At 39.3% G+C, this 72,089-nt stretch overlaps 1 protein-coding gene across 1 annotated transcript; it reads left to right on the forward strand.

The window, feature by feature from the left end:
* Positions 1 to 19,107: 19,107 nt before the first annotated feature.
* LOC128652264 (uncharacterized protein C3orf38-like) lies at positions 19,108 to 26,097 on the forward strand. Its single transcript, XM_053705202.1, has 2 exons — positions 19,108 to 19,536; positions 25,585 to 26,097. The coding sequence occupies exons 1-2, from the start codon at positions 19,108 to 19,110 to the stop codon at positions 26,095 to 26,097; spliced, it is 942 nt and encodes a 313-aa protein (XP_053561177.1).
* Positions 26,098 to 72,089: the final 45,992 nt, after the last annotated feature.

Here is a 72,089-nt window from a genome sequence, read left to right on the forward strand (position 1 = left end):
GTAGTCTCCGCCTCAGCGAATTACAGCTCATTTTACTAGATCAGTTGCCACTTCTTGGGTTTTCAAGATTGAAGCTTCAGTTGATCAAATTTGCAAAGCAGCAACTTGGTCTTCTTTGCATACATTTACTAAATTTTACCATTTTTATGTGTTTGCTTCTTCGGAAGCAGCCTTTGGTAGAAAGGTTCTTCAGGCAGCTGTCTCAGTTTGATTCTAGTGCTTTTGATTTGAGTTTTTTTAATTTTTTAAGAAAACTTCATTATTTTTTTGGATTTAATTTCTCAGTGGATATAGCTGGATATAGCTGTTTTTATTTTATCCCTCCCTCTCTAGTGACTCGTGGACTTCCACATCTTGGGTATTATATCCTATACATCACTAGCTCATGGACTGTTGCCATTTACATGAAAGAAAACATAATTTATGTAAAAACTTACCTGATAAATTCATTTCTTTCATAGCAAGAGTTCATGAGACCCATCCTATTTTTTTGTGGTTATGATTTTTTGTATAAAGCACATTATTTTTCCAATTCCTTTTTTTGTATGCTTTTTACTACACCTCACTACTTGGCTATACGTTAAACTGAGGTATGAGTGAGGTGGGAGGTGTATTTATAGGTATTTGAGGTTTGGGAAACTTTGCCCCCTTCTGGTAGGAATGTATAGCCCATACGTCACTAGCTCATGGATTCTAGCCACTATGAAAGAAATTAATTTATCAGGTAAGTTCTTACATAAATTATGTTTTTTGTGGCCCTATGGGAAAAGCAGACCTAAGAATGTATGCAATACTTTTTGTGGCCCCAAGAAAAAAACGGACCTAAAAATGTGTGCTTTAGTGTCTTCTGGGGGTAAGTAAACAACTGAAAGAATCTCTCTGGATGGACGAACAGCAGGCAGGACATACTCTGCCTAAATCTTTACAATTTATTACTGTCTGTGTGTTTCGCCATACATTTATATGTGGCCCTTAAGGCTTCTAAAATATTGATCTGTGGCCCCCATGTGCTAGGAAGTTGGCTATAACTGAACTATATGATACTTTAAAATCAATAATAGTATGTACATATTCCATGGTTGTATCATGACTAATAAGAACAGTGTTGAGCTTGTTTTATGTACAGACGGTCAAACTATAGCTTATAGCTATCTGCTTGTATGTCCATAAAACAGTTAATTGGATGTGGTATGTGTATGCAAATACAACTAACTTATGTGTACATATTTTAAATCTATCATATATTGAATGTATCAGAGTTGGACTCAACTATAAGGTTTGTCTTGACACGTATTGATGAGTTGACATGCTTTGGTTAAAATGTGGTAATCAGTGGCATCACTAGGCTTGGTGTCACCAGGTGCGGTAACTCATGGTGTCACATCCCATCAAGAATTTTTTTTTTTTTTTTTTACTAACACTATTTGTAAATCTCAACTCCAATCTCCCATATAACACTGGATCTAATTATAAGTTTCCAGGGTGCTTGATCCACACATATAATATCACTTGTCAATATATATATATATATATATATATATATATATATATATAATTTAGCAAAAATAAGCACTCATTAGTCTTTGCAGTAAAACTTCACATTTAATATATCAAGATTAAAAATAGAGCATAACATTTCGAGACCACATTGGTCCCTTTGTCAAATGCAGATACAATCAAACAATCTTACCAGACCACTGAAAGGGAAAAAAAACAACACTTGTTTGTATATTGCTGCAGATGGGAATCCTCATGTTTGTGTGCATGACATGTTATAGTGCTATGGAATTACTAAGTACAGTTGAAATACTGAGAAAACAGGCAAAAAATAAATTAGATTTAATTTAAAGGGTAAATATATTTCAAAAGAGAGGAAAAACATCAGAAACAGATGCCTCAATATTTTAAGCTTGTTTTTAGAACTTGTTTTGCACAATTAGAGGTTGTAAGAGCTTCAGGGAAGAATGAATGCCAGTTGTATGGATATAGCTCCTTATACAACAACAGCTAAAACAAAATACTCCCAACATCTAAACTTTATAAATAATCTGGAAGGTTTGTAAAATAGTTATACATTAACCTTTCACTGGGAGCTGGGAGCTGAGGGAGCTGGAGAGCAGTTTTGTTGGTCTGCTTGGAGTGAGAGGATTAAAGCAGCAACTGGTGCCCAAACTAAACTGAGAGTCTGTGTGTCTAGTTCTCCTTTAGCCTCCTGGTCCAGTTAAACAAATTAAGTATCTAAGGATGTTCTAGGTGACAGAAAGCCAAGGGAGGCTGACATTCCTCTGCACATCCCCCATTCCACTCTGACATAAGCCCAAAACTAACAGAAGGATTTGCTGCAAAATTTTTATTAACCACTGGGCTGCTAGAGAAACTTGAAACAATCTAGTAGCTAAAGTGTTAACACAGTGATTATACAACATTAAATCAGACAGAAACCAAACAATCTAACAATAAAACATTGTCATCAGTTACAATTAACAAAATGCCTTAGAAAAGTTAGAGATATAACTCACCACAGCTCAGAGCCCTCAGACTAGGGCAGCCTCTCCATCTCACACAAATCACCAGCTGGGTGACTGGTGCACCGGGCTTGGAAATGATCTCCTTCATATGCTTCAGACTCAGAGACACTGCTGGACTGTTAAAGCCTGCGCACAGCACAGGTTTATGCGCAAGGCTTAGTTTGGGAAGCCGGGAGCCCTGCCCTGCTGACACTGCCTCTGTGCCCAGGTGTGCTGAGAACCCCCACATCTGCCTTAGCATTGATGGTGGACCCCTTGGCCCGTTTTACAACAAGGCAAAAGACGTGCTACTCCACAAGCACATAAAAATAAAAAACATGTTATTGACGTTAATCTGGTGGTGTCACCCCCTGGAGGGTGTCACCCTGGTGCGGTCTGCACCCCCACACCCACCTAGTGACGCCACTAGTGGTAATATAACCCTTATTTTCATATAAGGGTTGGTGAAGGGAATAGGTATTAAGTTAACTTTATGATTTTATTTATGAGACACAGTAATATACAGGGTATAGACACATTTAGGGAGTTTTATTTTTTGCTATCTATGGCCAAGTTTACATAGCTGACATTAATGAATTATCATCTGCCATAGATTGTGAATTTTTCCTTTTTTAAAGGGATAGTCTAGTCAAAACTAAACTTTCATGATTTAGATAGAGCATGCAATTTTAAGCAACTTTCTAATTTATGCCTATTATCAAATTTCTTTGTTCTCTTGGTATCTTTATTTGGAAAAGCAAAAATGTAAGCTTAGAAACCAGCCTATTTTTTGTTCAGCACCTGGGTAGCGCTTGCTGATTGGTGTCTAAATGTAGCTACCAATCAGCAAGCACTACCCAGGTGCTAAACCAAAAATGGGCCGGCTACTAAGCTTAAATTCTTGCTTTTTTTTAAATAAAGATAGCAAGAGAACAAAGACAATTTGATAACAGGAGTAAATTAGAAAGTTGCTTAAAATTGCAACTAGTCTAGTCAAAATTGAACTTTCATGATTCAGATAGAGAATACAATTTTAAACAATTTTCCAAATGGATTCTGTTCCCAAATTTGTTTCATTCTCTTAGAATCCTTTGTTGAAGGAGAATAAATGCACTACTGGGAGCTATCTTTAAACATATGTTGTGCTAATAACAAGAGACAAATGTGTGTAGCCACCAATCAGCCGCAGCATTGCTGTTGCTGAGCATATGTACATATACCTTTCAACAAAGGATACCAAAAGAACAAAGATAATCTCATAACACAAGTACATTGGAAAGTTTTTTTAAATTGCATGCTCTATCTGAATCATTAAAGTTTAATTTTGACTTTACTGTTCCATTAAAGTCAAACCAAACATATAAAGTATGTTGTATCTATATCTTTTTTTTTACAGTGCCAAGAATCCAAAATTTGTAACCTGAGGCAATTCTTTCTTGTGTCTGTACACAGTCTTTAATAAATAAAAGGACATCAATAAACATTTTTTTTTTCTTACAGGAGCTATTGATGCAATTTTAAATAATAGTAGCTGTGCTACTGACTTACTGAGCCGGAAAAAAGTTCACCGTTCAATCATATTACAGCATCTCAATTATGAGAAAATTTGTGTTGATCAATCAAGTACCAAAAGTCAACTTGTTGAGTCTCTGCTTGATGACTGGGGAAACCGTTCAGTTAAATTGCAACGTTCTTCAACAAGAAAGGTTAGCACTGAGGACCTCAAAAGGAAGATTACTCATAGTAAAAAAAAATATGGAACATTATAACTCTTTAATCTAAGAAAAATATGTGAAACCCTTTTTTAATTAAAGAAAGACAATTACAATTAAAATTATTCAAAGATAAATCCATAAGCTGACTTTGTTAACTTATTATTATATGGATTATGTAGTCTTTTGCCATCAGGAATTGTTTGAGATGTGATTCTGTTACATTAGTGTTGAATATTAGAATATTGCGTACAGATATATATTTGGCTGTTAAAGTCAAACATCATTAATGCTATGTAGGATTCAGAAAGAATCTATCAATGAGATTTAAAAAATAAAATCCACAACATTAATGAAAGCATATTTGCTGACAATTCGTGTCTATATAGGGCAAGCTATGTGTGCATTTTCATGCCTATTTAAAAACAAATGCAGCGACAGCACACATCTCCTATGTTGCACTAATGAAAGTTTATTGTCACACCAACAAAAAAAAACTAGAAATTTGTGGGAAACCATAGAAAAGTCTGTATCTTATGTATGAAACATAGAAAAGCATATCACATTTGTATTGTTAAATGTGAACGTTTGTAACTGTGCAATGAAACCATATGAAAGCATATTACTTTGTATGAAAACCATATAAAACATTAGTAACTTTTGTCTAAAAAAGACCAATTGGTGTAGGAAAAAAATTCAAATGTTATTCAAATATTTTTATGGGAAACAAAGTTTAAAGTATAAGTATATTTATATATGCAAATATATATGAAACTGTATCCTATTTAGCTACAGTAAACAGTAAGATTAACTCGTTGTTGCCGGTTGCTTTTCTCTGCTTGTTTCATTGCTTACAAAATTGTTCTCCAGCAAGCAGATGGAAAACTTTAATTGTGCATTTTGGGGAGGGTTTATGTGGGTGACATTCTGCTGATTATTTTATTGTTATTTATTAGAAATGTGCATTCGGCAGTTTCGTTCACTGCCGAATGCGGAAGTAAGAGGCTACTTTCGGTATTCGCTCTTTTTGGAACCAAATATCCTCTGGATTTGCCCAGGTCTTAATGTATTTCACTTGCACAAGAAGATATTCAGCTCAGAATAGAGCCAAATACCGAAAGTAGCCTCTTACTTCCACATTCAAAAAGTGAACGAAACTGCCAAATGCAGGTCTCTACTATTTATTTGTATAGTGCAGCAAAATTCCGTAGCTCTGGGTACAGAGATTGGGGTATACAATGACAAGGATTTGTGAAAAGATATAAAAACATAGACTAAACAAATCTAGTACAGAAGGAAGAGGACCCTGCTCTTAAGAACTTCCAGTCTAGTAACAATTCCAGACAATACAGCTATCTGGAGTGTAAACAATAGCAAATCCATATGGTTTCATGTAACAGTAACCGCATCTTGGGGAAGTGTTGTGAACATGACTACACGCGCATGCTATTTAATACTTGAATTTGAATTAGTGGGTATCTGTATATGATTTTTTAATAGCACTGTATGCCATGTGAATAATTTAAAACTAAAAACAGAAATAAAGTTATTGTTTTTATTTTCTTTGGGTGATTGTTTTACAGTTTCTCTGATTATCACTTTAAATGCCCTTAATCTTACTTTGCAGAATGTCACTGGGAAACCAAATACATCAAATGTCTTTTTGTATTCTGGGGTTGAAGCAAAAAGTCCTGCTAAGAAGAACTCCCCTATGCTTTCATTAAGTACAGATTGTCAACTTGTCTCCAATGTGGTTGAGGAAAAAAGAGACCCATGGAATGAACAGCATTTTTCTACAAAGATCTGCAGTGTTAACCACGATAAAACAGATCCTTACAAGCTGAAAACCACCATGCTGTCATCAACTTTAGACTGTGAGCCTATCTCCAATATGGTTGGGTATAAAAGAGACCCATGGGATGAACAGCGGTTTTCTACAAAGATCCGCAGTGACGCCCAATATAAAAAAGATCATTACATGCTGAGCACCACTATGCTGTCCTCAAGCACACCATGTCAACGTGTCTCCAATGTGGTTGAGGATACAGGAGTCTCATGGGATGAACAGCGATTTACTACAAAGATTTGCAGTGATTCCAAATATAAAGATCCTTACAAGCTGAAGCTGAACACCACTATTCTGTCATCAGGTAAAGAGTGTCAACTGGTCTCCAATGTGGTTGAGGATAGAGGAGCCTCATGGGATGAACAGCGATTTACTACAAAGATTTGCAGTGATTCCAAATATAAAGATCCTTACAAGCTGAAGCTGAACACCACCATTCTGTCATCAGGTAAAGAGTCTCAACTGGTCTCCAATGTGGTTGAGGATAGAGGAGCCTCATGGGATGAACAGCGATTTACTACAAAGATTTGCGGTGATTCCAAATATAAAGATCCTTACAAGCTGAAGCTGAACACCACTATTCTGTCATCAAGTAAAGAGTGTCAACTGGTCTCCAATGTGGTTGAGAATAGAGGAGCCTCATCGAATAAACAGATGTTTTCTACAAAGGTCCACAGTGATGCCCATAAGATAAGCACTGTGTATAAGCTGAATACTACTGTGCTATCATCAAGCTCAAAGATTCAGGTTACCCACCACAAGGTTGATTATCAATGAGACCCAGTGAATAAACAAATATCTTCAAAGGACAGCAGTGAGGCTATAGAAAGTGGAATCATATCTCTCCTACAAGTGAGTTAATTGTAGTAAGGGATTGTGGCTGTTTGGCTAACAAAATGGTTTATTAACAATCCTTTGAATGGCATTGCATTTGCTCTTCTAATTTACAATAGATTTTCACATTATGGGACCCATTGTGTAATTTAATCAAAATATAACTCCCCAAAGTTCCATGATTATTAAAGGGGCATTGTACACTAGATTTTTCTTAGCATAAATGTTTTGTAGATGATCCATTTATATAGCCCATCTGGGAGTGTTTTTGTAAAAAATGTATAGTTTTGCTTATTTTTTAATAACATTGTGCTGATTTTCAGACTCCTAACCAAGCCCCAAAGTATCAGATGTATACATGCATTTACAGACTCCTGCTGGCTCCTGCTTATCTGTCTTTTCATATGCAGGAAAGGGGTAGGGGGAGTATTCACTCTTTTTGTTTTCCTAGCCCCTATCACTGGGTGTCCCAGACTACCTTATTAACAGTGCTAAACTGGGAGCTTTTAAGTAAGATTTTAAAATGTTTTATACTGGATTTTTAGATCAGTATCTGTGCATATTTGTCTTTATTGTAGTGTCCATTACATGCAGTTATATGAAAATTGGTGAATATTGTCCCTTTAAATTTTACAGTTTTTGTTTATCATATGTATTAATGTCAATGAATGCACCAGCTGAGTTTTAATTTTTTTGTAATATGGCTGAACAATTTTTTAGGGATGGAAATCAAAGTTGCATTGGTAAAGTTTTTCATTGGCTGTCACCCCCCCCCCCCCCCCCTCAGTACAGCACAACAAGTGTCAGAAGCAACACTAATTTTAAAATAACTTTTTTACCATTCCTGCTGCATGATATAGAAAAGATGCAGGAGGCAGCTTCATCTATTTAAGACTTTAAGATGACTAAGGTGTAGACTGTCCCTTCAATATTAATCACAGTTATATAATAAGTAACGTTTAAGCATTTCTTCTCCTACAATACAAGAACTGTAAATGTATTTTGTGTTGAGTATATACAGTAGCAAATAGAAAACACTACAATGTAACAATACTAAACCAATTTGCGTGATTTCAATAGAGCATGTTATTTTAGTACACTTTTAAGTTCACTTCTATTTTCAAATGTGCTTTGTTCTATTTTTATCTTTTGTTGGAAAAAAATATGCTAATATCCTAGACTAATGGGAGCTAGCTGGTGATTGGTGTCTGGATAAATTAGTCTCATGTAATATTGTTGACTAGAAGTGTTCAGCTAGCTCTATCAGTAGTGCATTGAGGCTCCTTCAGCAAAGGATATCAAGGGAATGAAGCAAATTTTAAAATAGAAGTAAATTGGAAAGTCGTTTAATTTGTATGTTCTACCTAAATCCTGAAAAAAAAAATGGCTGTGTTTACATTGCCTGTCAATAGCCTGGACTTAAGTATACAACCTTTAACTATGTGGGGATACCACAGGCTAAATCAGCTATTTCACATGCTGAAATAAGGGTAAAGGAGCTACTTGTAAACAATTTAATACAACAGGTAAAATGGATCATTGGGAACAAATTAAAGGGGAATTGGGGATATTTTGGGGGCAAACTGTCCCTTTAGCAACAGCTTTTCTGCTTGAAAAAACCCATTGTTTAATTTTAAAAAATGAAATGTCATTTTTTAATTGCATGAAGTTATTTAGCAGTATATTATTTTAAACTTGTATCAAGGAAAGGTAAGATGTAGGCCAATACTCATAATAATAATAATTACAGATTTTTCTGATTAATAATAAAAATAATAATAATAATACAAAAAAATCTTTCTTTGCAGAATGTATATTTGGATAAAGAAAGTTCAAAGAGTGAACAAAATCCTTCACCCCAGCTAGAGGTTAGTATGGTGGCTTTTAAACATGGACTTACTGTGTAATTTCAAGATTCAGTAATACTAGCAATTTAAAGGAACATGAAACTCAAATTGTTATTTCAGACAGAGCATGTGATTTTAAATAACTTTCCAATTTACCTATATAATCAAATTGGCTTAATTGTCCTTTGTTATCCTTTGTTAAAAAAGCAGCTAGGCACTACTGGGAGCTAGTTGTACACATCTCGTGAACCACTAACAATAGGAATTGTGTGCAGCAACCAATCAGCAGCTTAGAGAAGTAAGCATTGATGCTTCTAAACCTACCTAGGTATACTTTACAACTTAGGATGCCAAGAGAATGAAGGAAATATGAAAATAGAAGTAAATTGGAAAGTTGTTTAAAATCACATATTCTGTCTGAATCACGAAAGAAAAATTTAGGGATTCATATACCTTAAAAAAAAAATTCCGGTCTTGTAATTCTCAAGAGATGAAAATAAAGGCCCTTTTTAACATAATAGTCGAAAAATGATATGCTCTAATTTGTTAGAGCATGTAATTTAAAAACTATAGATCCTACACTACCATGTGTTTAACCTATGCAAAGGGGGTTAACACTCAGTAGAAGTGCTGGTTGGAACCTACGGGTGATTGCTGGTCATGAGCGGAAACCACCACTGATCCAATCAGCAGCGCTAGTTGCACATCTGAGTCATGCTACTCGCTCTGCTGATTGGATCAGAGGTGGTTTCCGCTTGGGACCAGCTATCTTCCACAGGTCCCAACCAGCACTTCTACTGTGTGTTTAAATCCTGTAAAGGAAAATATATTTTTGTTATTTATCAAAGATGTTTATATTTTTAGTTAACCTGAATTATTGATTTTCATAGACTGAATTTTAGGTTATTTTCCCAAAGCCTCTCTCCAGGACCTAACGTCTTATAAAGGCCATATTGGCAAAAAATGCTAGATTTGATGTCACAATCAAGCCGCAAAAGCTAAAACTATATTAAAGAGAATGTTGTGGATACAAATTAAACCACAATTTTAATTCTGACTTTTATGAGCCTTTAATAGAAGTTCCTTAAATGTGTACACTGAATTTTGTATTATAAGCTTGTTATTTCAATACAATGAGGGTTCTCATGCACTAGACCACTTTTTACCCAAATAACATGCTGGGTACTCCCAACACCAAGTACTTTTATTAATGATCTTCCTCACCTCAATTATATAAATATTCTAATGCAAAAAATACATTGTCTTCTAAATCATTTGAGCAAGTGATTTTTACATTATTGATCCTAGCCTAGTATGTGTTAAACACATAGGTAACGTTCCGATATGGGGGCAAACGCATTGCAGCAATAGAGGAAAACACAGCTATTGCACGAAGAAGCCAATCACAGGCCATGTTCTACTCAGGAGCTGCAATGCTTGTGGCTTCTGATTGGGACTAAAACAATGAGGTTTAAATACATCACAACCTAGACTCAATAATGCAATAATAATAAATGAGACCATGTTAATATTATTTTACAATGCCAACACTGGATCCTCACTGCAACAAATCCCTACCTCCCCTAAACCCAGACAACTATTAACCATGACTACAACCTCACTTCACTATACTTAAAGGGATACTGTACTGTAAAAATAGTTTTCCCCTTATTGGACCTGATTACGCGTGGAGCGCAAAATATCGCTTACGCAAGCATGATATTTGCACTCCACTCATTAATACCAGCGCATGCAAATGTGTGCCATTATTATAAGTTATACGCAATGCTCATGTTCGCATTGCAGGAAAGCTTTGCGGTCACGAGAACGTGCTTCCATAGGCTCCAATGGGAGCCTCATTCTCATGCCTTCAGACGCAACTGAGAACCTAGCGCAGCGAAGGGGGTAAGTCGCACCCCCTATGTCAAAATGTGTATATACATATATTAACACATAAATATATATATTTATATAAGAATATACATGTATACTTACTGGGAACACACAGTTCCCCATAGACCGCAATGTCAATTTTCTAACACCCCACACCCGCTCAATTTAACCCATAAAACTGTTTTTTAATTAAAAAAAAAAAAAATAGTAACCCACACGAGAAAACAATTGGGGCGCAATTGGTGCATTTTTTGAAAATTAACCAGAGATCTGATCTATGGTTAAATTTCTGACCATTAATTGCTACTGGTTATTTATTGCATGCCCGTAAACAAGCAAATTTGCCCATTTACGGGTGAGCGATAAATTAGTGCTCCACTTGTAATCTAGCCCAATATGTTTAGAATTAATTGTTATACCAGCTGCAGAGTAGAAATGTTCCTTTAGTTTTTATGTGTATTTGAAAAAGCTACTTTTGCTCATTAAAAACTAAACTCATTCACCTAGATTACGAGTTTTGCGTTAACAGGTGCAGTGCTAACGAGCAGCAGTTTTCCCTCACCGCTCACCTACAGACAACGCTGGTATTACGGGTTTTTAGAAACCCGGCGTTAGCCGCAGAAAAGTGAGCGGAGAGCAAAAGTTTGCTCCACATCTCACCTCAATACCAGCGCTGCTTACGGTAGCGGTGAGCTGGCAAAACGTGCTTGTGCACGATTTCCCCATAGGAATCAATAGGGGAGAGCCGGCTGAAAAAAAAACCTAACACCTGCAAAAAAGCAGCGTTCAGCTCTTAACGCAGTCCCATTGATTCCTATGGGGAAATACTTTTAATGTCTACACCTAACACCCTAACATGAACCCTGAGTCTAAACACCCCTAATCTTACACTTATAAACCCTTAATCCGCCGCCCCCGACATCACCGACACCTGCATAATATTATTAACCCCTAATCTGCCGCTCCGGACATCGCCGCCACCTACATTACACTTATTAACCCCTAATCTGCTGCCCCCAACATCGCTGACACCTACATTATATTTATTAACCCCTAATCTGCCGCCCCCAATGTCGCCGCCACCTACCTACACTTATTAACCCCTAATCTGCCGCCCCCAACGTTGACACCACTATAATAAAGTTCTTAACTCCTAAACCTAAGTCTAACCCTAACACCCCCTAACTTAAATATACTTTAAATAAATCTAAATAAAATAACTACAATTAAAGGGCCACTAAACCCAAAATCTTTTTTTCATGATTTAGATAGAGAATAGAAATTAAAACAACATTACAATTTACTTCTATTATTTATTTTGCTTCATTTTTTAGTTATCCTTAGTTGAAGAAAAAGCAATGCACATGGTGAGCCAATCACACAAGGCTTCTATGTGCAGCAACCAATCAGCAGCTACTGAGCATAACTAGATATGCTTTTCAGCAAAGAATATCAAAAGAATAAAACAAATTAGATAATAGAAGTAAATTAGAAAGATGTTTAAAATTGCATTCTCTTTCTAGATCATGAAAGAAAAAATGTGGGTTTCATGTCCCTAAATTATTCCTATTTAAAACTAAATACTTACCTATAAAATAAACCCTAAAATAGCTGCAATATAACTAATAGTTACATTGTAGCTAGCTTAGGGTTTATTTTTATTTTACAGGCAACTTAGTATTTATTTTAACTAGGTACAATAGTTATTACATAGTTATTAACTATTTAATAGCTACCTAGTTAAAATAAATTCAAATTTATCTGTAAAATAAATCCTAACCTAATTACCAAAAAATGTTGCAGCGCAAAAATTAAACTGATATAGGGTACACTCTACCTATTAGATACCACAATTTAAATTTCTAGAATCTTACAATCCCCCGAATACTAACAAATCTTTTATACACAATTCTAAACTTACAAATGGTAAAGTGCTAGTGCTATTACTATTCTTCCTTAAATAATTTAATTAAAAATGTATTTCCTTATCTACCTGAGTGATATAATAAACTCAAAAATTAGTTATGCATGTAAAAACTCTATTACACATATAAAAATCAATTACATATAAAACACTGTTTCATATAGTATAAATACCGCAGTTCAAACTCTTCAATTGAAACAAGTCCCGAAAAGGGTTAAAAATCCAAATGGAATGAATATGGCTTGAATGTTCTTTAGCAATAGGTTTCCAGCTGATATCTGTGATCTTTCCGTTGCTGCTTGTCTCAGGAACCTGCTTGTGTCCAGATCCTCCTTTCACACGAACTAAAACAACAAAAACACAAGCGCATCCGAGATTCACTGTATCTTTCTTTATTATTTTTAAAATAAAGCCATAAAAATATACACTTACAAGATAAGTGCAAGTTATGTGCACATAAGTTTTAAAGTTGCTCAGCGGTCCCAACCCAAGCCTCGGTATCCGGTCTTTGTGATGGGAGCTGTATGTCCGCTCTCCTGTTTTTATTCCTCCGGCTTAAAGATTCAGCAAATCCGGTATTGTTTCACCGGTGAGGCACGATTGTCCTGTCAATGAGCAAGGTTTGTTCAACTCTTTCTCCCGAACGCGTTTCATTCACTCTCGGGTGAACTTTCTCAACGGGCTTTGCATGTTGAACAGCTGTTGTTGTGAGCTTTAAATTTACTGGGTTTTGCTCTCATTGGTTGGTGTCATATTACTCACAAATACAATGTATCCGAATTAGCTGCGGTGGGTCTGACATTACATCAGTATAAGTGCTCTGCAGATGTAAAACTGTAACCTATCCTAAAACATATATGTTACTATGATGAATCATTTATAATTTATAAAAAACTGTTCGTAAGACTCGCTCTGTGTTATATAACATTAGATCAATTCCACATTAACACTCTTAATGCCTACAATCAACTTACTCCAATAAATGCTTAAAATCACTTTACAGAATAATAGAATTATAAATCAATTCATAACTATCAAAAAATAATAATTTAACAAACACATTTACAAAGATGCAATTTGATTAATATTAATTAAACTACATTATGATATTTAAAAAACTCTCTAAAAAAACAAACCATTCTAAATATTAAAATACGATTAAATTAACTCATATAAAATATGATAAATTCATTCCTATTTCCTTTTATTTAGAATTTTTAGAATATTAAAAGATATATTAAAAAAACTAGTGATTGCTATAGATTTAACACTATACTGCTCTTTACCTACTTTGTGGGACAGACATGTATTATACTATACCATAAAAGCTTGAAGATCAATTTCTATATTTAATCCTCTAGGGCTTAAACTTCCTAATTGGTGAATCCACTTGGTTTCAGCTTTTCTAAGTTTTAATAGGCGATTGCCCTGATACTCACTAGTAACATGTTCTAACACTTTGAATGTAATTCCTACACTACTACACTGATGTTTTAATTTACAATGATGGGAAACACTATGGCCTTCCAAACCATTTTTTATATTGTTCAAATGTTCATAGACTCTCCTTTTTATTTTACGTTTAGTACGCCCTATATAAATTAATCCACAAATGCATGTAATTTGGTATACTACATATGTTGAATGACATGTAGTTCTATCTTTAATTTTAAATTCATTAGTTCTATCCCAATTCCAAGTACTCTCTGATGTTTCATCTATAATAGGGCATAGACAACAGTCTATTTTCCTACACTTATATGTTCCTGGTTTAAGTGCTAACCAATTAGACAAGGTTCCCTCATTTTTAGGTCTGGTAGCTTTCAGTTTGGATGGAGCAATTAGACTCTTAATGTCCCTATTCTTCCTGTACACTACATCGGGTCTCTCTTCTAATTCTCCTGCTAATATTGGATCCGCTAATAAAATTTTCCAATGTTTATTTAAAATAGATCTAACACCCTGTACTCCTTCACTATATGTTGTTATAAAAGTAGTATTGTTTTTCCTCTTTCTTACACTTGATACTTTATTTCCTTTGTCTTCTAGCAGTTTACTTCTATCATATTCTAACCCTCTTTGTTTAGCTTCCTCTATTCTTGATTTTTCATAACCTTTTTGTAGAAATTTATTGCTCATTATCTCAGCCTCCTGCATATAATTATTGATGTCTGTACAGTTCCTCCGTATGCGCCTAAATTGCCCACTTGGGATATTTTCCTTCCAACAGGGTTAATGACCACTAGTAGCATGTAGGAAACCATTTTTATCGGTGGCTTTCCTAAAATTCCTCACTGATATTTTATTGGAACCATCAATATACAAAACCAGATCTAAAAATTCTATTTCAATAGATGAAATTTTACTAGTAAACTCAAGATTATATTGGTTGTTGTTAATATATTTAATGAACTCTTCTGCTTCTTCCCTTGACCCCTTCCAGATCATAATAATATCATCTATAAATCTGTAGTATTTGTATATATTAGAATTGAACCTATGTTTCCCCCAAATCATAGAATTTTCAAAATGCCCCATGTATATATTAGCGTAAGATGGGGCCATATTGGTCCCCATCGCTGTCCCTTGGATTTGATTGTAATATTTTCCTTCGAATAAAAAGTAATTGTGGGTTAAAATATAAGAGATACTATCACCTATGAATTTCACATGTATATCAGGGATATTCCACATTATACTAGTTTCTTTGAAAGCTTCTATGCCTAATTTGTGGGGGATTTTTGTGTATAACGAGGATACATCACACGATATCCACAAGAAGTCTTCTTGCCAACCTATACCTTCAAAAATATTTATAGTATGAGTTGTATCTTTAAGGTACGATCTAACCTTTTTGGCCATTGGTTGAAGATACCAATCTACATAAATGGATAAATTACTACTCAGTGAGTCAATACCCGACACAATAGGTCTTCCCGGGGGGTTGGTACTATTTTTGTGGACTTTTGGGATATGATAAAATGTAGGTATATTAGGACTTGCTTTATAAATAAACTTAAATTCCTCATCATCAATAATATTATTATCCTTTGCTTTCGTCAATAACGAATATAATTCACTTTTATATTGCTCAGTGGGATTTCTATCTAAAATAGCATATACTTGTCTATCCCCTAATAGTACTTGTGCTTCTTTCAGGTAGTCACTTTTATTTTGTATGACAGTTCCTCCTCCTTTATCTGATTGGCGAATTACTATTGTACTGTCATTTGTTAAGTTCTTAAGTGCTTGTCTTTCACTCATATTGAGATTGTCATTATACTTATTGACAAATTTCCCTTTGTTTTTCTCAAAATATAGTTTTAAATCTTCAGTAACTAGTTTGTTATAGGTATATATATATTCTCCCTGTGTTTGATGTGGGTAAAAGGTAGAACGAGATTTCAAACCACTATGTCTCACTTCTTGCTTTTCTTCATATACACTACAATTAAGTATTTCATCTAGATTTATATCTACATGACTGCTTGATGAATCCAAGGATGCTTGTCTACAGCTATCCTGTTCTAAATTTTTAAGGCAATTTATAGTTTTTATATCCTCTAAGTTGAAATTAGTTACACTACTTTGCTGTACAGTATTATTATATTCTTTAATGTAATATCTTTTAAGGGTTAGTTTTCTAATGAATTTTTGCAGGTCAATATATGTATCAAATTTATTAGGGGCTTTCTTGGGGGCAAATTTTAATCCCTTACTCAATAGACTAATTTCTTCATCTTTCAGGACTCTATCTGAGAGGTTAAAAATCTCTTTCTTTGCATTCTCTAATTCCATCTTCTTTGTTTGTTTCTGCTGAAATCTGACACCTCCTCTACGTCCCCTCTTTGTTCCCACCCTCTTTTGGCTACTCTCTGGTTCTGATTTTGTTGCCCCCATTGTCTCTGTTCCAGTGGTCTCCAGTATGTGTTCTGTTGATATGGTGGTGGCCTTTGTTAGTATTCGGGGGATTGTAAGATTCTAGAAATTTAAATTGTGGTATCTAATAGGTAGAGTGTACCCTATATCAGTTTAATTTTTGCGCTGCAACATTTTTTGGTAATTAGGTAGAGGTCGTACTATATAGGTTGTTTGTAGTAGCAGCACTTATGGCAGATACAGAGGTCACCGCCCAAACCAGTATAAATGTGGATAATGAAATCAAAGAATATAATATTAACCGTAATAGGGATATAAACTTGTTAGAAGTAAATAATATAACTAATGAAGATCCTTCACATCTATTGAAAATGTTTGAGAAATTAATAACAGCCGATACAAAAGATTGGCAAGATTTAATCCTACTGGATAATTATATCAAACATGATATCATCCCTAGAGGATTACGGATGCATAAATATCCGGCCTTTGAATTAGAAGATGTGGAATTCTCTACCGAGTGGGAGAGTGCTCTGCATACATGCTCAGTCACACTTATTAAAATTTTGATAAAATATAGAGAATATAAATTAGAAAAGTCCAAAACCGATATTTCAAATACATTACAAAAAATACAAGTGTTTAAAAATGAGGAAAAGTGGGACAGACAATTCAATAATATAGTAAAAAGAAATATAGAATTAGAGAAAGAATTAATGGAACATAAAGCTGAAAAATTAAAAAGAGATAAAGAGGATTATGCAACAGATAAAGTACACACTTACAATAAAAAGAATAGGAAGACCCATCTAAACCAAAATGCTTATCAGAATGGTAATTATACTAAAATCCATGTATCTACCACCAGAGATTCGCAGCAATCTACAAGTGAGGGAAATGTGGCTTTTAAACCTATAAAGCAAAATACACCATTACTCGTAAGTAATAGATTTGCTCCTCTTAGTGAGAGTATAGATCATAGCAAACCAATATCGCCAACATGGAATAGGGAGGGTGCTAAACCTAAAGAGAGTACAAATCACCGACCTAGTGAGAATTTTAGACCAATGCATAACCCTCAATATAATGGGAATCCTAGAATTTCGTATAATACACAACATAATGAGAATCATTTTTTATACGAAAGAAACAATCAACAGAGGCCACCACAATATCAACAGAACACATACTGGAGACCACTGGAACAGAGACAATGGGGGCAACAAAATCAGAACCAGAGAGTAGCCAAAAGAGGGTGGGAACAAAGAGGGGACGTAGAGGAGGTGTCAGATTTCAGCAGAAACAAACAAAGAAGATGGAATTAGAGAATGCAAAGAAAGAGATTTTTAACCTCTCAGATAGAGTCCTGAAAGATGAAGAAATTAGTCTATTGAGTAAGGGATTAAAATTTGCCCCCAAGAAAGCCCCTAATAAATTTGATACATATATTGACCTGCAAAAATTCATTAGAAAACTAACCCTTAAAAGATATTACATTAAAGAATATAATAATACTGTACAGCAAAGTAGTGTAACTAATTTCAACTTAGAGGATATAAAAACTATAAATTGCCTTAAAAATTTAGAACAGGATAGCTGTAGACAAGCATCCTTGGATTCATCAAGCAGTCATGTAGATATAAATCTAGATGAAATACTTAATTGTAGTGTATATGAAGAAAAGCAAGAAGTGAGACATAGTGGTTTGAAATCTCGTTCTACCTTTTACCCACATCAAACACAGGGAGAATATATATATACCTATAACAAACTAGTTACTGAAGATTTAAAACTATATTTTGAGAAAAACAAAGGGAAATTTGTCAATAAGTATAATGACAATCTCAATATGAGTGAAAGACAAGCACTTAAGAACTTAACAAATGACAGTACAATAGTAATTCGCCAATCAGATAAAGGAGGAGGAACTGTCATACAAAATAAAAGTGACTACCTGAAAGAAGCACAAGTACTATTAGGGGATAGACAAGTATATGCTATTTTAGATAGAAATCCCACTGAGCAATATAAAAGTGAATTATATTCGTTATTGACGAAAGCAAAGGATAATAATATTATTGATGATGAGGAATTTAAGTTTATATATAAAGCAAGTCCTAATATACCTACATTTTATCATATCCCAAAAGTCCACAAAAATAGTACCAACCCCCCGGGAAGACCTATTGTGTCGGGTATTGACTCACTGAGTAGTAATTTATCCATTTATGTAGATTGGTATCTTCAACCAATGGCCAAAAAGGTTAGATCGTACCTTAAAGATACAACTCATACTATAAATATTTTTGAAGGTATAGGTTGGCAAGAAGACTTCTTGTGGATATCGTGTGATGTATCCTCGTTATACACAAAAATCCCCCACAAATTAGGCATAGAAGCTTTCAAAGAAACTAGTATAACGTGGAATATCCCTGATATACATGTGAAATTCATAGGTGATAGTATCTCTTATATTTTAACCCACAATTACTTTTTATTCGAAGGAAAATATTACAATCAAATCCAAGGGACAGCGATGGGGACCAATATGGCCCCATCTTACGCTAATATATACATGGGGCATTTTGAAAATTCTATGATTTGGGGGAAACATAGGTTCAATTCTAATATATACAAATACTACAGATTTATAGATGATATTATTATGATCTGGAAGGGGTCAAGGGAAGAAGCAGAAGAGTTCATTAAATATATTAACAACAACCAATATAATCTTGAGTTTACTAGTAAAATTTCATCTATTGAAATAGAATTTTTAGATCTGGTTTTGTATATTGATGGTTCCAATAAAATATCAGTGAGGAATTTTAGGAAAGCCACCGATAAAAATGGTTTCCTACATGCTACTAGTGGTCATTTACCCCGTTGGAAGGAAAATATCCCAAGTGGGCAATTTAGGCGCATACGGAGGAACTGTACAGACATCAATAATTATATGCAGGAGGCTGAGATAATGAGCAATAAATTTCTACAAAAAGGTTATGAAAAATCAAGAATAGAGGAAGCTAAACAAAGAGGGTTAGAATATGATAGAAGTAAACTGCTAGAAGACAAAGGAAATAAAGTATCAAGTGTAAGAAAGAGGAAAAACAATACTACTTTTATAACAACATATAGTGAAGGAGTACAGGGTGTTAGATCTATTTTAAATAAACATTGGAAAATTTTATTAGCGGATCCAATATTAGCAGGAGAATTAGAAGAGAGACCCGATGTAGTGTACAGGAAGAATAGGGACATTAAGAGTCTAATTGCTCCATCCAAACTGAAAGCTACCAGACCTAAAAATGAGGGAACCTTGTCTAATTGGTTAGCACTTAAACCAGGAACATATAAGTGTAGGAAAATAGACTGTTGTCTATGCCCTATTATAGATGAAACATCAGAGAGTACTTGGAATTGGGATAGAACTAATGAATTTAAAATTAAAGATAGAACTACATGTCATTCAACATATGTAGTATACCAAATTACATGCATTTGTGGATTAATTTATATAGGGCGTACTAAACGTAAAATAAAAAGGAGAGTCTATGAACATTTGAACAATATAAAAAATGGTTTGGAAGGCCATAGTGTTTCCCATCATTGTAAATTAAAACATCAGTGTAGTAGTGTAGGAATTACATTCAAAGTGTTAGAACATGTTACTAGTGAGTATCAGGGCAATCGCCTATTAAAACTTAGAAAAGCTGAAACCAAGTGGATTCACCAATTAGGAAGTTTAAGCCCTAGAGGATTAAATATAGAAATTGATCTTCAAGCTTTTATGGTATAGTATAATACATGTCTGTCCCACAAAGTAGGTAAAGAGCAGTATAGTGTTAAATCTATAGCAATCACTAGTTTTTTAATATATCTTTTAATATTCTAAAAATTCTAAATAAAAGGAAATAGGAATGAATTTATCATATTTTATATGAGTTAATTTAATCGTATTTTAATATTTAGAATGGTTTGTTTTTTTAGAGAGTTTTTTAAATATCATAATGTAGTTTAATTAATATTAATCAAATTGCATCTTTGTAAATGTGTTTGTTAAATTATTATTTTTTGATAGTTATGAATTGATTTATAATTCTATTATTCTGTAAAGTGATTTTAAGCATTTATTGGAGTAAGTTGATTGTAGGCATTAAGAGTGTTAATGTGGAATTGATCTAATGTTATATAACACAGAGCGAGTCTTACAAACAGTTTTTTATAAATTATAAATGATTCATCATAGTAACATATATGTTTTAGGATAGGTTACAGTTTTACATCTGCAGAGCACTTATACTGATGTAATGTCAGACCCACCGCAGCTAATTCGGATACATTGTATTTGTGAGTAATATGACACCAACCAATGAGAGCAAAACCCGGTAAATTTAAAGCTCACAACAACAGCTGTTCAACATGCAAAGCCCGTTGAGAAAGTTCACCCGAGAGTGAATGAAACGCGTTCGGGAGAAAGAGTTGAACAAACCTTGCTCATTGACAGGACAATCGTGCCTCAGCCAATCGGAATTCAAGGGATGCCATCTTGGGTGACGTCATTTGAAGGAACCTTAATTCTTCAGTTGGACTTCGTTTGAAGAGGATGCTCCCCGTCGGATGTCTTGAAGATGGAGCCGCTCCTCGCCGGATGGATGATGATAGAAGATGCCGCCTGGATGAAGACTTTCTGCCCATCTGGAGGACCTCTTCTTCCCGGCTTCGATGAAGACTTCTGCCCGTCTGGAGGACCACTTCTGCCGGCTTCGTTGAGGACTTCGGCCCGGTTGGGTGAAGACTTCTCAAGGTAGGGTGATCTTCAAGGGGTTAGTGTTAGGTTTTATTAAGGGGGTATTGGGTGGGTTTTAGAGTAGGGTTGGGTGTGTGGGTGGTGGGTTTTAATGTTGGGGGGTATTGTACTTTTTTTTACAGGTAAAAGAGCTGATTACTTTGGGGCAATGCCCCGCAAAAGGCCCTTTTAAGGGTTATTTGTAATTTAGTATAGGGTAGGGCTTTTTATTATTTTGGGGGGCTTTTTATTTTATTATGGGGATTAGATTAGGTGTAATTAGTTTAAATTTTTTTTAATTATTTTATTATTTTCTGTAATTTAGTGTTTGTTTTTTCTCGTACTTTAGATAATTTTTTTTAAATTGTATTTAATTGTATTTAGTTTAGGTAATTAATTTAATTATAGTGTAGTGTTAGGTGTAATTGTAACTTAGGTTAGGATTTATTTTACAGGTAAATTTGAATTTATTTTAACTATGTAGCTATTAAATAGTTAATAACTATTTAATAACTATTGTACCTAGTTAAAATAAATACAAAGTTGCCTGTAAAATAAAAATAAACTCTAAGCTAGATACAATGTAACTATTAGTTATATTATAGCTATCTTAGGGTTTATTTTATAGGTAAGTATTTAGTTTTAAATATGAATAATTCAGTGAATTGTAGTAATTTTATTTAGATTTATTTAAATTATATTTAAGTTAGGGGGTGTTAGGGTTAGACTTAGATTTAGGGGTTAATACATTTAATATAGTTGCAGCGACGTTGGGGGGGGCGGCAGATTAGGGGTTAATAAATTTAGGTAGGTGTCGGCGATGGTAGGGATGGCAGATTAGGGGTTAATAAAATGTAACTAGTGTTTGCGATGCGGGAGGGCGGCGGTTTAGGGGTTAATATATTTTTTATAGTGGCGGCGATGTCCGATTCGGCAGATTAGGGGTTAATTATTTTTTTTTAGTGTTTGCGATGTGGGGGGGGGGGGGCTCGGTTTAGGGGTTAATAGGTAGTTTATGGGTGTTAGTGTACTTTTTAGCACTTTAGTTAAGAGTTTTATACTACGGCATTAACCCATAAAACTCTTAACTACTGACTTTTAAATGCAGTATCAGTCTTGACAGGAGAGGCTGTACCGCTCACTTTTTGGAAGACTCGTAATACCGGCGCTATCAAAGTCCCATTGAAAATATAGGATACGCAATTGACGTAAGTGGATTTGCGGTATTTTCAAGTCTTACCAAAAAAGTGAGCGGTACACCTGTCATTTCAAGACTCGTAATACCAGCAGATCTCTCACAGATTGCTACGGGAAGACTCACAATTTAGCCCTTCAACACTTCTAATTACTGAATAGGACTTAAAAGAATCATTTTAATTGTGCACGTTGTTTTGATATTATAATAATAATATTGTAATCATCTATTGCAGAAACACAATGATAATGGGTCTTTAAACTATAATCTGCTTGGATATCAGTTCTGTCAATGGTTATCCTTAGTTGAAGAAAAAGCAATGCACATGGTGAGCCAATCACACAAGGCTTCTATGTGCAGCAACCAATCAGCAGCTACTGAGCATAACTAGATATGCTTTTCAGCAAAGAATATCAAAAGAATAAAACAAATTAGATAATAGAAGTAAATTAGAAAGATGTTTAAAATTGCATTCTCTTTCTAGATCATGAAAGAAAAAATGTGGGTTTCATGTCCCTAAATTATTCCTATTTAAAACTAAATACTTACCTATAAAATAAACCCTAAAATAGCTGCAATATAACTAATAGTTACATTGTAGCTAGCTTAGGGTTTATTTTTATTTTACAGGTAACTTAGTATTTATTTTAACTAGGTACAATAGTTATTAAATAGTTATTAACTATTTAATAGCTACCTAGTTAAAATAAATTCAAATTTATCTGTAAAATAAATCCTAACCTAAGTTACAATTACACTTAACACTACACTATAATTAAATTAATTACCTAAACTAAATACAATTAAATACAATTTAAAAAAATTATCTAAAGTATGAAAACCCCCCCACTAAATTACAGAAAATAATAAAATAATTACAAGTTTTTTAAACTAATTACACCTAATCTAATCCCCCTAATAAAATAAAAAAGCCCCCCAAAATAATAAAAAGCCCTACCCTATACTAAATTACAAATAGCCCTTAAAAGGGCCTTTTGCGGGGCATTGCCCCAAGTAATCAGCTCGTTTACCTGTAAAAAAAAGTACAATACCATCCGTAACATTAAAACCCACCACCCACACACCTAACCCTACTCTTAAACCCACCCAATACCCCCTTAATAAAACCTAACACTAACCCCTTGAAGATCACCCTACCTTAAGAAGTCTTCACCCAACCGGGCCGAAGTCCTCAACAAAGCCGGCAGAAGTGGTCCTCCAGATGGGCAGAAGTCTTCATCGAAGCCAGGAAGAAGAGGTCCTCCAGGCGGCATCTTCTATCTTTATCCATCCGGCGTGGAGCGGCTCCATCTTCAAGAAATCCGTCGCGGAGCATCCTCTTCAAACAAAGTCTAACTGAAGATTGGATCAGCCAATAGGATTGAACTTCAATCCTATTGGCTGATTGTATCAGCCAATAGGATTTTTTCTACCTTAATTCCGATTGGCTGATAGAATTCTATCAGCCAATCGGAATTCAAGGGATGCCATCTTGGGTGACGTCATTTGAAGGAACCTTAATTCTTCAGTTGGACTTCGTTTGAAGAGGATGCTCCCCGTCGGATGTCTTGAAGATGGAGCCGCTCCTCGCCGGATGGATGATGATAGAAGATGCCGCCTGGATGAAGACTTTCTGCCCGTCTGGAGGACCTCTTCTTCCCGGCTTCGATGAAGACTTCTGCCCGTCTGGAGGACCACTTCTGCCGGCTTCGTTGAGGACTTCGGCCCGGTTGGGTGAAGACTTCTCAAGGTAGGGTGATCTTCAAGGGGTTAGTGTTAGGTTTTATTAAGGGGGTATTGGGTGGGTTTTAGAGTAGGGTTGGGTGTGTGGATGGTGGGTTTTAATGTTGGGGGGTATTGTACTTTTTTTTACAGGTAAAAGAGCTGATTACTTTGGGGCAATGCCCCGCAAAAGGCCCTTTTAAGGGTTATTTGTAATTTAGTATAGGGTAGGGCTTTTTATTATTTTGGGGGGCTTTTTATTTTATTATGGGGATTAGATTAGGTGTAATTAGTTTAAATTTTTTTTAATTATTTTATTATTTTCTGTAATTTAGTGTTTGTTTTTTCTCGTACTTTAGATAATTTTTTTAAAATTGTATTTAATTGTATTTAGTTTAGGTAATTAATTTAATTATAGTGTAGTGTTAGGTGTAATTGTAACTTAGGTTAGGATTTATTTTACAGGTAAATTTGAATTTATTTTAACTATGTAGCTATTAAATAGTTAATAACTATTTAATAACTATTGTACCTAGTTAAAATAAATACAAAGTTGCCTGTAAAATAAAAATAAACTCTAAGCTAGATACAATGTAACTATTAGTTATATTATAGCTATCTTAGGGTTTATTTTATAGGTAAGTATTTAGTTTTAAATATGAATAATTCAGTGAATTGTAGTAATTTTATTTAGATTTATTTAAATTATATTTAAGTTAGGGGGTGTTAGGGTTAGACTTAGATTTAGGGGTTAATACATTTAATATAGTTGCAGCGACGTTGGGGGGGGCGGCAGATTAGGGGTTAATAAATTTAGGTAGGTGTCGGCGATGGTAGGGATGGCAGATTAGGGGTTAATAAAATGTAACTAGTGTTTGCGATGCGGGAGGGCGGCGGTTTAGGGGTTAATATATTTTTTATAGTGGCGGCGATGTCCGATTCGGCAGATTAGGGGTTAATTTTTTTTTTTAGTGTTTGCGATGTGGGGGGGGGGCTCGGTTTAGGGGTTAATAGGTAGTTTATGGGTGTTAGTGTACTTTTTAGCACTTTAGTTAAGAGTTTTATACTACGGCATTAACCCATAAAACTCTTAACTACTGACTTTTAAATGCAGTATCAGTCTTGACAGGAGAGGCTGTACCGCTCACTTTTTGGAAGACTCGTAATACCGGCGCTATCAAAGTCCCATTGAAAATATAGGATACGCAATTGACGTAAGTGGATTTGCGGTATTTTCAAGTCTTACCAAAAAAGTGAGCGGTACACCTGTCATTTCAAGACTCGTAATACCAGCAGATCTCTCACAGATTGCTACGGGAAGACTCACAATTTAGCCCTTCAACACTTCTAATTACTGAATAGGACTTAAAAGAATCATTTTAATTGTGCACGTTGTTTTGATATTATAATAATAATATTGTAATCATCTATTGCAGAAACACAATGATAATGGGTCTTTAAACTATAATCTGCTTGGATATCAGTTCTGTCAATGGTTCTTTCAGCTTTTGAACTCTCAAAACTCATCATCTGGAGAGAAAAGAGATGACTGGGGACCACAACATTTCTGGGAGAACAGTGTTTTTAAAATTCAGAACAAAACAAATGGACATATTGAAGAGTACAATGATCCTATTGTGATAAGCATGCGTCTACTGGCTCTTGTAAAAGAAGAGAAGGTGTTGTTTCACCCTCAGCTTGATCCCAGTGGGTTAAAATGTGCTATGAACTCCCATGAGATGGTAGTTGTCACAGTTGCTGGCACAGTTCAGAAGAACAATGACTGCTTGGGTATATTTGAGCAAATATTTGGTCTTATCAGGTGTCCACTGAGCAACAAATGGAAGATCCAATTTTGTAACCTCAATATCCTCGGGTCTGGAACCTCTGTACAGCATCAACCTTCTATTAAATATCAGACAGAAGAACTAAAAATGTTCTTTAATTGAAACATACCCTTAACCAAAATGCACTATTAACGGTTTGACATTAATGAGCGCTTTCTGAATGTAGTGCTGTAAAAATTTACTGTAGCCAAATCGATTAAAACATGAAAATGTTTCATAATTTAATTACCAGGTTTTGTGTAGACTTGTGCGCAGCGAAAAAAATTGTTTCGGTTTGTTTCGGATCGATTCGGATGTTTTCGAATTTCGTTTTCGGATCGATTCAAATGCATTTGTTTCAGATTTGTTCGGATTCAAATAAATTCAGATGTATTTGGATGTATTCGGTTCGGATTCTATTTGTAAATTCGGAAGTTCGGTATGTGTTAGATGGGATGTGTTGTGTAATAGACTAGTATTATGTACTGTAATATTAGGTGCAACCCATAGCAGAGTGATATAATCTAATATACAGTACAATACTAGTGTAATTGTGATTAGTCCATGGCCATCCGAATGTTACGAATAAATCCAAACTAATTCGGATTTATTTGTTAGATTCGGTGCTACGGTAATTCGGAAATTCGAATCGATCCGAATCTCAAAATTTTACAAATTCGTCCGAATTTAAATTCGGAACGAAACGAAACGCACATGTCTAGTTTTGTGTATGATCTGCATTCTGATCAAATGCTTTTATTATACATAACATTTTCTCCTAAATAGCTATCATTTAATGATTTGATTACATAACTTAGAGGTTCTTGTGTATAAAAATAGGAAGCAATGTAAATGTACAATGTCAAGCAGCTTCAAAACAAATAAGATATTAAGCTTTATAACCAGGGTATATATACAAGGGAAGAAAGGATTTTGAGCATCTCTTATCTTCTAGCAAAGAGACATTTCAGAAGTGATATGACTAATATATATATATATATATATATATATATATATATATATATATATATATATATATATAAAACACATAGAAAGTCTGCCACTCATGTCCATGCATTGGAGGCACACCATTGAAAAAGGAAAAAAGAAAAAGTTAGTTACAGCATTTGGTCAAATAGCATTTGGTCAAGGTCTCTTCCTCCATGGCTCCCTAACCTAAAGCCACAGATGCTAGCTTTCAACCAAACATATAAAAAAGGGGAAACAATCAAATTTAATTTTCCTAGACATACATAAGGCCAAGACATGGAAATGAACTGTATACCACCACCCTGATATTGTTCCATATGCTCTTGGCTATAATATTAGTTAACACAGTGGCCAACAGACCATTCCTTTGAAAGAGTGGCCTCACCTCTTTAAAAAGAGGGATCACTTGCCTTGTGGCAGTGCATATTATAGGGTGCAAGGGTACCATTTATAGCTTAAGGGACTGTAGATGGCAACAAGTATACAGGTGATTGCCGTTTCTATGACAATCGCCTGCTATTTAAAGGGACATGAGACCACTTATTTGATTATGGGCAATGTCCTCTTTCATGTGAGGGGTATTGTGAGTGTGTGTGTTGTAGGCTGTCTTTTAGAGATAGGGGGAGTTGCAGCCATTGTCCCCCATACTGTAAATACATTAGGTAGGTGATTAGCATAAAAATAGCAATCACCTACTAATGACACGAGTATGAGGCTCCATACTGGAAAGAGGGGTTCACTTCTTTTAAACTGGGGTCTTGTACCCCTTTGTGTTTTATGGGGGGAATGGGGTCACTAAATTGCCCCCTCCCCCTCCTCAAACACAGCTGAGCTATCTACTTGGAGCGGGTCATCATGAATTCCATCTTTCATACCCATCTAATTAAAACAAGTGGGGAGATAGGAGGTCTATAGTGTCTTGCCTCACCCAAAACTAGAAATCTCTTACATTTTAGTGGGGCAGCTGACCACTATTTTAATGGTGATCAGCTGCATCCTCAGCTGCATCCTAGAGAGGAGTATGAACTTTCAAATGAGGTATCATTTGTCCCTCTAGCCAAACTAGGATGAGGATAGGGGCTACATTAGTACTCCCCTCTCCCTCAAGTTATATAGCATTTTAAATGCTGTTGCAGGTACTCACCATTTTACAGCTGTCACATCCAACTTACTGGGGCATGTGAGTAGAGTTGTCATATTGACGCTTTAAGGGAGGACACATGAAAAATACATATGTTAGGTTCTTATAATGCAACATTATTCTATCACTTTATACAGGCCCTCACATGTGTATTTTTCTTAAGAGCCCTTCCCTAAAGCAACAATAAGGCAACACTACATGTGGCTCCCTCATTAGAAACATAGATTGATGGCCCAAAAGAGCCATAGGCCCAGGAAGTCTGCCCGATATTTCTTAAAAGTATAAATTTATCAAGTTCATAGGATAGCCTAATGCTTATCCCAGGCATTCTTAAAGTCCCCCATAGTGTTTGTCATTACTACCTCTTGTACCTCTTGTTTGTCATTCCTACCCTTTCTGTAAAGAAGTGCCTCCTCAAATTACTCCTGAATATACTACCCTTTAGCTTGAGATCATGACCCATTATTCTTGGATTTTCCTTTTTATGTAAAATACTCACAGCCTCAGTTTTACTAAGCCCTTCACTATATTTGAAAGTTGCTAAGATATCACCTCTTTCCCTTCTCTCCTCTAAGTTATACATATTTAGGTCTTTGAGCCTCTCCTGGTACGTTATGTTTTTTAGACCATGTACCATTTTGGTAGCCTTCCTTTGCACAGATTCAAGTTTGTTTATTTCCTTCTGAAGATATGGCCTCCACAACTGCACACAATACTCACACAACTGCACACAATACTCAAGGTAAGGCCTAACTAATGATCTGTAAAGTGGCATAAGAAACTTACTATTTCTGCTGCAAATACCTCTACCAATACATCCAAACATTTCCCAAATCCTGTTCTTCATTTGTAACAGTCAGTAAAGTGTCATTAAGTCTGTAATTAATGTATGGGTTTTTCTTCCCTAAATGCATAATTTTACACTTTGCTGTGTTAAACATTAGATCTCAGTCATTTGTCCAATCCTCCAATTGTTGTATATCACTTCTCATTTTGTCTACCGCACCGGAACATCTACTCTATTACAAACTTTGGTATCATTTGCAAACAGACATACTTCTCCCTGTAGCCCTTTACTGATATCTCTGATAAAACAGGCCTCAGAACCAGACCCCTATAATCACCACTTGGGAAACCTCCACTTTTTCAAATGAGGAGTCACTTGTTCCTCTAGCTCAAACAGGATGGGAGATAGGGGCTCCATTAGAGCCCCACTTCCCCCTGGTTAAACAGCATTTTAAATGTTGATGCAGGTGAGTGTTTTTACAGTGACCACCTGAAATTTACAGGGGCATGTGACCCCTCATTTGAAAGGGCAGACTTGGGCAGAAAGGGTTCACTTGTCCTAGTAATGGGGTCTGTATGCTGACATACAGGCTTCCAAAGCCCTCTTCCCCAATCCCCTAGCTAACTGTCTTACAGTGCCTGCTTTGGCAGGTAGCCCTGCTCATTGTGATGTCACCATGGGCACGGGTGGTGACATCACAGGTCCTACAGGACTAAAACAGCAATGAGGAAAGAAACTACAGTCTCCTTTCCACTTTTGAAGTGCGGCAGTCTGTAGGCTCCAGATCAGAAGGGAGACTCACTTGGATGATGAGCCTGTGTTGGTAATCCGCACTGCATAAGAGATGTGCATGGCAAGGATGCTTCGTCATGCTCATCTAAGAGGTTAATATATTTTTGACTAAAACATTATCCATAGTTAGGATGGCTAGCATGGACCAAGTAGCAATATTTTGTAACTTTAAGTTCACTTGACAGAATACCTGTAAAACAAATAATGAAACAATTGACATTTATTGGGATATTGGTGGCATAGCAAATTTGACAATGTGTAACAATTTTTGTGCATTAATAAATAGATAGAACCTTTGAAATCATCATTAGGAATATTATTAAGAAGATGACTGTTCTTTGGTAGCCAAAAGACTTCATACAGGTCACACTTATAAAAAGAGAAATTTACCAGTGTGCTAACATTTATAAATGTAAATTAAATTAAATCTTTATGGATTCTTTGTACTTTAATCAAGCTAGGGCACAGGGTACGCTTACCAACGGGGAATGTGCATGAGGGGCCAAACTCAGATTTAAAGGGACATTAAACTGCAAAAAGAAAATGCAATAATATGTTAAAGCATTTTATTTTTTTGCTTGCATATAACAATCGTGTCAATCACAATATATAGGTGATTTGCTCCCAAAATGTCTTTTTGCCTGAATTGGTTGTCGAGTTTCTCAGGTGATCACAATGCAAAATCGTTTTGTTAGTTGCGAATCCTTTTCCACAAAATGCTCCCAAAAAGGTCTTTATGTGTGTTAAACAGACATTAAACACAAAGTGGAAGCTGCCTGATAATGCACCTTCAAATCTGAGAAGAATTTTGCAATTAATAATACAGCTTTATTTTGTTTCCATGTTTTTCTTCTTTCCCTGTCCCCTAGAACAAATAACCTTGCTAACCAATCACAAACTAATACACAGTTATAGCATGAACTCTGCACATGTACAGTAAAAGAAAGAAAGAAACTGGGATAGACTGCCCTCTTCCCTTAAGGTGGTTTAGCACTGATTAAGCTTAGTTGCTCAGTAATAATTTATTTAACAGATATTTAAACAGACATATATTCCTTTGTAATCTTTATATAATAGCTAAATATTTATTTATTTATACACAATAATATACACACTTAAACTACCTAATATTCCCACTGCTATTACATAGAATGCTTTTCCTATCATGATTGTTGCTGCAAAACTTATAATTCACCTTAAATGCACGAATGACTACTGATAAGGTTTCACACATGATAACAAAAGTAAACTGGAAACTAAAATTGTATGCTGTGTCTGAGCCACAAAAGTTTTATATCCCCTTAATTGCAACCAACCCAGTCAACTAATCCTAACAGCAACCACCAGACCTCCAACCAATTTCTGACTTACATGTGTAGTGGGAGTATGTAACCCCTATATAAGGGTTTTTTCAGTCACTTCAAAAAGTTGTCATTAAAAGGTTGAGCCACCAAAGGGTTAATAAAAAATATAAGGAGCTTTATGAAAGTATTGTCCTATATTTATGCATATATATACTTTGTATGTTACGGGTAAAGTCAGAAATCTGGGTAACCCTATGATTACCCTGGTAAACCTGACATTACCTGAGCGGCTGTGGGTAAAGTCTTATGTAATATAATTTCCCCATCTATAGTAATGTCAGGTTTACCCGGGTAATGCTAGGATTACCCAATTTCTTACTTTACCTGCAACATATATATAATTCAAATTTTACCATGTTGTGTTGGAGGCACGTTAGCTTCTTTGGGAGGAAGGGAAGAAGCAATGTTGTTTTATTTTACTTAAAGGGACATGAAACCCTAAATGATTCAGATTTGTTGAAGCAGTAGCAATGCAAGGCATATATGTGCAGTCACCAGTCACTAGCTCCTAGGTTTACCTAGGTAGATGCCAAGAGAACAATACAAATTAGATAATAGAAGTTAGTTGTTGCAATGGGGGAGATTTATGAAGCTGTGTGATGCAGCTTTAGAGAGCTTCGGTGCTGTTGATGGCCGCTGCTTCTTAACCTACAGGAAGGTTTTTTTCTCACCCATATTCCAACAAATCCAGTGAAAGCTCAAGCATTTCTAAAATCTGTCTCAGATCTGGAAAATACAGGAGTAATTGTTCCAGTTCCTTCACAGGAACTGGGGATGGAATTTTATTCAAATCTCTTCATTGTACTAAAGAAGAAACATTCTTTCAGACCAATCCTTGATCAGAAAACTCTAAACAAATTTGTAAGAATTCCAACTTTCAAGATGGAAACTATAAAAACTATTCTGCTTTTTCTTCAACAACTTTATGTCCACAACAGATATACAGGATGCTTACCTTCACATCCCTATTCACCCAGAACATTACCAGTTCCTGAGGTTCTCTTTTCTGGAAAATGTATTATCAGTTTGTTGCTCTTTCATTTGGTCTAGCTACAAGAATATTTACCAAGGTTCTCAGTTCCCTTTCATCTGTAAACAGAGCTCAGGGTATTGTGGTATTTCCTTACATGGACGATATATTGGTACTAGCTCAGTCTTTTCATTTAGCAGAATCTCACACTAAAAACTGCTGTTGTTTCTTCAACAACATGGTTGGAGCATCAATTTACTAAAGAGTTCCTTGATTTCTCAGACAAAGGTAACCTTTTTAGGTTTCCATATAGATTCAGTGTCCATGGGGTATATTTATCAATGTGCGAGCGGATATGATACAAAGTAGCTTATCATGTCTGCTGCGCATCGCTGCACATCGATAAACGCAGACAGCATATGCTGTCGGCATTTATCATTGCACCAGCAGTTCTTGTGAACTGCTGGTGCAATGCCGCCCCCTGCAGATTCAGGGTGCTTCTTTTGCTTGTCCTACCTGGTGTGTGATTACCCCAGATGCAAGTCTTTAAGGTTGGGGAGCTGCCTGGGGGTCTCTAACAGCACAATGGGTTTGGAATACTCGGGAGGCGAGGTCACCAATCAATATTTTGGAACTCTGTGCTCTCTTCAGGACCCTTCAGGCTTGGCCTCTATTGAAAAGGGGGAACTAACAGTTCCTTAGCCATGATAGAGGATTCTTGAATCTTTTCTTGGGCAGAATCCAATTCCTGTCTCATTACTGCGATTCATGTCCCGGGGTAGACAACTAGGAGGCAGATTACCTCAGTCACCAGTCCCTACATCCAGGATAGTGATCTCTTCACCAAGATGTGTTCTATCTGATAGAAATAGATCTGATGGTCTCTCATTTGAACAACAAACTTCCCAGGTACCATGCGAGGTCCAAGGATCCTTGGGCAGAGTTGTTGGATGCTCTAGTAGTTCCCTGGTTTTACCAGCCTACTTATATATTTCCCCCTCTGGTCCTGCTTTCCAGAGGGATTTCTAAAATTAAGATGGAATAGTATTTTGTAATCCTGATAGCCCCAGTGTGGCCTCACAGGGTTTGGTATGCGGGTGTGGTCCAAATGTCCAGTTGTCCGCCGTGGCCTCTTCCTCTAAGGCTAGACCTTCTATCTCAAGGCCCCTTTTTCAATCCAGATCTAAAATCTCTGAACTTAATAGCTTGGAAATTGAACGCTTAGTTCTCAGTCATAGAGGATTCTCTAGCTCTGTTATTTACACTATGATTCAGGCCCACAAGACTGTCTCAAGAAAGATCTATAACAAAGTTTGGAAACCTTACATTTCATGGTATGCTGCCCATGATTATTCTTGGCATTCTTTTAGAATTCCTAGGATTCTTCAATTCCTACAGAACGGTTTAGATAAGATAAAGGTTTATCTGCCAGGTCTTTGAAAGGCCAAATCTCTGCCCATTCTGTATTGTTTCATAGGAAAATTGCTAATCTTCCTGATGTTCATTGTTTTGTTTAGACTTTAATCTGGATTAAACCAGTTATTAGGTATTTTTCTCTGGTTCTAAGAAAGGCCAGAAGGCCTCTGCTATTTCTTTAGCCTCTTAGTTGAAACTTTTGATTCACAAAGCTTATTTGATGGCGGTTCAGCCTCCGTCTCAGAGAATTACAGCTCATTCTTCCAGATCAGTTGCCACATCTTGGGCTTTCAAGAATGAGACTTTAGTTGATCAAATTTGCAAAGCCACCACTTGGTCTTCTCTGCATACCTTTACTTAATTTTACAATTTTTATGTTTTTGCCTCATCAAAAGCACATCTTTTTTCCTACTCCTCATTATGGCTTTTACTTCTTAAACACATCACCACTTGGCTATTTGTGAAATTAGGGTATGTGTAAAGTGGTGGTGGTGGTGGGGGGGGTTATAGGCTTTTGAGGTTTGGGAAACTTTGCCTGCTCTTGGTAGGAATGTATATCCCATACGTAACAGCTCGTGGACTCTCACCACCATTAAAGAACTTAATTTATCAGGTAGGGTTAAAGTTCCAAAAGAGCTTCTACACAAACAAAAATCAGATGATCCAAACTTTTTCACTTTTAAATTTGACTGCAATCTGAATTATTTTGATACCAAAAATGACACGCTGGGAGCAAATATTGACTGGCAAGTAAACAAACCAAAGCTGGTAGAATATAGCTGTTCTGCTGTAAAAAGAAAGGGAAACCTTTGTAATAGCAGAACTAGCAATCACAGCACATCTGTTGCTTAGCAGTGAGACAAAAGGCTGCAATTTGGAGCCTCAGCAGGTTTCACTAATTACAGTTTTGATCAGCTGTATCAAATTTGTTTTAAGCCCAGAACCTAACAATGAAAGAAGTTTATACATAAAAATAAACCCTTTGATGGGATCTTGTTTTCTTTCCTTACTTAAAGGGACAGTGTACACTAATTTTCATATAACTGTATGTAATGGACACTACTATAAAGACAAATATGCACAGATACCGATCTAAAAATCCAGTATAAAACATTTTAAAAACTTACTTAGAAGCTCCCAGTTTAGCACTGTTGATGAGGGTAGGCTGGGACACCAAGTGAAAGGGGCTGGGGAAGCAGGAAGAGCAGACACTCCCCCCTTCCCTTGTTATGAAAAGACAGATGACATAAGCAAGGGCAGAAGAAATTCTTAGACTTCTCTACACCTGACACTTTGGGTCTTGGTTAGGAGTCTGAAAATCAGCAAAATGTTGTTATAAAATAAGCAAAACTATAGATTGTTACAAAAACACTCCCAGATGGGCTCAGTGGCGTGACTAGGTTTGGTGTTACCCGGTGCGGTAACCCATGGTGTCACCCCCCCCCCCCATAATGTCTCCCTTTCTCCACTTGGGTCGGCTGGTTCTACATAGGAACTCAGGGGCAGCATGAACTAATGGTAGTGGAGGGCCCTCTAGTGGGCCTGTAACAAAATTAAGGGTTTACCAACTTGAAGTCTGGAGTAATGCTAAATGTGTCGTTACAATGTTGCAAAGGGGAAGGAGGTGTCTGTTTTCTTACCTTTATAGGGTCCTGCAACAGTGAGATCAGCCTCTTTCGGTTTCCAGACTTCAAGGAGAAGGTTTCTGAAGTTGTCTGAAGGTTCTTGAAGTAAAACATGGAGAGATCCAGGAGAAAATCTGTGCCTCCCAAGCGTTACAGGGAGGTGGTGGAGATGGCTGCAAGGAAGAAAGGACCTGCAAGGAACAGACAGGAGCCGGAGTCAGAAGATGTGGTACCCCCCACACCCCAAAAATCCCCACCTGCTAGGAGTTTTAATAAAGGAAAGGGCAAGGCAGGGGGTAGCTCACGGCCTAAAGGTGCCGGAGGGAAGGCCCAGACCAGTGGGGTAAATAGGGTAGCCCCCAATCAAGGCCCGCAGGCAAGCGGGGAGGTGTCAGCGGTAGGGGGAACAGAGGGTGGCCAGGGGAATTTGTCTGGTCCGGTTGCCCCAGCGGATGCTGGGGCCGGCCTGGCCGGGCAGTTTGCGGCCTTGCCGCCGGCGGCCTTGGCGGCAGTTTTGGCCTTGGCCCAGTCCTTTGTCGGGGGGTTGCCCCATGGGGACCAGGGCCTTGGCGTGGCTGTCGCTGGGGCCGGCGGTGGTACAGGAGCAGGCCCACAGCACAGCCACATGGCAGAGTGCGCAGCGGAGTCTGGCCCTCCGGTTGGCGGTTCCCGCGAGATCTCCTCCGAGAGTTCTGAGGAGGAGGAGGATCGCGGTCGCCATTTGGAGGGAGGACGCGGAAGAGTGAGGAGTGCCTCGCGTGACCGGAGCCCCGAAGGTAACTTGGGGGGACTCCGGTTAGCGAGCGGGGTATCAGGAGGACAGGCAGGGAGCAGCGGGGCCCACTTACCTGGCATGGGGATGGCTGGGGGTCCGGATGCTGGTAGGAGAGCATGTGGCGCAGTTGGGTCCCACGTGGGTATGCATGTTGATGGCGCGCATGCGCGCATTGCGGTTGACCGCGGTCCTCAGAGGGGCTCATCTGGTGTGTCAGGCGGAGCGGTGTGTTCAGTTGGGAGGCCTGCAGTGCGGCCTAGCACGAGTGATCAGGTTGTGGCTACGGATAGAGGCAGTGTCGGGCAGAGACCCGTGGTTGTGGTGAATGAGAGGGGTGCATCGGTACGGAGTACAGGTATAGGGGACACATTGGGACAAGATTGCATGAGGGGTGGCATGAACCTGAGGTACGCAGGTGTGGATGCAATATCAGAGGCCGAAGGGCCTGAGGGGCCATATGGTAGATTGGAGACTGGACGGAGATATGAACCACACATGGGGTGGGGACATGCGGGGATAACGCATGCCTATGAGGGAGTTCCTCAGTTTAGGGCTGGGGGATTTGTGAGACCGTGTGAGGCGACAAATGATACGCAGTATGAGAGGGCGCAGATGCATAGAGGGGGCCAGTCTCATGGTGGTGTGAATGAGGATATGATCAGGAGAGCTGTGGAGGCAGCGTTGCATGCGAGAGATGCTGCGAGGCCCCTGCCTGGGTTTAGTGGTCACGCCCGGGAGGGGGCGGCGCAGGAGGTGATTATCAGGGATGCTGTGGCTAATGTTCTGGGTATGTCAGCTGGGGGGAGACAGGGGCAGGGGAGAGAGGGTGTTTCAACTGTTGTCCCTCTCACAGACCGGAGTACCCCCCAAGTTGTTTTGTCTCAACAGGTTCCATCAAGCACAGCAGAGATGGCAGCGAGCACGAGCAGCGCCATGGCAGTGGCAGGTACTAGTGGCATCCAGAGCGCTGCAAGTCCAGCGACTCCTTCGCCAGCAGGGATACCAGGCGAGGGTGAGTGCCACGCACCAGACATCGTACACACTGACACGGGGTCTTCCACAAGTGGGTCAGGATCCGATAGCGGGGAGGATCTTGGGTTAGTGGGGAAGGGTCAGCGCAGGATGTTTAGGTGGATAAAGAAGATGGCGTCTGCTAGAGCGAAGGACAAGGCGGGCGCTACGTCCCAGACACTTGAGCTACAGGGAACGCGAGCTTTAGGGGGCGCTGTTACGCCAGTGGGACCAGTGCCTCGCAAAGTGGCTGCACAGGGTGACACTTACCCGTGTTTGGTCCACTCGCTATACGGCCATTTGAAAGCGAAGGTCGTTAAAAAGATTCAAGAGGGAAAATACGTTAACGTATTCGAGCTCTCTCTGGATGCGTTTAGAGCCAAAGAAAGGGCGGCTGATGGCTCGGGCTCAAAGAAAGTACGTAGGCCGGAGACGTACGAGGAATGGCTTAAATGCTTCCGTGTACTGGCTGCGTGCTATGTCGACAGGTGGCCGTTGCAGGGGCATAACCTGTTTAAGTACCAGGATACCATAGAGGATATCCGTGCGAGATTCAAGGAAGGCGCATGGCGTGAATACGACATGGCCTTTAGGAGAAAGATGGTAGGTAACCCTCTGCTGCATTTTGGAACACAGGATATGCACTTGTGGTCCAAATTAGGATTGGAAGGCAGTTCTCCCTCCCCAGTGGCGTCACGTCAAGCACCGCAGCGCCTAGGGGCGCGGCTGGGCAGGAAAGGGAGGGAGTGCTGGAAATACCAGGATAAGCAGTGTGACAGGGGGAGCAGCTGCTCCTTTCGTCACATCTGCAAGTTCTGTGCAGGGCCTCACCCAGGCGCCGATTGTGGAAAACGAAAGGACCAGGGACAGCCCAGAATTACGCCTAAGGCGGGAGTTGCAGTCAAGGGCACCAACTCCGCTTAGGTTGCGGGCCATGCTGATATGGCTGGCGAACTACCCCGACACAGGGGCAGCTGAGCTGCTGAGGTCGGGGTTGGAAGGGGGTTTCCGGATACCGGTCATGGGTCGTGTTGAGGGTTCTTCAGTGCACAGGAACTTGAAAACGGCCTATGAATTCCCGCACGTGGTTAGGGAAAAGTTGGCAAAGGAGGTGGCGCTGGGCAGGGTATCGGGGCCATTCTCCACATGCCCGATGGCGGATCTGGTGATCTCCCCATTAGGTGTGGTACCCAAGAAAGAGGAAGGGAAGTTCAGGTTGATACATCACCTTTCTTTCCCTAAAGGGGCGTCAGTCAACGACGCTATTGACCCAGAGCTGAGTTCAGTGCACTATCAATCGTTCGATCGTGCGCTGGACGTGGTCAGGGCATGCGGTCCGGGGGCATTGCTGGCGAAGCTAGACATTGAGTCGGCTTTCCGCCTGCTGCCACTGCACCCTTCGGCTTTCAGACTAATGGGCATGAAGTTCGAAGGGGAATATTATGTGGACAGGTGTTTGCCGATGGGCTGCTCATTGTCCTGTTCCTTGTTTGAGTGTTTTAGTTCTTTCCTGCATTGGGTAGTGTACAAGGCGTCAAGTGGGGGAACGGTGGCCCACTACTTGGACGATTTCTTGTTGGTAGGGAGAGCTGGTTCCACGGAGTGTGAACAGCTCATGGAGGTTATGCAGGATATGATGTCGCGTTTTGGAGTGCCGCTCGCGGACGACAAAACGCAGGGGCCGTGTACATGCCTCACATTTCTAGGTATCGAAATAGATACAGTGCAGGCGGAATGTAGGCTGCCCATGGACAAGGTTGTCCGTATGCTTGGAGCGGTCCGAAGGATTAAGGGGTCTAGCAAGGTTGCGATAAAAGAGGTGCAGGCGCTGCTGGGCCTCCTGAATTTTGCGGGTAGGGTCATCCCGATGGGAAGAGCCTTTAACCGTCGATTGGAGGGACTTTTGAAGGGCCCTACCGGTCTAGCAAAATGGACGAGCATTACTGCGGATGTGAGGGAGGACCTGGAAATATGGGAAAAATTCCTAATGAATTTCAATGGTGTGTGCCTATGGAGGGCTAGGAAAGTACCCAACAAGGCAATAAACTTGTACACGGACGCAGCGGGGGGTTTCGGGTACGGAGCGTACCTGGACGGAGAATGGAGCGCGGCTCCATGGCCGAGGGGCTGGATAGATGCAGGTTTCACCAAAAACTTGACGCTGTTGGAGCTATTCCCGATAGTGGTTGCTGTGGAGATTTGGGGGGATAGACTGGCTAATAAATCGGTGGTGTTCTGGACGGACAACATGAGTGTGGTGTACGCCATTAACAGGCTGTCCGCGTCATCGCCAGCGGTTGTGTGTTGCTTGCGTCACTTGGTGTTGCGATGCTTGCAGTTCAATATACATTTTACCGCCAAACACGTCCCGGGAGTGCAGAACATTATTGCAGATGCACTCTCTCGATTTAAATGGGAGCAGTTTAGGGCAGCGGCACCCATGGCGGCAGAGGAGGGGTTAACATGCCCATCTTCTCTTTGGCAGCTGGTGAAGGTTGGATGAGCATCCTAGCTTTGGTGAAGGCATCCTTGGCGCCAAGGACATGGTCAACATATAAGAGTCACTGGGACTGCTGGGAGGCGTTCTGTCAACGCGGAGGTGTACAGGTACAAAGGGCTTCTAGGGTGCTGGTGTTGGAATGGTTGGCTTTACTACGGAAAGAAGGGGTCAGTAAGGCCGGCGCGAGTAGTAGGCTATCGGCTCTGGCCTTCTTTAACAAGGCGCTTGGCTTTGAGGACCACTCCGGAACCTTCCTAGTAAGGAAGGTGTTGAAGGGGTGGGGCAGGTTGGCCCCCCGTCAGAAAGATCGGAGAGAGCCCATTACACGGGAGAGATTGAAGGCGTTAGCGAATGGTGTGGCAAAGGTTTGCACATCCAAGTACGAGCAGCTTCTTTTCCGTACGGCATTTGCTTTGGCGTTTGCGGGAGCCCTCAGGGTGGGGGAGCTTGTGGCGTCTGCAAAGGAGAAAGGTCGAGGAGGAGTGCAGTTGGAGCACGTCCGTTTGACGGACGAGGGGCTCCTGTTGTTCATACCCAGGTCCAAGACGGACCAGGAGGGGCTGGGGGCATGGCTGCCCCTGGAACGTCAAGAGTTTGAGGATTGCTGCCCAGTGGCATGCTTGGAGCAATACCTGAAGGTGAGGCCGGCGGGAGGGCAACTGCTCCTGATACATGAGGACGGTTCGGCCCTCTCGGTTTTTCAATTCCGCCAGGTATTGGCGAAGACGGCAAAGGAGGCCGGGTTGGATCCGGGCAGGATCGCCCCGCACTCGTTTAGAATAGGCGCGGCGACCAGCGCAGCGCAAAAGGGAGTTACGGTGGCGGAGATTAAGCGCTTGGGTAGATGGAAGTCGTCCCAGTACAAGACTTATATTAGACCTGATAAAGGACACTGCTAGAGCACAGACATGTGGGCGGGTCCATACTTCCAAAGGGGGGTTTTTTGTTGGGGGGGACCCAGGTTGTGCAAGGGCGGTTTTTTCATGGTGGTGTTCTCTGTTTTATCAGGTGTTGTGAATGCGAAAGCACCTCCGGTTCGTGTATGGATGGTAGGCCATTCATACATCCACTGGGCTCATCTCAGGGCGTTACGATCGCCGGAAGGTCAGCAACTTGGATTCCCAACGTCCAAGGCAAGCTTTCGGTGGTTAGGGCGCAGGGGACTGTCGTGGGCTGATTTGCCTGCACTTTTACAGGAGGCACACAAAAGGTGGGGGCGGCCTAATGTTTTAGTGCTGCACCTCGGGGGAAATGACTTGGGGGCAATGCCCGCGCTGGATTTGATCAGAAGAATGACAGCGGATGTGCAATGGATGCACACTTGGTTGCAGGGTGTGACTTTGGGGTGGTCAAATGTAGTTGCTCGACTGCAATGGCGGCACATTGTCACACAGAGGGCTGCATATAATGTGCGCAAAAAGGTGAATAGGGAGATGGGAAGAGCGGTCACGGGCATTGGGGGTTTCGTGGTCAGGCACGAAAGCATAACGGCCGACAAAAGGGACCTATTTAGGCCTGATGGAGTCCACCTTACGGACGTAGGGTTGGATATGTTTCTAAGGGACATCAGGGGAGCCTTGTTGGGGATTATTCATTAAAGTATGGGTTAAATTGTTGTATCTGCAATCTGTTGAAATTGTTATGTTTTTTATGGTTATGATTAGTTAAAGTGTGGTTTATTACTGGGTTCCTGTTGGTTGGTTTGGCGGCAAGAGTTCGCCTGGCTCTTGTGGCGGGTGGTCAATGCCCTGGGGAGCGGGCACAAGGAGAGAAGAGTGACGGTCCGGGGAAAAGGGAGGGGTTATGCCTGCCAGGCGCCGGCCTGGGGGTCCTCTCCCTCGCAATTGGACCGAAGACCTCTGAACATCACAGCTCTCTCTGAGTGCCATGGGGCGTGACAGCCGGGTGTCACGCTGCAGGTATCGAAAGGGGCCTTGACCATCTGCTAATAGGGGCTAGGTTAGGGTGAGATGCCGCCAACGTTGAGGATTACGAACTTGTTGCCAAGTTTCGTTGATAGGTTGATCAAGTGCCTAAGGGTAATTGGAATGACTCTTAGGCACAAGTTAAAGCGTTTATTTAATAAACGTGAACCGTGACCGGTTCTTTCTCCCAAACAAATGGTGTTGTGTCTTATTTACTAGATGAGGGTATTAGTCAGTAAGAAGGACGGAATAGATGGTTTAAACCTTATGGTAGTGGAGGGCCCTCTAGTGGGCCTGTAACAAAATTAAGGGTTTACCAACTTGAAGTCTGGAGTAATGCTAAATGTGTCGTTACAATGTTGCAAAGGGGAAGGAGGTGTCTGTTTTCTTACCTTTATAGGGTCCTGCAACAGTGAGATCAGCCTCTTTCGGTTTCCAGACTTCAAGGAGAAGGTTTCCCCGCCCACCCGTCCCTGGAAGAAGAAATTGGCGGCTACGATGCGGCTGTTAGGGTGAGTTTGGCTCGGCAGGGGTGGGTTTAATTGAGCTAGCCTTCAGTAAGACCGAGCCTTTAATGTAGCTAGCCACCCCTGAAGTTGAGTTGTACGATTCGGCTGGCAGGGGGTGCCTTACTGGGCTGGTTGGATATGCCTCAGCAGGCGGGTGGTCAATGCCCTGGGGAGCGGGCACAAGGAGAGAAGAGTGACGGTCCGGGGAAAAGGGAGGGGTTATGCCTGCCAGGCGCCGGCCTGGGGGTCCTCTCCCTCGCAATTGGACCGAAGACCTCTGAACATCACAGCTCTCTCTGAGTGCCATGGGGCGTGACAGCCGGGTGTCACGCTGCAGGTATCGAAAGGGGCCTTGACCATCTGCTAATAGGGGCTAGGTTAGTGTGAGATGCCGCCAACGTTGAGGATTACGAACTTGTTGCCAAGTTTCGTTGATAGGTTGATCAAGTGCCTAAGGGTAATTGGAATGACTCTTAGGCACAAGTTAAAGCGTTTATTTAATAAACGTGAACCGTGACCGGTTCTTTCTCCCAAACAAATGGTGTTGTGTCTTATTTACTAGATGAGGGTATTAGTCAGTAAGAAGGACGGAATAGATGGTTTAAACCTTATAATCTGTATATGGTGCAGGACTGTATGTAACCTGTGCGGTGTGTGTATATAAGTATAATATGGTGCAGGGCTGTATGTAACACGTGTATGTATTAGTATGTATAGCGTGATGTATTTAGGTTGTGTGCTGCCCTAGGCCCTCTAAATGCTGCTGTCCCCTACCCCCCACCTCAGATTTTAAGCTATAATATTTTTTGGTCTATGTGCAACATGACTTTTGTTTTACTGCATTTCTGAAATATATATAACCAATGTATAAAGTAATGCCACATGCAGAGAGATGTCCTTATTTATGAATACATACACATAGTTATACACATACACAGGCACACACACACAGAGTTATACACATACACCGGCACACACACAGAGTTATACACATACACCTGCACACACACAAAGTTATACACATACACAGGCACACACACAGAGTTATACAAATACACAAACACACACAGTTATACACATACCCAGGCACACACACAGAGTTTTACACAAACACAGGCACACACACAGAGTTATACACATACACAAACACACACACAGAGTAATACACATACACAGGCACATACACAGAATTATACACATACACAGGCACACACACAGAGTTATACACATACACCTGCACACACACAGAGTTATACACATACACCTGCACACACACAGAGTTATACACATACACCGGCACACACACAGAGTTATACACATACAAAGGCACACACACAGAGTTATACATATACACAGGCACACACACAGAGTTATACACATACACTGACACACACACAGAGTTATACACATACACCGGCACACACACAGAGTTATACACATACACCGGCACACACACAGAGTTATACCCATACACCTGCACACACACAGAGTTATACACATACACCGACACACACACAGAGTTATACACATACACCGGCACACACACAGAGTTATACACATACACCGGCACACACACAGAGATATACACATACACCTGCACACACAGAGAGTTATACACATACACCGGCACACACACAGAGTTATACACATACACCGGCACACACACAGAGTTATACACATACACCTGCACACACACAGAGTTATACACATACACCGGCACACACACAGAGTTATACACATACACCTGCACACACACAGAGTTATACACATACACCTGCACACACACAGAGTTATACACATACACCGGCACACACACAGAGTTATACACATACACCTGCACACACACAGAGTTATACACATACACCTGCACACATACACAGTTATACACATACACCTGCACACACACAGAGTTATACACATACACCGGCACACACACAGAGTTATACACATACACCGGCACACACACAGAGTAATACACATACACAGGCACACACACAGAATTATACACATACACCGTATGAAACACATGCTAGTCAACTATCTGCACGTCTGATAAACAGGGTCTACAAAAAACAAGAAATTGAATCTTTAAAATTGGAAATAGCCAAGACAGACCACAGTTTAAAGATTTTATGACTACATGGGGTGCATGTTCATTTGTTTAAATACTCGGTGCACATATACACGTATGCATGGGTTTAAATTAATGACTTCCCATGCAATATCAAGGTTCTTTTAATAAATGAAATATTGCTAAATATATTATTATTTTGGCATAGTCATATATAAATAAATATTACTGTAGTCTTGTTATTTAAAATTATTCATTACATGGTATGTGAGGAAGGGGTTTGATAGTACATCCTATTGATAAGGTTTTGCACATTTATTACTACTTTTTGAGGAATTATGTATTGAGTACTTGACATTAATAAGAGATAGCATAATTAAATAAAGGATATAGTGACAAGCAATAAGTTGGAATATGTATGAATGTGTAAATAGACCTGTGCAGATCAGTATGTATGTAATTATTATCTTATTGACATATTTATGGTTTTGCTGTTTCTAGTTTATTTCTTAGGATTTTACATTTGACAGCACTTAATAAGTATATGGTGTTAATCAATGTTCTTTATAAAATGTATGTTTTGCAACAGGCTCTGGTATGTAGCAATTACCTTAGTGTATTGGAACATGTATCATAGGCAGTATCACTTTAAGTTAATTGCCTCTCTGATGATTATTATACACCTGCCCATCAGCAAATGGTTTGTTTTTACTTCGGTTTTAAGCTCAGAAGCTGTAGGAAACATAAGAGGGCTATGAGTACAGCACCAATGCTGAAATGCGTAAGCCTTGATTACAGCTGATAGGGCTGTTCTGATACACCATTGTAACTGTTTTTAATGAAGCCAATAAAGTCTGTTTTAAGCTGACTACTCTTCTGCATTATCGTTTTTTTAGACATACACAGGCACACACACAGAGTTATACACATACACCTGCACACACACAGAGTTATACACATATGAACACACACACAGAGTTATACACATACACCTGCACACACACAGAGTTATACACATACACCTGCACACACACAGAGTTATACACATATACAGGCACACACACAGAGTTATACACATACACCGGCACACACACAGAGTTACACACATATACAGGCACACACACAGAGTTATACACATACACCGGCACACACACAGAGTTACACACATATACAGGCAAACACACAGAGTTATACACATACACCGGCACACACACAGAGTTATACACATACACAGGCACACACACAGAGTTATACACATACACAGGAACACACACAGAGTTATACACATACACCAGCACACACACAGAGTTATACACATACACAGGCACACACACAGAGTTATACACATACATAGGCACACCCACAGAGTTACACACATACATAGGCACACACACAGAGTTATACACATACACAGGCACACACAGAGAGTTATACACATATACCGGCACACACACAGAGTTATACACATACACAGGCACACACACAGAGTTATACACATACACAGGAACACACACAGAGTTATACACATACACCGGCACACACACAGAGTTATACACATACACAGGCACACACACAGAGTTATACAAATACATAGGCACACACACAGAGTTATACACATACATAGGCACACACACAGTTAAACACATACACCGGCACACACACAGAGATATACACATACACAGGCACACACACAGAGTTATACACATACACTGGCACACACACAGAGCTATACACATACACAGGCACACACACAGAGTTATACACATACACCGGCACACACACAGGTATACACATACACAGGCACACACACAGAGTTATACACATACCCCGGCACACACACAGAGTTATACACATACCCCGGCACACACACAGAGTTATACACATACACCTGCACACACACAGAGTTATACACATACACCGGCACACACACAGAGTTATACACATACACCGGCACACACACAGAGCTATACACATACACCGGCACACACACAGAGATATACACATACACCGGCACACACACAGAGTTATACATATACACCTGCACACACACAGAGTTATACACATACCCCGGCACACACACAGAGTTATACACATACACCTGCACACACTCAGAGATATACACATACACCCGCACACACACACAGTTATACACATACACCGGCACACACACAGAGTTATACACATACACCTGCACACACACAGAGATATACACATACACCGGCACACACACACAGTTATACACATACACAGGCACACACACAGAGCTATACACATACACCGGCACACACACACAGTTATACACATACACCGGCACACACACACAGTTATACACATACACCGGCACACACACAGAGTTATACACATACACAGGCACACACACAGAGTTATACACATACACCGGCACACTCACAGAGTTATACACATACACCGGCACACACACAGAGTTATACACATACACCTGCACACACACAGAGTTATACACATACCCCGGCACACACACAGAGTTATACACATACACCGGCACACACACAGAGTTATATACATACACCGGCACACACACAGAGTTATACACATACACAGGCACACACACAGAAAGGAAGAAGAGTTTTGGAAACTGTGAGACTAGTGGAAGGGGAAGTTACTAAGATTTAGTAGGTATATTATATTATATCTACCTAGTATATCGCTATTGGAATTAAGGACCCTGGAGCCTCAGAGTGAGATCTGGGGAGAGGGAGGCTCAGAGGAGACAGAAACGTTTTCGAGAGAAGCAGCAAAACATCAGTCTGTGGAGGGAGAATCTAATCTTGTTAGAGAACTGGCAGTGAGGAGAGGCAGCTGCAACAGGTTATAATATAGGGAGACCTGAGAGGATCGGCAGAAGATACTGAGAGGGCTGCAGCATAGAAAGGGACAGGGGAAGCTGACACAGAATAAGAAAAATAACAAAAAAGAGTTAGTGGGGCCCCGGGAGGATACAGAGACCGGTGTCAGGTGAGAGAGCTGGCATCACCCTGGACTTCTTCAAGAAACAGATTTACAAGCTCTGCCAGAGAAAGGGATCAGCCCTGTAACCCCAGGAGCCCAGGTGAGATTGCAAGGGAGGGGACTGCAGGAGCACTGACCTGATGACAGAGGAAGTCTGGATCGCACATCGCGCTCTCCTCCTCTCTGTCCTGCGCTGCTGGCTTATCGTCATCATGTTTTTCCCTCTTTATCTCCAGTCACGTTCCTCCTGGTGGTGCCTTGTAACTAAAGCTGCATTCGAGCAGCACTCCAATTGAACTGGGACTCGCTTGGAGCGTTTTCTTCACACTTGCAAGTGAGAGGCTGGGTGTTTTTTAAACACTCTGCTGATGTAAGTCCCAGCGCTTCCAGCGTGCTGGAAAAGCTGGGACTTTTCAGAGCAAGCTCAGATGCTTGGCAACATGGCAGCCTCTACACACGTGTTGCTGTGGAGGCTGCCATGTTTTTATAAGCAGCAGAGGAGGGACAGGTGAGGCGGATAAGCCTGACAGCAGCTTTTAGTACAGGGCAAAGTGGAGATAGGTTACTTAACCTATTTCCACTTTGCCCTGTACTAAATGCTGCTGTCAGGCTTATCCGGTCTTATGCCGAGAATGGTTTCCCCAGTGTTTCTGGTTTCCCCTGCCTCTCTGCAAACATCGGAACTCTGACCCACTTCCATTTAGTTGCTCTCAGCTCAGCACCTGTAGCTTAACCTGCCCCATGTGAGTGATGGGAGCTGCAGCCCTTATATCTTTATTTATTATTAGCTGAATGGGGCAGGATAAGTTACAGGGGCTGAGCTGAGAGCAGCTGAATGGAGGTGGGTTGGAGTTCCAATGTTTGCCGAGAGGCAGGGGAAACCAGAAACACTGGGGAAATGGTGTTGTGTAACAGCTACAAGGGAGCTTAGTAAAAACATTTGCATGCTCAAAGTCCATTATTGTGCAGCAGATCGCTTTGCGCATGCAAATATTTTTTCTAAGCTCCCTTGCTTGTGACGTCTCCTAGCGCCACATCATTGCTGGAAGTGAAGCGCCTCAACTAGCTCCTGAGAGCTGCACGAACGCGGCATTAGCCAAGTTGAAGTACGTGAACAGTGTGGAGCATGGTCAGATGGTGGGGGAGCATGATGGGATGGTGGGGGAGCCAGCATGTGGGGTGGGGGGTTGGGAGTTTGCCATGCACAGCACATTCTATTGCGCAAAGGCCAAAAAAGCTGCTGCATGGTGGCCCTGGGTATGTCCCTGCCTGTCTAGTGGTGTCCCCCCCCCGAGGGTGTCGCCCGGGTGCGGTCCGCACACTCGCACCTCTCTAGTGACGCCACTGGATGGGCTAAATAAATGGATTATCTACAAAACATTTCTGCAAAGAAAAATCTAGTGTAGAATGTCCCTTTATACTCATCATTTTAGGTGCTGACGTAGTGTTTAACATTGAAGCTAGGTCTGTATTAATTCTTTCATTATACATAAACCTATTTCTTCAGGTTGTAAAACTTATAATCACAATTCAATCTTGGCTGATGTATATCACCTCACATAAAAGTAACACAGTGAAGATTCTAATCTCTTGTCCTCTGCTCCCCTTCCCCTTTGTTGAAGAATAACATGTACTCACACAGGAGTTTTTGCTAATTCTCTGGGGGGGGGAGGGGTGAATGAGGAGGGACCTCTGGTGCTCTCTCATTCCCGGTACTCAGAGCTGGCTGTGTGATATAGATGATGATGATGATATATGAGGAAGTGCCCAGAAGCACTAGCTCATTGTGTACAGCACCTACATAGTTTCTGTTTTTCTGGGTCTCATGATAAGATGCAACGGAATGCGGAAAATGGTTACCAGCTGGAACAGCAAACTGCTTTTTTGTCTGAGCAAAGATATCTGAGCCCCTATATCCATCTTCTTTGAGATAGAGATACAAATCGGAGTATAACCTCTTTTAAATGAGGGGTCGCAATGGAAAGCATGTCATTTTTAATATAGGATTTAAGGATTAGGGGTTAGTACAGAGCTCCTATCTAACCCACAGATTTAAACTGTGGGGGATGAGACCCCTCATTTGAAAGAAGATATTTATTTTATAAGATTTGACACATCACATCACAACACATCATGTGTGGGGAATAATATTACTAAAGATGCCCAATGGCACTACTTAAAGTGATGGTAGATTCTCCCCTTTTTAATATCAGAATGTTAGTGATATTTTAGATGGCGTTTCATGCATCAGCTGTAATGAAGATGCACTATAACTTACTTTTTTAATATAGATAGGAAATTCAAATACCTAGCACTCCGCTGCACGCTTCAAAAGACAATTTTTCTGTGAGCTAATGGTTTGAATTGTTCTCCAATCAACGCTCTAGCTACAACAAAAGTGCCATATGGGGAGAGCGCTGATTGGAGAACAATTTAAACCTTTAGCTCACAGAAAAATGTATTTTGAAGTGGGCGGCAGAGAGAAGGGTATTTACATTTCATATCTATTTTAAATAGAAAGTTATAGCACAATTTTATTACATCTGATGAATTAAACTCCATCTAAAATATCACTAACATTCCAGATCTGATTTTAAAAAGGGGAGAATCTACCATCACTTTAAATGCAAAGGGCTTAATCCCTAATTTTATTACAAGGGCAGAGACTCATTTCTTTCATGTAATTGGCAAGAGTCCATGAGCTAGTGACGTATGGGATATACAATCCTACCAGGAGGGGCAAAGTTTCCCAAACCTCAAAATGCCTATAAATACACCCCTCACCACACCCACAATTCAGTTTTACAAACTTTGCCTCCCTATGGAGGTGGTAAAGTAAGTTTGTGCTTGATTTTTTCTACTATGATAAGCGCTTCTCAGCATTTTTGAAGCCCAATTCCTCTCAGAGTACAGTGTTTGTCAGAGGGATGTAAAGAGATTATCACCTACTGATTATATGGTTTTCCTCACGGAAATCTTTTCAAGGTTCTCTGTTATCGGTCGTAGGGATTAATCTCCTACCTCCCTTTTCAGATCGACGATATACTCTTATATACCATTACCTCTGCTGATACTTTTTCAGTACGGGTTTGGCTATCTGCTATATGTGGATGGGTGTCTTTCAGTAAGTATGTTTTTATTATTTAAGACACTCTTAGCTATGGTTTGGCGCTTTATGTATTAATATAAAGTTTTAAATATATGTATTTTACTTATATTTGCCATGAGTCAGGTCTATGTATATTTCCTTTTGCAGACTGTCAGTTTCAGTTTGGGAAGCCTGTTTTAGGAAGTTATTTTTCTTACCTGGGGAATAGTCCTTTATTTCAAATTGACTGTTTTTCTTTAAATTTTGCAGGCAAAATTAGGCTCGCGAGGTCACAAAATGCTGTTATTTATTGCATCATTTTTGGCGCGAGAATTTTTTGAGCACGAAGGTACATCTTTGATGATGCAAGTTTGTCATTTTCGGTGTCTTAGTTGACGCCAGGTTTCTTTGCACAAGGTTGCGTCTGTTATGACGCAACTTGCGTAATTTCCGGATGTTGGCGCCAGAAACATTTTCAACTTCCTTTTGTGTTGTGCGTCATACTTGGCGCCAAAAAAATTTCACCCCACTTCCTATATGCCTCTTGCCTTCTATATGCTCAGAGGGCTATGCTGTTTTTTCCCATTCCTGAAACTGCCATATAAGGAAATTGTAAATTTTGCTTTAATGTTGTTTTTTCTTTTACATTTTGCAAGATGTCTCAATCTGATCCTGTCTCAGAAGCAACTGTTGGAACCCTGCTGTCTGATCACAGTTCTACCAAAGATAAGTGTATCTGTTGTAAGTTAGCTGTGATTATATCTCCAGCTGTAGTATGTAACAGTTGTCATGATAAGCTTTTGCACGCAGAAAATGTTTCCATCAGTACTAGTATAGTTTCTGTTGTTCCTTTAACATCTAATGTACATGATATCCCTGTTGATATGAAAAATTATATTGCTGATGTGATACAGAAGGCTTTGTCTGCTATTCCGCCTTCTAATAAACGTAAAAGGTCTTTTAAAACTTCTCATAAAGTTGATGAAATTTCTAATGACCAACAACATACTGAAATATCCTTCTCTGATAAGGATCTCTCTGATTCAGAAGATCCTACCTTAGACATTGACACTGACAAATCTACTTATATTTTCAAGATTGAGTATATTCGTTCTTTGTTAAAAGAAGTGTTGGTTACTTTGGATATTGAGGAGTCTAGTCCTCTTGATATCAAAACTAGTACACATTTAAAGTCTGTTTATAAACCTCCTGTGGTTACTCCTGAGGTTTTTACAGTTCCTGATGCTATCTCTGATGTGATTGCTAAGGAATGGATTAAGCCTGGTACTTCTTTCATTCCTTCTTCTAGGTTTAAAAGGTTGTACCCATTGCCAGTGGCTAGATTAGAGTTTTGGTGAAAAAGTGAAAAAGTCCCCAAAGTTGATGGGGCTATTTCTACTCTTGCCAAACGTACTACTATTCTTATGGAAGACAGTACTGCTTTTAAAGATCCTTTAGATAGGAAACTTGAATCTTATCTAAGGAAAGCTTATTTATATTCTGGCTATATTCTCAGGCCTGCCATTTCTATGGCTGATGTTGCGGCTGCATCAACCTTTTGCTTGGATAGCTTAGTACAACAGGAAACAGATCCTGATTTGTTTAGCATTGTTCGTTTGCTTCAACATGCTAATCATTTTATCTGTGATGCTATTTTTGATATCATCAAAATTGATGTTAAATCTATGTCTTTAGCCATTTTAGCTAGAAGACCTCTATGGCTCAAATCTTGGAATGCTGACATGGTATCTAAGTCTAGATTACTATCTCTTTCTTTCCAAGGTAACAATTTATTTTGTTCTCAGTTGGATTCAATTATTTCAACTATCACTGGGGGGAAGGGAGTTTTTTTGCCTCAGGATAAAAGATCTAAGGGTAAATCTAAAGCTTCTAATCGTTTTCGTTCTTTTCGACAGAATAAGGAATAGAAAACCAATCCTTCCACGAAAGACTCTGGTTCCAATTGAAAACCTTCAAGTTGGAATAAATCCAAGCCTTTTAAGAAAACAAAGCCAGCCCCCAAGTCTGCATGAAGGTGCGGCCCTCGATCCAGTTCAGCTGGTGGGGGGCAGATTGAAATTATTCCAAGAAAGTTTGGCAGATTCTGTTCAGAATCAGTGCATTCAGAGTATTGTCTCTCAAGGGTATCAAATAGGATTCAGAGTAAGATTCTTTCTCTCACATTCCAGCAAATCCGGTGAAGGCTCAGGCTTTTCTGAAGTGTGTTTAAGATCTAGAGCTTTAAGGGGTAATAATTCCAGTTCCGTTTCAGGAACAGGGTCTGGGGTTTTATTCAAATCTATTCATTGTTCCAAAGAAAGAAAATTCATTCTGGCCAGTTCTGGATCTGAAGTTTTTGAATTGTTTTGTAAGAGTCCCAACTTTCAAGATGGTGACTATAAGGACTATTTTGCCTTTTGTTCAGCAAGGTCATTATATGTCCACAATAGACTTACAGGATTCATATCTTCACATTCTGATTCATCCAGACCACTATCGGTTTCGGAGATTCTCTTTTCTAGACAAGCATTACCAATTTGTTGCTCATCCATTTGGCCTAGCAACAGCTCCAAGGTTTTTTTTTTTCAAGGTTCTCGGTGCCCTTCTATCTGTAATCAGAGAACAGGGTATTGCAGTGTTTCCTTATTTGGATGATATCTTGGTACTAGCTCAGTCTTTACATTTAGCCGAATCTCACACAAATCAACTAGTGTTGTTTCTTCAAAGACATGGTTGGAGGATCAATTTACCAAAGAGTTTCTTGATTCCTCAGACAAGGGTCACCTTTTTAGGTTTCCAGATAGATTTAGTGTCCATGACTGTGTCTGTAACAGACAAGAGACAAATGAAATTGGTTTCAGCTTGTTGAAACCTTCAGTCTCAATCATTCCCTTCAGTGGCTATGTGCATGGAAGTTTTAGGTCTTATGACTGCAGCATCGGACTCAATCCTCTTTGCTCGTTTTCATATGAGACCTCTACAGCTTTGTATGCTGAATCAATGGTTCAGGGATTATACTCGGATATCACAATTTATATACTTAAATCCCAACATTCAACTCTCTCTGACTCGGTGGTTAGACCATCATCGTATAGTTCAAGGGGCTTCTTTTGCTGTGGCATATATCAATCAACAGGGTGGGACTCGCAGTCCCCTAGCTATGAAAGAAGTATCTTGGATACTTTCTTTTGTGGAATCCAGCTCTTGTCTAATTTCTGCAGTGCATATCCCAGGTGTAGACAATTGGGAAGCGGATTATTTCAGCCGTCAGACCTTACATCTGGGGGAGTGGTCTCACCATCCAGATGTATTTTGTCAGATTATACAGATTTGAGGTCTTCCAGAAATAGATCTGATGGCTTCTTATCTAAACAAGAAACTTCCCAGGTACCTATCCAGGTCCAGGGATCCTCAGGCGGAGATGGTGGATGCTTTAGCAGTTCCTTGGTTTTACCAACCTGCTTATATCTTTCTGCCTCTAGTTCCTCTTCCAAGAGTGATCTCCAAGCTCATTATGTAACAACCATATGTGTTTCTGATAGCACCAGCCTGGTCTCACAGGTTTTGGTATGCGGATCTTGCCCGGATGTCTAGTTGCCAGCCTTGGCCACTTCTTTCTTCTTTTAAGATTAGACCTTCTGTCTCAATGGCCGTTTTTTTTCCATCAGGATCTCAAATCGTTAAATTTGAAGGTATGGAAATTGAACGCTTAGTGCTTAGTTATAGAGGTTTCTCTGACTCAGTGATTAATACTATGCTACAGGCTCGTAAGTCTGTTTCAAGGAAGATTTATTATCGAGTTTGGAAGACCTATATTTCATGGTATTCTTCTCATAAATTCTCCTGGCATTATTTTAGAATTCTTAGAATTTTACAGTTTCTTCAGGATGCTTTGGATAAAGGTTTGTCTGAAATGACTTTGAAGGGACAAATCTCTGCTCTTTCTGTTTTATTTCATAGAAAGATTGCTAAGCTTCCTGATATTCACTGTTTTGTTCAGGCTTTGGTTCGTATCAAGCCTGTTATTAAATCAATCTCTCCTCCTTGGAGTCTTAATTTGGTTTTGAAGACTTTGCAGGCTCCTCCTTTTGAGCCTATGCATTCTTTGGATATTAAACTACTTTCTTGGAAAGTGTTGTTTCTGTTGGCTATCTCTTAAGCTAGAAGAGTTTCTGAATTGTCTGTTCTCTCTTGTGAGTCTCCTTTTCTGATTTTTCATCCGAATAAGGCTGTTTTGCAGACTTTGTTTAAAGTTCTTCGTAAGGTTGTGAATTCTAACAACAATAGTTGGGAAATTGTTGTTCCTTCCTTGTGTCCTAATCCCAAGAATACTCTTGAAAGATCTTTACATTCTTTGGATGTTGTAAGAGCTTTGAAATATTATGTTGAAGCTACTAAAGCTTTCAGGAAGACTTCTAGTCTATTTGTTGTCTTCTCTGGTTCTAGAAAAGAAAGCTTCTGCCATTGCTTTGGCATCTTGGTTAAAGCTTTTAATTCATAAAGCTTATTTGGAGGCGGGACAGTCCCTGCCTCAGAGGATCACAACTCATTCTACTAGATCAGTCTCCACTTCTTGGGCTTTTAAGAATGAAGCTTCAGTTGATCAGATTTGCAAAGCTGGAACTTGGTCTTCTTTTCATACATTTACTACATGTTACCTTTTTTATGTATTTGCTTCTTCTGAAGCAGTCTTTGGTAGAAAAGTTCTTCAGGCAGCTGTCTCAGTTTGATTCTTCTGCTTATGATTTAAGTTTTTTTTCTTTAAATTTATGAGAAGAAAACTTATTTTTTTTGTGGATTTAATTTTTTTCAGCGTAAAATGGCTGTTTATATTTTATCCCTCCCTTTCTAGTGACTCTTCTGTGGACTTCCACATCTTGGGTATTTCTATCCCATACGTCACTAGCTCATGGACTCTTGCCAATTACATGAAAGAAAACATAATTTATGTAAGAACTTACATGATAAATTAATTTCTTTCATATTGGTCCATGAGGCCCACCCTTTTTCTGGTGGTTATGATTTGTTGTATAAAAGCACAATTATATTTCCAGTTCCTCTTTTTGTATGCTTTTTTACTTCTTTTTCTATCACTCACTACTTGGCTATTCGCTAAACTGAATTTTGGGTGTGGTGAGGGGTGTATTTATACGCATTTTGAGGTTTGGGAAACTTTCGGCTAGATTACGAGTTGTGCGTTAGGGTAAAAAAGCAGCGTTAAGAGGCCCTAACGCTGCTTTTTCTCTACCGCTGGTATTACGAGTCTTGAATGTGTAGGGTGACCGTACACTTCTTTGGCCTTACTGCAAAACGACTTACGTAAACTTCATAAAGTCTTTTTGCTATGGGACTTCCATAGCGCCGGTATTACGAGTCTTTCCTGGGAGGCAAAAAAATGAGCGGTACACCCTACCCTGTCAAGAGTCCTAACGCATTTAAAAGTCAGTAGTTATGAGTTTTATGGTACAAGGCCGTAACATAAAACTCATAACTAAATGCTAAAAAGTACACTAACACCCATAAACTACCTATTAACCCATAAACCAAGGCCCTCCGACATCCCAAACACTAAAATAAAATTATTAACCCCTAATCTGCCTCTCCGGACACCGCCGACATCTACATTATATGTATTAACCAATAATCTGCTGCCCCCAACATCGCCGACACCTACATACTATTTATTAACCCCTAATCTGCCGCCCCCAACGTCGCCGCCACTATATTAAAGTTATTAACCCCTAAACCTAAGTCTAACCCTAACACCCCCTAACTTAAATATAATTACAATAAATCTAAATAAATATTACTATTATTAACTAAATTATTCCTATTTAAAACTAAATACTTACCTATAAAATAAACCCTAAGATAGCTACAATATAACTAATAGTTACATTGTATCTAGCTTAGGGTTTATTTTTATTTTACAGGCAAGTTTTTATTTATTTTAACTAGGTAGAATAGTTATTAAATAGTTATTAACTATTTAATAACTACCTAGCTTAAATAAATACAAAAGTACCTGTAAAATAAAACCTAACCTAAGTTACATGAACACCTAACACTACACTATAATTGAATAAATTAACTAAATTAAATATACAATTACCTGAATTAAATTAGCTAAAGTAAAAAAAAACAAAAAAAAACACTAAATTACAGAAAATAATAAACAAGTTACAGATATTTAAACTAATTACACCTAATCTAATAGCCCTATTAAAATAAAAAAGCCCCCCAAAATAAAAAAAAACCCTAGCCTAAACTAAACAACCAATAGCCCTTAAAAAGGCCTTTTGCGGGGCATTGCCCCAAAGTAATCAGCTCTTTTACCTGCAAAATATAATACAAGCAACCCCCCAACAGTAAAACCACCAACCACACAAACAACCTCCCAAATAAAATACTATCTAAAAAAACCTAAGCTCCCCATTGCCCTGAATAGGGCATTTGGATGAGCATTGCCCTTAAAAGGGCAGTTAGCTCTATTGCAGCCCAAAGTCCTGAACCTAAAAATAAAACCCACCCAATACACCCTTAAAAAAAAACTAACACTAACCCCTGAAGATCGACTTAGTATTCATCCAAGCCGGACCGAAGTCCTCAACAAAGCCAGGAGAAGTCTTCATCCAAGCCAGGCAAAGTGGTCCTCCAGACGGGCAGAAGTCTTCATCCAGACGGCATCTTCTATCTTCATCCATCTGGTGTGGAGCGGGTCCATCTTCAAGACATCCGACGTGGAGCATCCTCTTCATCCGACAACTAAAGCTGAATGAAGGTACCTTTAAGTGACGTCATCCAAGATGGCGTCCCATAAATTTCGATTGGCTGATAGAATTCTATCAGCCAATCAGAATTAAGGTAGAAAAAATCCTATTGGCTGATGCAATCAGCCAATAGGATTGAAGTTCAATCCTATTGGCTGATCCAATCAGCCAATAGGATTGAGCTTGCATTCTATTGGCTGTTCCAATCAGGAATGTCTGGATGAAGACTTCTGCCCGTCTGGAGGACCACCACTTCGCCCGGCTTGGATGAAGACTTCTCCCGGCTTCGTTGAAGACTTCGGCCCGGCTTGGATGAAGACTTCTCCCGGTAAGTCTATCTTCAGGGGGTTAGTGTTAGGTTTTTTTAAGGGTGTATTAGGTGGGTTTTATTTTTAGGTTAGGGACTTTGGGCTTGCAAAAGAGCTAACTGCCCTTTTAAGGGCAATGCCCATCCAAATGCCATTTTCGGGGCAATGGGGAGCTTAGGTTTTTTTAGTTAGTATTTTATTTGGGGGGTTGGTTGTGTGGGTGGTGGGTTTTACTGTTGGGGGGTTGTTTGTATTTTTTTTCAGGTAAAAGAGCTGATTTCTTTGGGGCAATGCCCCGCAAAAGGCCCTTTTAAGGGCTATTGGTAGTTTGGTTTAGGCTAGGGTTTTTTTTTATTTTGGGGGGCTTTTTTTTATTTTGATAGGGCTATTAGATTAGGTGTAATTAGTTTAAATATCTGTAATTTGTTTATTATTTTCTGAAATTTAGTGTTTTTTTTGTACTTTAGCTAATTTAATTTAATTTAGGTAATTGTATTTAATTTAGTTAATGTATTTAATTATAGTGTAGTGTTAGGTGTTTGTGTAACTTAGGTTAGGTTTTATTTTACAGGTACTTTGTATTTATTTTAGCTAGGTAGTTATTAAATAGTTAATAGCTATTTAATAACTACTCTACCTAGTTAAAATAAATACAAACTTGCCTGTAAAATAAAAATAAACCCTAAACTTGCTACAATGTAACTACTAGTTATATTATAGCTATCTTAGGGTTAATTTCAAAGGTAAGTATTTAGTTTTAAATAGGAATAATTTAGTTAATGAAAATGTAAATATTTATTTAGATTTATTTAAATTATATTTAAGTTAGGGGGTGTTAGGGTTAGGGTTAGACTTAGGTTTAGGGGTTAATAACTTTAATATAGTGGCGCCAACGTTGGGGCGGCAAATTAGGGGTTAATAAATAGTAGGTAGGTTGCGGCAACATTGAGGGCGGCAGATTAGGGGTTAATAAATTTAATATAGGTGTCGGCGATGTTGGGGGCAGCAGATTAGGTGTTAATATATATAATGTAGGTGGCGGCGGTGTCCGGAGCGGCAGATTAGGGGTTAATAATTATAATGTAGGTGTTGGCAATGGCAGATTAGGGTTAACAAGTGTAAGATTAGGGGTCTTTAGACTCGGGGTTCATATTAGGGTGTTAGGTGTAGACATAAATTTTATTTTCTCATAGGAATCAATGGGGCTGTGTTAAGGAGCTGTACGCTGCTTTTTGGCAGGTGTTAGACTCAGCCGGCTCTCCCCGTTGATTCCTGAGGGGAAATCGTGCACAAGCACGTACGACCAGCTCACCGCTGACTTAAACAGTGCTGGTATTGGAGTGCGGTAATGAGCAAGATTTTGCTCAACGCTCACTTCTCGTCTTTTAACGACGGGTTTCTGAAAACTCGTAATACCAGCGCTGCATGTAAGTGAGCGGTGAGGGAAAACTGCTCATTAGCACCGCATAGCCTATAACGCAAAACTCGTAATCTGGGCCTTTGCCTCTTCTGGTAGGATTGTATATCCCATATGTCACTAGTTCATGGACTCTTGCCAATATGAAAGAAATTAATTTATCAGGTAAGTTCTTACATAAATTATGTTTTTGCATTACTTTTTCTTTTACTGCTCAAATAGCATTTTTAAAATAAAGAACAGTTAAACAGAGAAACAGAAAAAAAAAATATAACCAATAACAGGTAGATAACATATAGGGGCCAAATTAGCATTGTACAAGCAGACATGATCCGATATTGCGGACCATGTCCGCTGCACATCGATAAATTCAGACAGCATACGCTCTCTGCATTTATTATTACACCAGCAGTTCTTGTGAACTGCTGGTGCAATGTCACCCCCTGCAGATTCGCGGCCAATGGGCTGCTAGCAGGGGGTGTCAATCAACCTGATCATATTCGATCGGGTTGATTTCTGGTGATGTCTGTCCGCCGCCTCAGAGCAGGTAGACAGGTTATGGAGCAGCAGTCTTTAGACCGCTGCTTCATAACTTATTTTTCCGGTGAGCCTGAAAGGTCGCCAGAAACACTGGTTGATAAATATGCCCCATAGTCAGTTAATAAATGTCCAATCAGGTTACAACAGAGTCCAAAAGATACATAGAAAACCGTTATTAGTCCTCTTTTTGTTTTGCTGCTCTGTGAGATAAGTATTAATGTTATGCAATAAATATACATTTTTACTCATATGTTAAAGGGACATTAAACACTTTGAGATGGTCATATAAAATGTTAAACTGTATATATAAAACAGCTCTGCAATATACTTTCATTATTTATTTTGTCCTCTTTGCCTGTAATTCCATTCTGAAATTGTGAGCTTTTCAGTTCCTGTTAGAAATGGAAGTGCAGAACGCTGTTAAATCCAGCACAACCATTGGCTTCACACTCTAGTGACCTATTTATAACTGTCTCTAATTGGCCACAGCAGAGAAGGTAACACAAGTTACAACATGGCAGCTCCCTGTGTTTTATAGACACTAAAACTTTACACTTATTTTGTCACTTTTTAAACAACTAATGAAACTTTAAAAAATACATCTACATGTTACTCATGGACTTATCTTTTCTTTGAATGTATCATTCTATCTAGCATGTATTTAGTGTTTAATGTCCCTTTAATAGTGTTTTTGCATTCTCTAATGATTCATTTATGATATTTGTTTCATTCTATTATGGTATTTTTTATTTTAGTTTACGTGTGTTTTAACTTTTGCATTAAATCTTCAGCTTAATGCATATATATTTGTTGCATCTCTTTCTTCATTTTAATATTTTCATGTTCCCTTGTCATATTACCGTTCCGGTTTTTGTTATTTATCACTCTCGGCTAGATTTGGAGTTCTGCGGCCAAAGGGGTGCGTTAGCTACGCGTGCTTTTTTCCCCCCGCACCTTTTAAATACCGCTGGTATTTAGAGTTCACAGAATGGCTGCGTTAGGCTCCAAAAAAGGGAGCGTAGAGCATATTTACCGCCACTGCAACTCTCGATACCAGCGGTGCTTACGGACGCGGCCAGCTTCAAAAACGTGCTCGTGCACGATTCCCCCATAGAAAACAATGGGGCAGTTTGAGCTGAAAAAAAAACCTAACACCTGCAAAAAAGCAGCGTTCAGCTCCTAACGCAGCCCCATTGTTTTCTATGGGGAAATACTTCCTACGTCTGCACCTAACACTCTAACATGTACCCCGAGTCTAAACACCCCTAACCTTACACTTATTAACCTCTAATCTGCCGCCCCTGCTATCGCTTACACCTGCATATTTTTTTTAACCCCTAATCTGCCGCTCCGTACACCGCCGCTACCTACATTATACCTATGTACCCCTAATCTGCTGCCCCTAACACCGCCGACCCCTATATTATATGTATTAACCCCTAATCTGCCACCCCTGCTATCGCTGACCCCTGCATATTATTATTAACCCCTAATCTGCCGCTCCGTACACCGCCGCTACCTACATTATACCTATGTACCTCTAATCTGCTGCCCCTAACACCGCCGACCCTTATATTATATTTATTAACCCCTAATCTGCCCCCCACAACGTCGCCTCCACCTACCTACAATAATTAACCCCTAATCTGCCGACCGGATATCGCCGCTACTCTAATAAATGGATTAACCCCTAAAGCTAAGTCTAACCCTAGCACTAACACCCCCTAAGTTAAATATAATTTAAATCTAACGAAATAAATTAACTCTTATTATATAAATTAATCCTATTTAAAGCTAAATACTAACCTGTAAAATAAATCCTAATATAGCTACAATATAAATTATAATTATATTGTAGCTATTTTAGGATTAATATTTATTTTACAGGCAACTTTGTAATTATTTTAACCAGGTACAATAGCTAAAATAGTTAAAATAATTACAAAATTACCTGTAAAATAAATCCTAACCTAAGTTACAATTAAACCTAACACTACACTATCAATAAATTAATTAAATAAAATACCTACAATTATCTACAATTAAACCTAACACTACACTATCAATAAATAAATTAAATACAATACCTACAAATAACTACAATTAAATAAACTAACTAAAGTACAAAAAATAAAAAAGAACTAAGTTACAAAAAATTAAAAAATATTTACAAACATTAGAAAAATATTACAACAATTTTAAACTAATTACACCTACTCTAAGCCCCCTAATAAAATAACAAAGACCCTCAAAATAAAAAAATGCCCTACCCTATTCTAAATTTAAAAAGTTCAAAGCTCTTTTACCTTACCAGCCCTGAAAAGGGCCATTTGCAGGGCATGCCCCAAATAATTCAGCTCTTTTGCCTGTAAAAAAAAACATACAATACCCCCCCCAACATTACAACCCACCACCCACATACCCCTAATCTAACCCAAACCCCCCTTAAATAAACCTAACACTAAGCCCATGAAGATCTTCCTACCTTATCTTCACCATGCCAGGTTCACCGATCGCTCCAGGCTCCGAAATCTTCATCCAAGCCCAAGCGGGGGCTGGCGATCCATAATCCGGCTGAAATCTTCTATCAAGCGGCGGCTGAAGAGGTCCAGAAGAGGCTCCAAAGTCTTCATCCTATCCGGGAAGAAGAGGAGATCCGGACCGGCAACCATCTTGATCCAAGTGGCATCTTCTATCTTCATCCGATGAGGAACGGCTCCATCTTGAAGACCTCCAGCGCGGATCAATCTTCTTCTTCCGACGTCCAACTGAAGAATGAAGGTTCCTTTAAGGGATGTCATCCAAGATGGCGTCCCTCGAATTCCAATTGGCTGATAGGATTCTATCAGCCAATCGGAATTAAGGTAGGAAAATTCTGATTGGCTGATGGAATCAGCCAATCAGAATCAAGTTCAATCCGATTGGCTGATCCAATCAGCCAATCAGATTGAGCTCGCATTCTATTGGCTGTTCCAATCAGCCAATAGAATGCGAGCTCAATCTGATTGGCTGATTGGATCAGCCAATCGGATTGAACTTGATTCTGATTTGCTGATTCCATCAGCCAATCAGAATTTTCCTACCTTAATTCCGATTGGCTGATAGAATCCTATCAGCCAATCGGAATTCGAGGGACGGCATCTTGGATGACGTCCCTTAAAGGAACCTTCATTCTTCAGTTGGACGTCGGAAGAAGAAGATTGATCCGTGCTGGAGGTCTTCAAGATGGAGCCGTTCCTCATCGGATGAAGATAGAAGATGCCGCTTGGATCAAGATGGTTGCCGGTCCGGATCTCCTCTTCTTCCCGGATAGGATGAAGACTTTGGAGTCTCTTCTGGACCTCTTCAGCCGCCGCTTGATAGAAGATTTCAGCCGGATTATGGATCGCCAGCCCCCGCTTGGGCTTGGATGAAGATTTCGGAGCCTGGAGGGATCGGTGAACCTGGCATGGTGAAGATAAGGTAGGAAGATCTTCATGGGCTTAGTGTTAGGTTTATTTAAGGGGGGTTTGGGTTAGATTAGGGGTATGTGGGTGGTGGGTTGTAATGTTGGGGGGGTATTGTATGTTTTTTTTTTACAGGCAAAAGAGCTGAATTATTTGGGGCATGCCCCGCAAATGGCCCTTTTCAGGGCTGGTAAGGTAAAAGAGCTTTGAACTTTTTTAATTTAGAATAGGGTAGGGCATTTTTTTATTTTGGGGGTCTTTGTTATTTTATTAGGGGGCTTAGAGTAGGTGTAATTAGTTTAAAATTGTTGTAATATTTTTCTGTTTGTAAATATTTTTTTATTTTTTGTAACTTAGTTCTTTTTTATTTTTTGTACTTTAGTTAGTTTATTTAATTGTAGTTATTTGTAGGTATTGTATTTAATTAATTTATTGATAGTGTAGTGTTAGGTTTAATTGTAGTTAATTGTAGGTATTTTATTTAATTAATTTATTGATAGTGTAGTGTTAGGTTTAATTGTAACTTAGGTTAGGATTTATTTTACAGGTAATTTTTGTAATTATTTTAACTATTTTAGCTATTGTACCTGGTTAAAATAATTACAAAGTTGCCTGTAAAATAAATATTTATCCTAAAATAGCTACAATATAATTATAATTTATATTGTAGCTATATTAGGATTTATTTTACAGGTAAGTATTTAGCTTTAAATAGGATTAATTTATATAATAAGAGTTAATTTATTTCGTTAGATAAAAATGATATTTAATTTAGGGGGGTGTTAGTGTTAGGGTTAGACTTAGCTTTAGGGGTTAAAAAATTTATTAGAATAGCGGTGAGCTCCGGTCGGCAGATTAGGGGTTAATGTTTGAAGTTAGGTGTCGTGATGTTAGGGAGGGCAGATTAGGGGTTAATACTATTTATTATAGGGTTATTGAGGCGGGAGTGAGGCGGATTAGGGGTTAATACATTTATTATAGTAGCGGTGCGGTTCGGTCGGCAGATTAGGGGTTAATAAGTGTAGGTAGGTGGCGGCGACGTTGGGGGCGGCAGATTAGGGGTTAATAAATATTATGTAGGTGTCGGCGGTATTAGGGGCAGCAGATTAGGGGTACATAGGGATAATGTAGGTGGCGGCGGTGTACGGAGCGGCAGATTAGGGGTTAAAAAAATTTAATAGAGTGGCGGCGGTGTGGGGGGACCTCGGTTTAGGGGTACATAGGTAGTTTATGGGTGTTAGTGTACTTTAGAGCACAGTAGTTAAGAGCTTTATAAACCGGCGTTAGCCCAGAAAGCTCTTAACTCCTGTTTTTTTTCTGCGGCTGGAGTTTTGTCGTTAGATTTCTAACGCTCACTTCAGCCACGACTCTAAATACCGGCGTTAGAAAGATCCCATTGAAAAGATAGGATACGCAATTGGCGTAGGGGGATCTGCCGTATGGAAAAGTCGCGGCTGCAAAGTGAGCGTTAGACCCTTTCCTGACTGACTCCAAATAACAGAGGGCGGTAAAAACCAGCGTTAGGAGCCTCTAACGCTGGTTTTCACGGCTACCGGCCAACTCTAAATCTAGCCGTCTGTTATTTTATAATTGTGTTTCTGTTCATTTTTCACTCTCTCTCTTTTCGGCCGTTAATGCGCCTCTGTCCGACATTTTCTCTGCTCCTTCTGTCTTCTTTCAACTCCGCCTCCCTTCTGATGTCACAGGATTCATTTTCCTGCCTCTCCGCTTTCCTTCCCGCCTCCCTCTTATCTCCCAGTCACCTAGATTACGAGTTTTGCGTTGTGGCTTTTAACACTGAAAAAATGGCAATTTCAGCATAAAAGCAGTAACACACTATTAGGAGTCAGGTATTTTAGCCTATAACGCAACGTCAATCCGGCACTCAAAAAAATGCTGTTTTTGCGTGGGATTTCCATAGCGCGGGTATTACAGGTTGTGTGGTGAGGCTATAAAGCTTGCGTTACAGCCTATACCGACACAATCCATACCACCATCTGAGACCAGTAGTTATGGATTTTGTGTAACAAAAATGCTTTACAAAACTCATAACTAAAATGTTACAAAGTACACTAACACCCATAAGGGCACTGCCCATACAAATGCCCCTTTAGGGGCAATGGGTAGCTTAGGTTTTTTATTTTGGGGGGTTGGTTGGGTGGTGGGTTTTACTGTTGGGGGGACTTTGTATTTTTTTACAGGTAAAAGAGCTGATTTCATTAGGGCAATGCCCTACAAAAGGCCCTTTTAAGGGCTAATGGTAGTTTATTGTAGGCTAGAGGGTGTTTTTATTTTGGGGTGCTTTTTATTTTATAGGGCTATTAGATTAGGTGTAATTGTTTTTATTTTTGATAATTTAGTTTATTTTTTGTAATCTTAGTGTTTGTTATTTTTCGTGATTTTAGTGTTAATTATTTTTGGCAAACTTATTATTTAAATTTTTCAAAGGATTTGGGTTTTTTTAGTTGTAATTCAGATTTTTTTAATTTTTTTTCGTAGTGTTAGGTTTTTTTAAATTTGTAATTTATATATTTTAATTGGTAGTATTTTTTATTTTATTAGATTAGTTTTGTTAGGTTAAATAATAGTTTAATGTTAGGTTTATATTTATTTCACAGGTAAGTTTTTATTTATTTAAATAGTTATATTGTAATTTTAATTTAAAGTTAGGGGGGTGTTAGGTTTAGGAGTTAATAGTATAATTTAGTGTTTTAAAATGTGGTGGGCCAGCAATTTAGGGGTTAATAGGTTTATTTAGTGGTGGAGATGTGGGAGGCCGGAGGTTTAGGGGTTAATAACTTTATTTAGTGTATCGATGTCGGGGAGCAACAGAATACAGGTTAATAGCTTTTGTTGGGGGCGGCAGATTAGGGGTTAATAACTGTATTATAGTGGTGGTGATGTTGGGAGCGGTGGAATAGGGGTTAATAACTTTTATTAGTGTTGGTGTTGGCGGGGGCAGCATATTAGGGGTTAATAACTTTATTATAGTGGTGGCAATGTCAGGGGCAGCAGATTAGAGGTGTTTAGACTTGGGGTTTATGTTAGGGTGTTAGGTTGAAATGTAACTTTCTTTTCCCCATAGACATCAATAGGGTTGTGCTACAGCGATCACCATTTCGCACTTCAGGTGTTAGTTTTTTTTCTAACACTCTCTCCCCATTGATGTCTATGGGGGAAAGCGTGCACAAGCATGTCAAAGCAGCCCTTGGCTTTTGTGCGGTATGGAGCTTAATGCCACCATATCAAGGAGGCTTTTCAGAAACTCGTAAAGGCAACGCTATGGTGGGGGAAATAACGCAACTTTTGTTGCGTTCGTTTTGCACCCTGTTTAGCACAAAACTTGTAATCTAGGTGAGAGTTTCTTAACAATTATGTGTTAAAAACCAATCTCTCCAAACTGCTTCCAGTAGACAAGCCCATCCTAGGCAGTTCATGTACAGTGCTAATGGTCTTTAACAAGTAAGAAAAGATTTGGGTTTCATGTCCCTTTAAGTTATTTCCTTAACTTTACTATCAAGCAAGCTAGTACAGCTCAGGCCCTGATTCGCCAGCTGATCCTTTGAAAAATTAACCTCTTCCAGCTTGTGTTTACTTTGTAAGGAGTCTGAAGTGCGTCCCCCTAGCCAGCTATGTACACTATGTGCTGAGTATGTGCTGTATCTCTAAACAGGGTTCTGGTGCAATGTCTTCATTTCAGTGTTCTATGTTCTCAGGCTTTTCATGGTTACACCCAGGCTTTTTTTTCTGCTCTTTCACCAAAATGTAATAATTATATTTCTTTCATGTAATTGGCAAGAGTCCATGAGCTAGTGACATATGGGATATACAATCCTACCAGGAGGGGCAAAGTTTCCCAAACCTCAAAATGCCTATAAATACACCCCTCACCACACCCACAATTCAGTTTTACAAACTTTGCCTCCTATGGAGGTGGTGAAGTAAGTTTGTGCTAAGATTTCTACGTTGATATGCGCTTCTCAGCATTGTTGAAGCCCGATTCCTCTCATAGTACAGCGAATGTCAGAGGGACGTGAAGAGAGTATCACTTATTGAATACAATGATTTCTCTAACGGGGGTCTATTTCATGGGTTCTCTGTTATCGGTCGTAGAGATTCATCTCCTACCTCCCTTTTCAGATCGACGATATACTCTCATATACCATTACCTCTACTGATAACTGTTTCAGTACTGGTTTTGCTGTCTGCTATATGTGGATGGGTGTCTTTTGGTAAGTATGTTTTTTATTACTTAAGACACCTCAGCTATGGTTTGGCACTTTATGCATTTATATAAAGTTCTAAATATATGTATTGTACTTATATTTGCCATGAGTCAGGTTCATGTATTTCCTTCTGCAGACTGTCAGTTTCATATTTGGGGAATATAAACATCTTTTAAAAATGAAATTTATTTCTTACCTGGGGTTTAGTCTTTTTTTCAATTGACTACTTCTTACAAATTGCGGGCGGTATTAGGCCCGCGGGTGCGACAAATTACCAACAATATGATAATTTATCCTCTTCTGATGAGGATCTATCTGATTCAGAAGATCCTCCTCAGACATTGACACTGACAAATCTCCTTATTTATTTAAAATTGAGTATATGCTTTCTTTATTAAGAAGTGTTAATTACTTTGGATATTGAGGTAACCAGTCCTCTTGACGTTCAGTCTAATAAACGTTTAAATGCTGTTTTTAAACCTCCTGTGGTTTCTCCAGGAGTTTTTTCCTATTTCTGATATGATTCTAAGGAATGGAATAAGCCAGGTACTTCTTTTATTCCTTTTTTAAGGTTTAAAATATTGTATCCTGGGGGGAAGAGCCAACTGGCATACAGAGCGGTCGCACATTGCAATAGCTCCTGAACTTTTCTACATAAAAACTAAATTTTGCGACCGCTCTGACCTATCTAACTACCTGATGTTGTAACCCTAGAAGTTAAGGAACCTACATACTGAAAAATCTAGCGGCAGAGCGCTCCTGGCAGACATTTATATCCCTTTTCCATCTACTCTGCAGGCCAGTGACATCAAGAGCGGCCATCTTTGCCCCTAGGGAGAGCCTGACTGATGAGTAAATTTCGCCATCTGCTACCCTAATACCGGCAATAAATGTCTTCACAGAAGAACTTTACCATGGGCACAGCGACACAGCTCCTTGAGGTGATCGGGGATCTCCTGAAAGGATATCGGGAGGCATTTGAACATCCAAGCATAATGGCGTCTGAACTTTTGAATGTACCTTGCGGCGCCGCCAATTTGAGCAGGAAGGCTGAGAAGTTAGAGGAGGAGAGTACTTGCATACGGTTTACTATGAGAGCTCAACCGAATATTACCTATGAAGCGGAGTCGCTTGATTTACAGAGGGGACACCCCCTACCCGCTGCAGAGTTACTTACGCAAGGACAGCAGCCAGCGCCATGCTGTATTTCACTTGGACCTGCATACAGGACCATTCTCAGCAGTGACCTTATCCAGATAGATCTGCCCTATACTGACAAGATACAGCTGGAGAGGTCTCCCACACGCTTGAAAACGCGGCACTTACTTCAGGTCTGCATAATAGAGATCACATCTGTGTCCCAGGGCTTACGATGGCCCGGAGCCCCGTCTTGGCTACTCAGTTCACTCTTCTGCAAATTTCAACATGCTGCAAGACACTGTCAAGTCTGGCGAGTAGGAGTGGGATGAGTCCGTTCAGCTGAGAAGAGCTGTTGCCGATACTGCAATGAACTTTTTCGCTGCAACCCTCCTCAGATCATTGTACAATCTTGTGGGGTAAGGCAACGCTTTTTCACCGTCCCTATAACTCTCCAAAAACTTCCCCTGGATTCCCACTACGATGCAATCCCTCTAACAGGAACTTCATAGGAAGACTTTGCGGTCTGAAGTTTTAGAATATTGACTCTGTTCCTGAGATCAAACGCTTATGCTAACTGCTACTGTAAATAAGGATCTCAATACTCTAGTTCATCCAGAGTTTTATGTATCTACCTGAATGAATGCTTGGTACTGATTGAGTCTGCTGTCATTATGTTATATTTCGGATAGACATAACACTATCTCCCTATATACACCCCTAAGTGTTAAGTATATCATATATTCTTCTGTGTTAGCCAGTTATTTATTGTACTTATTATATTTTTAGCCACATTTTAGCCACATTGATGTCCAGCTCTTAGCCTAACATTGTGACATAGTTGTCCTCAGGTCTCTGTTACCCATATGATATATGACAACACTACGTAGGCCTCCCTTTTCCCACTCCTTCACATATCTATATTTATATTTTTGTCACAATGTCTGGTTACATTTATATCTGTTCTTGTTAATGATGCGTCGTCAGCGGCCGAGATGGCGCATATATTTTTATTTATTCATTTAAATGCAGTAACCAGTTTAGAAGTATGTAGCTCTCTATCATAGATATATTTCAGCTAGGATGGGACGGGTGTCGGGGAAGGGGAGGGAGAGAAAGAGGTCCTGAGGAGCTTTGAATGACAACACTAATGCTGGAGTAGATAGGTTTTAAGTGTCGGTATTATTGGGCTATATGGTAAATTACTCCAATCAGCTATATGATATATAGGCTCTGCTTCTAGCAGGTTTATTCCTGTTTAGCCATTTTTAGACTACAGTGCAAATGCTAGTATATACTTATTGCTTGGATTGAGTTATTGTGCTTTATCTATATGTTTACCTAACATACTTGAATTGCCATTTCCTCCCCACACACTCATACAATATGCCCGCTAGCACATAATGCGCCCACTGAATTTTTTCATACAGCAAGGCGCTTGCATCATTCCTAGACTTGATACAGCGCCTGCTTATATATTCTGCCTAACATGCTTAACTTACCACCTCCCCCCCCCCCCTCCTTTAATATACCTCCTATTTCAGGAGAGTGAATTATGTGGTTTCTCTAGCCAATACCACACCTTACTTCCCCCTCTTACGTTCATATCTTGCAATACACAATTATATTAGCATCACTTCCCCTCCCAAGCTGCGCAAGATTGTTTAGTATTAATTTCTTTCTCACAAATAAAATACTAAGTTCACAGTTGATGTTTACCTTGCTGTTCTATTTCCCTAAGCAATTCTTATACAAATACTGAGTTTACATTTGAGGTTTACCCTGTTGGTATATCTCCCTAAGCAACTCCCATATAATTATCTAGTTTACATCTGTTATTTACCTGATTGGTATATCTCCCTAAGCAACACCTCCACAATTTTTCAGTTTGCATCTTACATTCGCCAGGGTGTTATACCTCCCTAAGTAACGCCTATACGGTTTTTTAGTTTACATATAGTGCTCACCTTGGTATTGTATCTACCTAACCAATTCCTTTGCAGACATTTAAACCCAAGATGTTTTGAATGATCATCAAGGGAAGTATCTCAGGAAAGAAATTTGAAAATATGAGGTCTTTCTTTCAATTATGTTTGACTTTTTATGTTTAGCATCAGACGGGTTTGTAATCATTTATTAGGACGTTGGATGTATTTCTGTCTTAGATCTCAGTGGCTCCATTGGAACAGAGTCAATCAGAGTGTGTTTACTTTAGGAGCATGATGTATATTACTGCTATGTTAAGTCCTATACTTTATTGTTTGCAATTGTCTGTATGCTTATTCAAGAACCTCAATAAAAACTATTATAAAAAAAAAATATATATATATTGTATCCTTTGCCAGCAAAATTTATAGAGTTTTGGGAAAAGATCCCCAAAATTGATGGGGCTCTTTCTACTCTTGCTAAACGTACTACTATTCCTATGGTAGATAGTACTTCCTTTAAGGATCCTTTAGATAGGAAGCTTGAATCTTATCTAAGGAAGGCCTATTTATATTCAGGTCATCTTCTCAGACCTGCAATTTCTTTGGCTGATGTTGCGGCTGCATCAACTTTCTGGTTGGAGAATTTAGCGCAACAAGAATTGGATTCTGACGTATCTAGCATTATTTGCTTACTGCAACATGCTAATCATTTTATTTGTGATGTTAGATCCATGTCTTTAGCTATATTAGCTAGAAGAGCTTTGTGGCTTAAAATCTTGGAATGCTGATATGACATCTAAATCTAGATTACTATCTCTTTCTTTCCAAGGTAATAATTTATTTTGTTCTCAGTTGGATTCTATTATTTCAACTGTTACTGGGGGAAAAGGAGTTTTTCTGCCTCAGGATAAAACCTAAGGGCAAATCTAAGGCTTCTAACAGTTTTTGTTCCTTTTGTCAGAATAGGGAATGAAAACTCTATCCTCCCCCCAAGGAATCTGCCTCCAATTGGAAACCTTCCTCAAATTGGAATAAATCCAAGCCTTTTAGGAAACCAAAGTCAGCCCCTAAGTCCGCATTAAGGTGCGGCCCTCATTCCAGCTCAGCTGGTAAGGGGCAGATTAAGGTTTTTCAAGGATATTTGGATAAAATCTGTTCAAAATCAATGGATTCAGAGCATTGTCTCTCAAGGGTATCGAATAGGATTCAGAGTAAGACCTCCTGTGAGAATATTTTTTTCTCTCACGTATCCCAGTAAAATCCAGTAAAAGCTCAGGCTTTCCTGAAGTGTGTTTCAGACCTGGAGTCTTCAGGGGTAATCATGCCAGTTCCTCTTCTGGAACGAGGTTTGGGGTTTTATTCAAATCTATTCATTGTCCCAAAGAAGGAAAATTTATTCAGACCAGTTCTGGATCTGAAAATTTTGAATCGTTATGTTAGAGTACCAATTTTCAAGATGGTGACTATAAGGACTATTCTGCCTTTTGTTCAGCGAGGACATTATATGTCTACAATAGACTTGCAGGATGCATACCTTCATATTCCGATTCATCCAGAACATTTTCAGTTTCTGAGATTCTCTTTTCTAGACAAGCATTACCAATTTGTTGCTCTTCCATTTGGCCTAGCAACCGCTCCAAGAATCTTTTCAAAGGTTCTGGGTGTCCTACTCTCTGTAATCAGAGAACAGGGTATTGCGGTGTTTCCTTATTTGGACGATATCTTGGTACTAGCTCAATCTTTATGTACTGCAGAATCTCACACGAATCAACTAGTATTGTTTCTTCGGAAACATGGTTTGAGGATCAATTTACCAAAAAGTTTCTTGATTCCTCAGACAAAGGTCACCTTTTTAGGCTTCCAGATAGATTCAGTGTCCATGACTCTGTCTCTAACAGACAAGAGGCGTTTAAAATTGGTTGCAGCCTGCCGGCACCTTCAGTCTCAGTCATTCCCTTCAGTGGCTATGTGCATGGAAGTTTTAGGTCTCATGACTGCAGCATCGGACGCGATCCCCTTTGCTCATTTTCACATGAGACCTCTTCAGCTTTGTATGCTGAATCAATGGTGCAGGGATTATACAAAGATATCTCAATTTAATATCCTTAAATCCCAATGTACGACACTCTCTGACATGGTGGATAGATCACCATCATTTAGTTCAAGGGGCTTCTTTTGTTTGGCCAACCTGGACTGTGATCACAACAGATGCAAGTTTTTCAGGTTGGGAAGATGTTTGAGGATCTCTGACAGCACAAGGGGTTTGGAAATCTCAAGAGGCGAGATTTCCAATAAATATTTTAGAACTCCGTGCAATTCTCAGAGCTCTTCAGTTTTGGCCTCTGTTAAAGAGAGAACCGTTCATTTGTTTTCAGACAGACATAATCACAA

The sequence above is a fragment of the Bombina bombina genome, chromosome 3 (assembly GCF_027579735.1).
Source record: "Bombina bombina isolate aBomBom1 chromosome 3, aBomBom1.pri, whole genome shotgun sequence".
In the NCBI taxonomy this organism is placed as follows: Eukaryota; Metazoa; Chordata; class Amphibia; order Anura; family Bombinatoridae; genus Bombina; species Bombina bombina.

What these genes read in the sequence shown, in the direction of transcription:
- LOC128652264 (XM_053705202.1), top strand. Translation starts at nt 19,108, where the DNA reads ATGATCTGGAAGGGGTCAAGGGAAGAAGCAGAAGAGTTCATTAAATAT. An exon ending in AAGGAAATAAAGTATCAAGT is followed by an intron (nt 19,537 to 25,584) that starts GTAAGAAAGAGG and finishes CATCTATTGCAG; the next exon opens with AAACACAATGATAATGGGTC.